Source organism: Gekko japonicus, unplaced genomic scaffold (genome assembly GCF_001447785.1).
Source record: "Gekko japonicus isolate JY-2015 unplaced genomic scaffold, Gekko_japonicus_V1.1 scaffold2048, whole genome shotgun sequence".
Classification (NCBI taxonomy): domain Eukaryota; kingdom Metazoa; phylum Chordata; class Lepidosauria; order Squamata; family Gekkonidae; genus Gekko; species Gekko japonicus.
The window spans coordinates 185,787-257,875 of NW_015160895.1; the positions used below are offsets into that span (position 1 = coordinate 185,787).

The 72,089-nt window shown below is 44.5% G+C and overlaps 1 protein-coding gene across 1 annotated transcript; it reads left to right on the forward strand.

Moving 5' to 3' along the window:
* The first annotated feature begins 2,413 nt into the window (after positions 1 to 2,413).
* GPR149 (G protein-coupled receptor 149) lies at positions 2,414 to 56,688 on the forward strand. Its single transcript, XM_015423732.1, has 4 exons — positions 2,414 to 3,382; positions 6,860 to 7,052; positions 14,395 to 14,849; positions 56,116 to 56,688. Exons 1-4 carry the CDS (start codon positions 2,414 to 2,416, stop codon positions 56,686 to 56,688), a joined length of 2,190 nt encoding a protein of 729 aa, XP_015279218.1.
* Positions 56,689 to 72,089: the final 15,401 nt, after the last annotated feature.

Genomic DNA, 72,089 nt, shown 5'->3' on the forward strand with positions numbered 1-72,089 from the left:
TGTCTGGGGCAGTAATGCTCTGTATTCTTGGTGCTTGGGGGGTAATGGTGGGAGGGTTTCTGGAGTTCTGGCCCTGCTGGTGGACCTCCTGATGGCACCTGGGTTTTGGCCCCTGTGTGACACAGAGTGTTGGACTGGATGGGCCATTGCTCTGACACAACATGGCTTCTCTTATGTTATTATGTTCTTAACATATTCCTTCCTAACAGTACAATACTATACAACTAGCTCTTCTCACATGTGCATTCTCAGATAATGTGATGTTCTGCTCCCCCCACCCCCCCGATGCGTCATTGCTCCACTTGGCAGGCAATTGTTCAAATAGATAGGTATATCAATCACAAATCTTATATAACAGTCATAAACACACTGTTTAAAAAAACCTTACCCTACAGTGTTTGCTTAAATAGTCTTTAGGAATGTTAATGGCTGCCGAACTGTTTAGATCAGCAGTATTTTCATACATGCACAGTTTTGCAAAAAGCCTGCTGCAAACTTGTTCAACAGGCATTTGGGTTGGTCAGTGGTGAACCAAAAGACCCAGGGCTCTTCTCCCATCAGAGCATCACAATGGAACACCGTATATTCGTAGGATTGCCAGCTTTGGGTTGGGAAATGCTTGAAGATTTGGGGGGTGGTGCCTGAAGAGCACAGGGTTTGGGGAGGGAAGGGTCCTCAGTGGGGTACAATGCTATATAGCCCACATTCCAAAGTGGCTATTTTCTCTTGGTGAGCTGATCTTTGTCACCTGGACATCAGTTGTAATTCCAGGCAATCTCTAGCTACCACCTGGAGGCTGGCAACCCGACTTCACCGGGGGACCACATTCACTGAGAAATTCACAGCATCCCTAACAAAAATGGCAATCGGTGTATATCCACTGGATCAATGAAATTAACCTCGTTTCCTCTCTGGAGTATCTCTGATTTTTGAACCCTTTTAAAAAAAATGACAGTTTTTCTCATTTTACATTTCCAAATTCATAATTTTTAAAAAAATGGTATTTGCGATATCATTTCTCAAATCAGACTCAGACGGCAATCCTTTGTGTGCTTACTCAGAAGTAAGGCTGACTGCCTCTATTTGGATTGGCTCCCTAACAAGCATGCACAGGAATAAAGTGTAAATAATAAAAATTTAAGTGGAATGAAATAGCGGCAAGCTTGGCGAATAAACTGAAGTGGCGCTTCTGGAGGGGCAAATTCTGCCCCTATGTTAAATGGGACAGGATCCCGAGTAAGGAACACACACTGGAAGTGACCCACTGTTTTACCAATCGTGCCAAAACAGGGCTTCAAATGTGTGCCTGAGCGTCCTAAAGCCCCGGGCTATTTGGGGTGGTCAGGACCAAGGTTCCCTCTAAGCTGTGGAATCTTGTGAGCAAAAATTCTACTCTTTGAGCTACTGGCATGAAATCTGTGAGCGAGCGATTTGGCTACTGCATAAATTAGTTGGCTCTAGAGTCATCCTTCCTGAGCGAAGACAAAAATCTGTGAGCTGGAGGCTGAAAAACTGTGAGCTAGCTCACACTAACTCAGCTTAGAGGGAACACTGGTCAGGACACGTCTTCCCTGAACCTAGAAGAATCTCTTTCCCCAAAGGACTCGCCTGGCTGTATCCTCTCTGTGCGGTTAAAGGGCAGGAGATGAGATCCGAATGAATGGCCGTGCCTAATCTTCTCGCCACACGCAGCTGTGGAGCAGCCCAGGGCTTGGGAGGGATGACATTTACGGCTGGCATTGTTTGCACTGGATTTAAGTGTCAGCAGCACAGCGGAGGTGTGGCTTGGCGGGGGCATCCTGGCTCGCCGGAGATCTCAGAATGGCTCGGTCGAGAAAGATGCTCGCGCGCCCCTCCCCTTCTGCTATCCTGCTCGCGCCTGACTCCTCCCTCCTGCAGCTCGGAATAGTGCAGACCGAACTCGAGAGCTTCTAATCCACCCCCCCCCCCCTCCCAAAGTTCTTCCCGAGGCGGCAGGCCGGGACGTCTGCTTTCTTTCTTTCTTTCCACCACGGCATGATTTCTAACATCTGCTGGGAGCCTTTTTCTACTCCGTGAGCCAAACTTGAGCATCTTGGGAGGATTTAAAGGACCAGGAGAACCCAACAGAACAAGAAAAAGGAGAAACTACTTTGCTGGATCTCCCCCCCCCCCCCGGTACATATCTCAGTCTTTCTTTTAGCCATGTGTTCTTTTTTCAAGGAAGAGTTTTGCTAGCTGTACTTGAATGCATCCTAAGCAAGTATTCAGGAAGAAGGGCGTGGAGAATCTGTATAGCCCAAGAATTAATGTGGTCAAGAAGACCAAAATTCCAACGTGGAGCTAACAATTTTGCATCCTCGTATAGGAACCCACAGAGTGGGTGAAAAGGCAAAGCAGGATCTGTTCACCCGCCCCGCTCCCTCGAAGGACAATGTCGGTGACTCTTAGCAATGTGTCATTAAATGGGACGAGCCATTCGATACAGACACAAGGGATTCTCGATCTGCCCAAAGGACAAAAGCCTTTGAGCATCTTTCTTTTCTGTTTGACTTTCATTCTAACGTTCACAGCCCTGCTGGGCGGCATCTATTCGCTGGTGTCTCTGCTGAGGCTGCAGAATAAAAGTACCATCTCGATGATTGTGGCTTCGCTCACAGTAGATGATCTGATCAGTGTGGTGCCGGTGACCATCTTCATGCTCAAGCAGTGGTTGAACGAGATGCTGCCCCACGCCTTGTGCACAACTTCAGCTCTGCTGTACTTATTCCAAGGTTTTTCGAGCAATCTCATGGGGTCTCTTGTAGTTTCGTATAACTTCTACAGCCTCCACAGAATGGGAACGAGCCACGCAGCCACCAAAAGGCCAGTGAGCATGATCTGGGCCATTCTCACTGTCTGGATTGTCAGTTTGCTGATTTGTATTTTGCCTCTGTTTGGCTGGGGTGCCTATTCCCCCACCTCCTGGGGATGCCTTACGGACTGCACCAGTTCGTACGTCCTGTTTCTTTTTGCCATTTACTCGCTGTGTTTCTGTCTCCTCACTGTCCTCTCTATCCCGCTGATTTATCAGCTGTTGTGTTCAGATGATCAACAGCATCTCTACAATGATTATCATCAGATCGTCCGAGGTTATTTCTCACCTGGGTCGCCTCCAGTTGGTAGTCATGAACTGTCCCTTTCGCCAGAAGACCCAGTGAATAGACTCTCAAAGCATTGCCAAGTGGCTTGTCGAAACTCTGACCCGTTGACTAGAAAAAGTCCTACTGACATCTGTGGAGTGGATCACTACGGCACGCACAGTGTGCCATACACCAGCCGAAGTTTCATTGTGGAATTTGCTCAGAAGCGCTTTTCGCTGATTCTGGCTCTGATAAAAGTCATTCTTTGGCTCCCAATGATGGTAATACCAAACCAAGTTTATTTCTATATCTGTAATGATTTGGTTAAAGTAATGAATATGGGCCATTAAACTCAAAGCAAATAAGTGTAACTTTAAACCTTGCACTTGCCTTTTAAACACTGGTTGTCCGGAGTGAGGGTGGGGATGATATACTCTTGTTTGCTCTGTAGCTTGTGCATAATGTGAGATCATCAACTCTGCTATTAGATGTTAAATGGACACGCTGCTGATGACTGATTGCATGCCTTGTTCTAATGTCAGTCAAATGTGTGTGTTCAGTACACTGGCAAATCCAGCGATCAGGCACTCTTAATTATCTGAGCTCACCATGTTTTCAAGACCCTGTATTCATGTGGAATTAGTTAGGCTGTTAATTGCACATTCTCTGTTGCCAGACTATGAATGAACAGATGTGCACTACATATGTTTTCATGGGAACTGAAACAGTCAAACAAAACCAGGTCTCTGGATAATTGCTCTGTGACTCTGTTTTTTGTGCTACCATAAAAAAAATTCTACAAGTACCCATTACTGACGTATTCAAAGAATGGAACTAGGTGGAAAGCTGGACCAAGGGGGTCTTTTCTGAGCCAGCTGAAAGGCACTAGTGTGACTGTGAGATTATTCAAAGGGACTTCTAAAGAGTGCTTTTCCTCTCACAGTTGTCAGGCACACCCATTGGCAGTGAGGCGCCTGGGGCTATAAAACTGAGGCATTTCACTGAAGGAGCGCGTTTGTTTATGATTTTGTCAGTACAGAGCTTTATTGGGAACGCCCCTTGATGCATACATTGGTGCAGTTACGGTCGACGTTGTGTGAGATGTTGGGGCATAGACATTTCCTGGAATCTCATTCAATAGCATATAGTGCAGGAAAAGAGCAAGAGTCCAGTGGCATCTTAAAGACTAACAAAATTTGTGGCAGTTATTCTTTAAGGTGCTACTGGACTCTTGCTCTTTTCTACTGCTACAGACTAACAGAGCTACCCACTGTGATCTATCTCCGTAGCACAGGAGAATCCCAATTATGCCGGGGGGGGGGGCTCTCATTCTCTTGAAGACCCTTTCTTCCCTCTGTCATCCTCATATTGTTGACCTGTAGGCTAAGATCTTGGGGGGTTAAGACTTTCCTCTTCTTCCTTTTTGCTTATCAAACTCTGTTGAGTGCCACATACATTGGTAGCACCGTATCAATCATTGTCAGCGTCCTTGGACTGTGTTTGCATCTCCCAGGATTACCTCAACTGGACTTTTATTAATAGCTCAGGGTGAAAGAGACTTCCCTGTTAGAGCTGTGGTATCAATATTTATCATTTCACTTGAAGCAACTGGCGTTCTGAGAAACACAGATGGGAGTTGTATTAGAACATTTGCTTTCCGGCATCTGTCAAGATTCAAAGCCTCCAAGCTCCAGAGGAGCAGGAATGTTAGTCAGTAGCTTTGCAAAGACCTTAGGGACTCACATGACTTTCCATGGTATTTCTCTTTGCTCTCAACCGTCTACTGTTGTGAATGTTGATGTGTGGTTCCAAGCCACTGCTTGTTTTGACATGTATTCTTTCTGATTTTAATACAATCATATTTTTATGGAAACTCTCTTACAGTGGTAGGTAGGATGCCAATGACAGTAAAACAAAAGCCAAGGCGATACTTAGACCATCATGGCCTGGGAAGGTAGAGAATGTTGCAGATTTTTTTTAAATTAAGAATTGAGATTTTAACAAAACAAGCAAGAATAAACGTGTGGTCTGAAGCCAAAAGGTTTATAGGTACACATGATGCAGCAGCAACTTTGCTAAAGTTAAGTGGGTTTTGATCTGGTTAGTGCCTGGATGGGAAGCCTATGAATGCTTTCTTGAGATCTAGGAAAGACTAGAAGATATATAAAGGGTAATGGGGATATGGAACTTGCTGAATATCAGAGTGTTAACCATCTGTGTATGCTGTACAGAGGGAAAGTGGAAGTTGTTTTGTAATAAAACAGCCCATAATAACATAATACCGGCACATAAGAGAAGCCATGCTGGATCAGACCAATGGTCTCTCAAGTCCAGCATGCCATAGGGAAGCCCACAAGCAGGGTCCACTGACAACAGCCCTCTCCTACTGACTGCTGTCATACCTGTCAAACTAAAGCATTTGCCTCTGATCATTATTCAAGACCTCAAATTCAGAAACACGTTCATTAATAAATTCCACTATTTCACTTTGAAGTTTTAAAAACTTAAATATAAGAACATTTTGCACTTTATATTTTAGGCGTACATCCAGGACATACTGAAAAAAATAGTGCATGCAACAACAGTGTTTGCAAATATTCATATCATCCAGAAATGTTCAGCTGAGAGCTGTTATTTCCTTCTGTTTCTTCCTGAGAATGTCTGCAGAGGAGAGGCTGTGCCTCAGTGGTAGAGTATCTGCTTTGCATGTGGAAGGCCCTGAATTCAATCTTGAGCCTCTCCAGCTAAACAGATTGAGTAGTAGGTGACTAGAAAGACCTCCACCTGGAGAGTGGCTGCCATTTGCAGTAAATAATATTAACCTCGATAGACTGATGTTCTGATTTTGTATAATTCATGAGTCCCTACAGGATGTGTGAAACAACCCTTCTAGCCAGGATGTCAGAAACAGAATAGGCATTCTACTTAGACACCAATAGGCTTATAGCCTAGAAACATTCAGAACCAGTGGGAAGCATCGGGGTCTCCCTCAATACCACATTTTTTAAAACAAGCTTGCAGAGTTATGTAGTCTAGTAATTAGTGTCTCGTGCATGTTGTTTGGGCTCCATTTGGATAATATTCACGGTTATTTTTGAAGAACATCGGAAAACAAATTTCATCAACTCCATCTGCTAAAGTTGGCTGCCACCATGCTGCAATAACAGCAAAAAGCTCTGCAGAGTTATTCCGGTATTCTGGTATTCAGCTGAATCCTGTTGGCTTAGACCGGCATAAGTCTGCACAGAACTGCATTGTAAGTCACGCAGGGTACCATCAAGCCAGGGGACTTATGCATTTCAGCCCCTAAGTGATTTCAACAGATGAGTTCAGTAGGAGCTTACCTCTTTCCCAGTGAAATAAACGACACTTCTTAAAGCTTAACTTGAGCCTTTGTTTTTACAAGGACAGCATTCAGAGTGTAGCAAAACCATGGTAGCTGCAGAAGGCTTTCAGGTTGTCCCCTTCCAGCAAGATATGTTCCTCCCAGAATATATTTGGTGGTGGAAAGTGCCATCAAGTCACAGCTGATTTATGGTGACCCCCCCATAGGGTTTTCAAGGCAAGAAATGTTCAGAGGTGGCTTGCCACTGCCTGCCTTTGCGTCATGATCCTAGTATCCCTTGGAGGTCTCCCATCCAAATACTAGCCAGGGCTGACCCTGCTTAGCTTCTGAGATCTGACGAGATTGGGCTAGCCTGGGCTATCCAGGTCAGGGCAGAGTGTATTTAATGACTTTAAACTTCTCTGTCTTTCAGATACAAATGGTTGTTCAACATACAGTGGCATTTCAAAGCTTTTCCTTTGAGATATTCAGTTTCCTGCTAACTTTACTTGCTGCCACGGTCACCCCAGTGTTTGTTTTGTCAGAACACTGGAGCCACCTGCCTTGTGGCTGTATCATTAACTGCAGGAGGAATGTCTACACGGTCTCCTCACAAGAAGGCAAGCGTAAGTATGGAAGAATGGTGGGAAAGGGATAGTACTATTATTCTGCCTGTCAGGGAAACCACATGCTCTTCCTCAGCAGATTGTGCAGCATATTGCCAAGCTAAACATGTCTTGCGGTGTGCTGTTTATTTTAGTCAACACTGGTCCACATGGTATTTTTGTCCTAGTTTCTCCTCTTATACAAGCTCTGCAATGTGTAAATCGAGGAATGAGTGAATTTCACCCACAGCAACTTCCCTGGCCTCTCAGACTCATTCTGGAGCTGCAGTGGTCTCAAATGCTGAAATCAAATTCCCTAGACCCACCAACAACTGATCCATCACACCAAAGGCATCATCCCCAAGTATGATGGACTTCCTGTGTTCCTGGCAGACTGGAACTACAAGGGTGGAAGTTAGAGTTCCCAGGTCCCACTCAGGAAATATCTGAGGACTTTGGGAGTGGAGCCAGGAGCACTTCCAGGCCCATCCCCCATATCCAGAAGGTTCCCGTGATTCCATGGTAGGAGCTTGTGCTTCTAACACTGTGGTTGTTCTCAATTCATTCTCCACCCAAGCCACGCATGCTGGTACCATTCAGGGTTGCTGGGTGAGGCTGACAAGCTGTCAGAGGACTTTCCAGGACCCTCTGGGAGAGGGAAGGGAAGAAGCTCAATTGAACTCTGAAGGGAGTTCTGGTCATCACATTTAAAAGGACCTTTAAAATGCCTTGCCTCCATTGGAAATAATGGAGGAAAGGGGCACCTTCTTTTGGGGCTCATAGAATCAGATCCCAATCTTTTTGAAACTTGGGGGCTTTTTGAGGAGAGGCACCAGATGCTATGCTGAAAATTTGGTGCCTCTACCTCAAAAAAGAGGGGCCCCCAGTGCCCCAGTTACCCACAGATCAATTCTCCACTATACCCTATGGGGACCAGTTTCCATAGGGTATAATGAAGTGCCCAGGAGACATTTCCCCCCTCCCTCCCTCAATTTCTGATAATCCTGAAGGGGGAGAGAGCCTCCAAATCAAGGGATCCCTTGCTCCCAACTGAGGACTGGCAACCCTAGTGGAAGTGCTTGCCAGGTCACAATGCTTAGCGGGTTGTTATGTTCATCTTAGTCACATGTAAGGCTCCATTCAGAGGCCAAGAAAGAAAGATTACCCTCTGAGGACCATGAACAGAGAACTCACAGAGGAGGAACAGAAGAAAAGGGAAGTAACATGTGAATTGGTGCTCCGATGTGTCCTCTGAAGGAATAGGTTCTTCCCCCCAAGAGGTTGGAGGAGACATATGTGCTTTGCCCCACCCGCATTTTATCCTCAGGACAGTCCTGTGAAGTAGAAACAAAAAAGAGCCTTGTGACTTCTTCGACCAAGAAGTCGATTGTAGCATATTGTGCCACAATAAATCTGTTAATCTTCAAGGTGTGACAGCATCTCTTAGATATGCCACCGGTGTAAAAATAGGTTATCCTGGGAGACAGTGGCATGGTTCCTATACCTTTGCTCTAGGTACACCTCTCTCTAGATGCTGTGGAGGTGGTCTTCTGCTGCAGGTTACCTTCCTCTCCCACTAGGTGCTGTGTGGAAAAGCACTGGTCTTGTGCATGCAGAAGTGGCCAGTGCTATGGGAACCTGGTGGGGGACAGCCTCCTCAATGCCCATAGGAAAGCGCACTCAGGGCAAAGGTAGAGGATCCAAGCCAGTGAATGGCCCCTGATCACACAGAGAGTTTCATGGCCAAGCAGGTATCTGAAGGTGGGCTTCCTCAGTTCCAGTCTGACACCCGACTGCCTCTCTCTCAAGACAGGGACATTTATTTATTTATTTATTTATTTATTTATTTATTTATAGCATTTTGATGCTGCTTCTCCCCTATCCTCCATGAGGGTCCACAAGCCAGTGAATGTAAAAGCATTAAAACATTTAAACAATTAAAATACAGGGTAAAAGGTAATTCAGTTAAAAACGCAATTCAATTAAACTCTACCCAGCAAATAACTGGCAGAATTTTTCACAGCTGAAGTGTGTTGACTAGGCAGTGCTGCTAGACAGAGGGCTCTGCTTCTCGGTATTTATGACTAGAGTGGGTTTCCATTTCCCTGCTTCTCTACAACCCAGCTCTACATGAATGACTCTGGGTCACCCACTAACTTCAGTGGGGTTTATCCCTTCATGAATAGCTTACAGCCTTAGGCTTTGAGAAAAAGTATTAGGGGTCAGAACTTTTTGTGTGTGTTTAGACTCAGGTTCTCATTTTTACCAAGCATCAGCTGGTCTCGGTGGTTGTTCCTTCTGATTCATATACCAGAGCAAAATGGGCCCAGGGCTGTCAGAGAAAGGTCTTTCCTTCTGGATCTTTTAGAACCACAACATATTTTGTGTGTCAAGGACTGAGTTGTTTCAGATACCACATGGCTCTGGCTCTAATTCAATATTTACACGGTGAAATATGTGGCAGATGGTAAAGAAACAATTACACAATAATTTAAACTTGAAGTTACTTTTGTTATGTTGATGCTAAAGGCTGTTCTACTCCCCCCCCCCAACAGAATGTTTACTGAGCTCATGATTCCATGCAGAATTTAATAAATAACTTAGGCATAGAGTGTCGTGTGGTCTGCATTGATGCTACATTGGGAAAGTGGCATGGTGTTGCTATAAAAATGTGATTTTTCTTCTGCAGATTTGTTGGAAATTATAGGATAGTAATTCTATCTTTCTGGACCACTGTATTTATTCCAAGAAGCTAACAGTTTGAGCCAGAGATTTGTACATGCATGGGTTGTTCCTGTGTTACCATGTGCTGCTCACACTTAGCCACTCAACTAGTGTCTAGAGTTGTCAGCTGCCAGGGTGCCAGGCAATTTCTTGGACTGGATGAGGAGCTGGGATCTAGGTTACCATTTCATCTTCCCTTTGATGAGCAAGGAGGGATCCCCATGGTGGACAATACCAAAGCTTACACAACCAACCATCTGTTCAGGAATACTTGCACAGTTGCCAGTCCTAAGCTAGAGATACCACATGCAGCCTGAGATAAAAACCCTGCAACCTCCCCTGGCTCAGTAATAGAGCATGCAAAAGGTCCTAAGTTCAATCCCTGTCATCTCCAGTTAAAAGGATCAGGTAATAGGTGATGTGAAAGACCCCTACCTGAACCACTGGAGAGCTGTTGCCAGCCAGACTAGAGAATACTGACTTTGAGGGACCAGCAGTCTGATTCAGTATAAGGCAGCTTCATGTATTCAGCCATATAAGATACTCCTTTCTGTGATTTTAATTCCTGTGCCAAAACATTCTTCCATGTGTTCATTTCCTTTCCAGGATCAAGGCACAAAGGCAAAATAAAAACGAGACTGAATTAAAACTCAATTGACCTTAGCATCTGTCACACTTAAAGTCACCTGCTGCTGCAAGATGCAAAACCCAGTCAACATAATGATCATAATTTGTATACCTAAGGTTGGATACAACCCATTTTTCTACTGGTGAAGAAAGGGAAGGCCAATAAAAAGGCTTTGATGACCTGCATGGACAAAAGCCATTTGGGCCAGGAGACTGGAATAAGGAGGAAAATTGGGCATGATTGTGTGAAAAAGCTGGTTGGATCCCGTCCAGAGTCTGGGACCCAAGGCTAGTATGGTGGAAAGTTGAGGCAGGGATCTGGGAATCTCATCTTAGCTGTGTACCCAGTACGTGGCCTTGGGTGGCACCCACTCTCTCAGCTTCAGCCCCCACCCATATGGGGATTTCCCCATGCTGCATTCAATGCAAACTCCTTGTCCTTATCTTTCAAGCTCCCCCCAATCTTGCTCACCTGCTTTTTCTGTTTTTCCTCAAATAGCTCTGTGTGTGACATTGCTTCTTCAAGTCTACCACTTTGAACTGCCAAGAGGTTTTCCATGCACTTAAGCAGATCTCCCTTGTTTCCCCTTGTGCCTGGAATTCCCCCTGATGACCCCTAAATGGCCTTCCTTCTCTTTTCTTTAAAATTCTTCATCAAAAACCCATCCTTTCTCGGAAGGCATTGGCCTCAGTTCCCAACCTAAACTGCCTAACTCTGTGCAATTGCATTTGTCCACATTCATCTTTCACTACCCTTGAACTCATTTCCCTTCTCTCTGTCCCTGAAATCTCAGATTATGAAGAAGGTAAACAAAGTTATTACTTTCAGCTTCCTTGAATAGAATTTTGGTTAACTTCAAAGGTGATATTGACTGTATGCATGATGTTTTGCCTTCTCCCTGACAATACATGAGCATCTGTAATTGCAGGAACAGTCTCATATATATATACCACAAGAGCTAATATACATAGTGGTGTTCAATAAATAAGCCCAATACAATTTCAGTGTTTATTCTACCACAGTACATAGCTCTGGCCATTGAACAGGCAGATGGGCCACATCCTGCAGCAACCCAGCTATGAACAGCTCCAGTACATTGGACAACAGTAGATCATGAGGCAGAATAGATGATTGGCTTTGGACATAGAGACCTGGCTTGGATCCAGTTAAAAAAAAATCTCTATTGATGGAAGGATTTCCATTAGTGGAGCATGACTTCTGCAGTGCAGCCTTCCTGAAACAGCCCAAAGTGCCCCTTAAGATGATGCTTCTGGAGGGCAGGGGACTCTGTCGAATAACATGTGGGTTCCCTTCCTCCTTGCACACACAGGATTGATGTGATCCATCTCATTGTTATAGCAACCAACCTGGCCTCAGCACTGAGGATCAGAGCAGATCTTTCTGTCTCGTGGGTGGCTGGAGAGATGGATATGTTTTGCAGAGGCTGCACAAAGGAACCTTCCAGCAAGATGCACCACTGTGCTTCTCCAAAGGCATGAACTTATGAAGCTGCCCTATACTGAATCAGAACATTTGTCCATCAAGGTCAATATTGTCTACTCAGATTGGCAGCAGCTCACCAGGGTTTCAAGCAGAAGTCTTTCGCATCACCTACTGCCAGATCCTTTAACTCAGGGGTTCTTAACCTGGAGTCCATGGACCTTTAAGGGATCCATTGATGGGCTTCAGTGGGTCCATGAATCAGGCATAAAAAAACTATTTTTTCTCTGATTTCCTTCCTGTTACTTTATTTATTAAATTTGATTTACACACACACACACACACACACACACACGTATATATATATACACACACACACACTACCCATTCCCTGTAAACAGGGCTCAGGGCAGTGAATAACAATAGATAAAATGACATATCATTTCAGTTAAGCATTAAAATTACAATAAGATTTCAGTCAGATTAAATCAGATGGTGATTTAGATTTCCAGTTATGCTACTGCCCTATGGGATGTGGGTGAGTGCCAGCCACATGGACACCATCGCTGTCCTCAGCTGAACTCCTGGAGGAAGATCTCTGCCTTACATGCCCTGTGGAACTGCATCAAGTCCCACAGGGCACAGATGTTACCCGGCAGGGAGTTCCACCAGGTTGAGGACAGCCGGATATCTCTCAGGCTGGAGACCACAATTAAGTTGTTATCCACAGAGCATAATGCCCTTTGAGGGACATACCAGGGATACACTTTGAAAATTATCTATGTGAAAACATTCTTTATTATGTTTCACTCCAAACAAATGTAGGAGGGCATGGGATACTACTGTACATTTTCAGATAACAATAATCATCTCCTCGCTATTTCTTTTTTTTCTGGAGTGGGGGTCCATAGCTTTCATCAGATTGTCAAAGGGGTCTGTGATTCCCGAAAGAACCATTGTTTTAATTGGAGATGCTGGGAATTGAACCTGGGACAGATCCTTCCATCCAGAGAAAGGGTTAGCCAGGTGCAGAAGAGAAGGAACCAGATGACAAAGAGCCTCCTCTCTCTGAAGCTGAAGCCAACAGAAAGCAGGCCCTCGAGGCAAGGTGCCTAGAGACTGCCATCTCATGGCCCTAAAGGGAGTTCAGTGGGTGAGGCCTGGCACAGTATAAAATGAATTATTCCAACAGACTCAAAAAGGTGTCATGAACTGAAAAGCATTTAAAATTGGCATGAAACAGTGAATCTTTTAGAACTGGGTTTGGAACACACACAAAACTCAGTTTCAAGACTGAGGCTTCAGCTTCCGAGTGAAAGTTAGGAATAAAAATACAGCAAGAATATATGCATTGCTTTGAAAAATCAGTATACTTTGGCTGTCCTGATGTGAACCTTTCCTCCATACCAGTCCAGACATGTAGTCGCTGAGCTTGCACTTGTGTAGCTGAGCTTCTTGGTGTGCTTACAAATTACACAAGCAAAATCCACCCCCTGAAGAGAGCCAACAATGATCAATGCTTCAGGAACCCAAACTATGTGGACAGAAGCAGCTACCTATTTTTACATATATCTTGACTGATAGGGGCTAGTGCTTAATAGTTTCCATTTCACAATTTCATTTTTCTGACATTGATGCTACAAAGACAAGTTCTAACCTGGCTCTTATGTCTCTTATCATGAAAAGGTCAAAGAAGTTTGTTTGCACTGTGAACATTGCAGGGTTTCATGCGTTATGTTCTCTAGAAAACAGAAGTTAAAAATAAGACACCTGGAAAATCTCAGTGGTGTCCGTGCAAAACTATCACTGGATTCCTAGCCTTCCATTTTGGTAAAGAAGGGTGAATATGGACACCCTTTTCAGTTGTTCAGAGAAGAGATTATGAATGTTCAAAGAATGGAAATGGGGTCATGGCAACAAGCTGTGCCCTGAAGTGATGAGCATTAATGGGAGTGCCATATAGAGCCTACACAGGTAGAGATGAACGTGCCTAGGTCTTTCTTCACACAGTCTAGGACCTGTATTTTCAGAGGCCCCATATGGCTCAGTCTTCACAACTGGGAGCCCTCTTTCTTTAGGGTTGCTGATCACACAGAGAGAGCCCTTCATGAACACATCTACAGGTATGGATCCTGTATTGGTATTTCAGTAAATGTGCATCTGTTAAGGCTGGAAGTGCTGCTCAGATCACTCTCTCCCTACTCACATTAATGATTCTTCTTTAGAAATGTTGAAAAGTCCTGGACAGTTATCCTGAAATGTTGTGGGAGTGGTTTGAACACACATCAGGTGCATTCTAGTGCACTTGTTTTTGGAACAAAGAGTGCATGTTCAAACCACTCCATCCTCACTTTAAAATGTCTGTTTGTCTTTACCCTTAAAGCATATATCTGCCTCATCTCAACCAAATGTTGTTTGATCTTTTGGAACTTTGCTGCTCTGTGCTGTGATAATGTGCATTGTGCTTGCTCAGTTTTTTGCTTTTTTTTTGTTTTAATGCCAATGCTTGTAATTTGCATTCTTTTAAGATTCTGACTTTGTTTAATGCAATCATGTCTTTTACTTCTTTAGCCAAAAGAAGAGGCTTTGAGTTCAATCTGTCATTTCAGCAAGGTTATGGAATCTATAGGATATCCCATGACAACTATCATAGCGATGACGGCAACTCTATATCATATCACAGCTTGCTGAACTATGATTGTGAGAATACGAAAGGAACTCAAAAGGATAACAGCAAAATTGAGTTCAGCACCATTTCCCTGGAGGACAGCTCCATGCTTAAAGACTCTGCAAGGTGCAAAAAAACAGTCGGTACCGACACAAAACAAGACCTTTGCAAGGATAAGATTACAGACCTCCTGCTTTCTGACAAAATGGGAACACACAAAAGAGAAGAGGTCAGGAATATGGAGAAGGGTCCTTTTTTTGAAGGTCAGGAAAGAAGGCTTTCTCACGAGGAAGGTCGAAAACCAGAACTCTCTGACTGGGAGTGGTGCAGGAGTAAATCTGAAAGGACCCCTCGACAGGTAGTATTTTTTGTTTGTTTAATTTTGCAGTATTCTAAAATCTACTGCAGTAGTAATGAATATCTCAAAGTCCTGCTGCTTTGCTTCCACCTTACGTCTATGTCTTCCCAGTAACATCTTGAAACAGTACAATTTTTTCCTGATACTTAAATTGATATGAAATGTCAGAACCATCTAATAGGTAGTTTAAATGGGTTAAAGGAAATGTATTCCTATTTATTTCACTGGCAATCAGTAATGTCCGTTTACTCTGTGTTACCTGTATTGTATGTCTAGAAATAAGTTTGCTCACCAGCCTTATCTAGCGGTTAAGAGTAAGGTGAGAGAGCCTCCTCTCTATCACCAACAGTATTCTTGAAATGACTGCAATTAGTCCCAGAACCTCAGAGGAAAATTGTCATATGACTTGGGGAATGACCATTAATAAGAACATAAGAAGAGCCCTACTGGATCAGACCAGTGTTGCATCAAGTCCAGCATCCTAACTCACACAGTGGCCAACCAGTTCCTCAGGATGTCCAATAACAGGACATAGAGGCTGAGGTCTTCCCTGATGATGCCTCCTGGCACTGGAATACAGAGGCTGACTGCTTCTGAACGTGGACATTTCCTTCAGTCACCATAGCTAGTAGCCACAGATAGCCACTTATTCCTGAGCATGAGCTTCCTGGGCTCCATTTCTTTTTATTATGGGACCTACAGGGAAGAAGAGGTGTTCATCTATAGTTGCTGCGGTTCCTTGATAGTCAAATTGGCCAGTTGTTCTAAAGAGAGAACGAACTTCTCCTTCTTCATACTACAGGACAATTTACTTGCTGGTTGGGAAGCATTGTATTTGAACATGCATGGTACCATTGGGGTCTCTTTTTTGCAGCTAAGGTTCCATCGCTATCTATACCTTATCTGGTACCAAGTAATATCATCTTGCTTTCCCATTTTCTAACTGATATTTCCTTGTCAGTGGGTTCATCTTTCTAATGTGTTCAAGGACTTATTAGTACTTAATAGGTTTCATGCAATCTATTTATATCCTTTCCTGTTTTAAGAAAGCTGCAAACACCAGCTTCCAGCATTTGTTTCTCAGCTGAAAATGTTGAAATGGTCTAATGCTACCCAATAATTTGGATGCTGAATAAGCTCAGTTTGCTTAATTAGACAATAATACTTTTGTTTACAGTGCCCCTTTATTTGTTTCACAAGATGACACTATGAGCAATTATGTTCTGGCTGGCTACAAGGCATTTGTCTTATCGCTTTAGAGCTTTATACCTCCTGGTACTCTCTTTAAGGTAGAGAGGAGATAATCTTTCAGCTCACTGGCTGAAGGGGAAGTACTGATACAGATCTAGCAGTAATTTTCCACTAATGGAAGGCATTTCTGTCAGTGGAATGGGAATTTCCTGCTTCCTCACTCCTGCTGCATTGACTGATGAAACCCAATTCAATTTCTCATTTCCATGAAGCCCAAACAAAAGGAGGGCTTCTCTAAAGGTATATCTCAGATTAGTGGTGAAGTAGATCCCAGACACAATAGAGGAGAACTCAATAGACTAGCTAGCTAACTGAATGTGCCTGTCCATAAGAGGATCACACTACCCCTTAGTGGGCTGACTCACAGCTTGTGAGTCTTCCTTTGCATCAGGTGCTTGGGAATTAATGGAGATTCTTTTTTATGTTATTGTCCTTTAATTGTGTGCTTCTATTAGTATATTTCTTGTTTTGAATGGTTTTTAAATTATTTCTAAATGGTTGCAAAACTGCCTTGCAGAAATTTGCTGTTGAATGTCAGTCTATACAGATTGTAACCCAATAAATACATAAAATTATCTACTAAGTAGAAGACAGTGCAGTCATAAGTAGAGGTACACTTCTGTAAACCCATTTTCTTCAATGGATTTAGAAGGTATAATTTGGTTTAGGATTGTACTGGAAATGGTGTTGTTTCCACAGCCACGTGGATGCCACTTTTCCATGATGTGATCTCATGCAGCTAGAGTGTAAAGGATGCATCCATGTGAGCTTAGCAGATCATGCATGTCCTTATGGCATGATCTACCTCAACCAAATGTGCAGTTCCGAACTGTGTGGGATTCTTTTGCAGAAATATTATTTCCACAGTGAAAAGTAATTGTGAATGCACACATGGGCATGTATTTTTGTGAAGAATCCATTCAGCTGTCTTGAGCTGAGGAAAGGTGGGGTATAAATATTTCAATAATTAAACAAACCTGTTTATTTCCACTGAGATTCAGATACAAATGGTAATATGGGAAATCTCTCTTTTTAAAAAAGGATGGTTAGTATAGAAAGGTCATATCACAAGAAGAGGAGACTCACTGGAAAAGACAAGCATACTAGGAAAAGTTGAAGGCAGGAGGAAGAGAGGATGTCCCAATATGAGATGGATTGACTCAATAAAGGAAGCTCAGTTTGCAAGATCTGAGCAAGGCTGTTAAACAATAGGATGGTTTGGAGGTCATTAATTCATAGGGTCACCATAAATCAGAAGTGACTTGAGGCCATATGAGACACACATAGAAAGGACATGTGAAGCTGCCTCATCTGGAGCCATCACTCTGGCTGGCAGGAGCTCTCCAGGGTCTGAGGCAGTGAAAGGTCTTTCTAAACTATAGTGTTGTTTGTTCAGTCACACAGTAGAGTCTGACTCTTCACAACCCCATGGACCACATCATGCCGGGCCCTCCTGTCTTCCAGCATCCTCCAGAGTTTGCTCAATTTCATGTTCACTGCATCAGGAACACAGTCCTACCATCTCATCCTTTGCCGTCCCCGTCTTCTTTGACCGTCAATCTTTCCCAGCATCAGGGTCTTCTCCAGGGAGTGCTCCCTTCTCATTTGGTGGCCAAAGTATTTGCGCTTCAGTTTCATTATCTGGCCTTCCAGGGAACAGTCAGGGTTGATTTCTTTTAGGATTGACTGATTTGATCTTCTTGCAGTCCAAGGGACTCTCAAGAGTCTTCTCCAGCACCATAATTCAAAAGCATCTATTCTTCAGTGCTCAGCCTTCCTTATGGTTCGACTCTCACAGCCATACATACTACTGGGAATAGCATCACTTTGACTGTATGGACTTTTGTTGGCAGGGTGATGTCTCTACTTTTTATTATGCTGTCTAGGTTTGCTATAGCTTTCCTCCCAAGGAGCAGGCATCTTTTAATTTCATGGCTGCTGTCACTGTCTGCAGTGATCTTGGATCCCAGGAATGTGAATTCTGTCACTGCTTCCATGACTTCCCCTTCTATTTGCCAAGGAGTGATGGGGCCGGATGCCATGATCTTACTTTTTTTATGTTGAGTTTCAAGCCAACTTTTGCACTCTCTTCATTCACCCTTAGCAAGAGGCTCTTTCACTTTCTGCCATTAGAGTGGTATCATCTGCATATCTGAGGTAGTTGATGTTTTTCCCCAGGAATCTTAGTTCCGGCTTGTGATTCATGCAGGCCAGCATTTCACATGATGTACTCTGCATATAAATTGAATAAGCAGGGTGACAATATACATCCTTGTTGTAGCCCTTTTCCCATTCTGAACCAATCAGTTGTTCCATGTCCGGTTCTGTTACTTCTTGACCCTTATACAGGTTTCTCAGGAGACATGTGAGGTGGTCTGGTACTCCCATCTCTTTAAGGACCTGCCATCCCATTTAACTTCACATTCCAGGATGTCTGGCTCGAGGTCAGTGATTATACCGTCGTGGTTGTCAAGGACATCGAGGTCTTTCTTGTATAGTTCTTCTGTGTATTCTTGCCATCTTTTCCTAATCTCTTCTGCTTCTGTTAGGTCCCTACCGTTTTTGTCCTTTATCATGGCCAGCTTTGCATGGAACGCTCCCTTGATTTCTCCAATTTTCTTGAAGAGATCTCTAGTCCTTCCCATTCTATTGTTTTCTTCTATTACTTTGCACTGTTCATTCAGGAAGGCCTCCTTATCTCTCCTTGCTGTTCTCTGGAAATCTGCGTTCAGTTGGGTAAATCTTTCCTTTTCGCCTTTGCCTTTCGCTTTCCTTCTTTCCTCTGCTATTTGTAAAGCCTCATCAGAAAGCCATTTTGCTTTCTTGCATTTCTTTTTCTTTGGTATGGTGGTGATTGCTGCCTCCTGTACGATGTCACGAACCTCTGTCCATAGTTCTTCAGGCACTCTATCTATCAAATCCAGACCCTTGAATCTATTCTTCACCTCTACTGTATATTCATCAGGGATGCGATCTAGGTCAAACCTGAATGGCCTCGTGGTTTTCCCGATTTTCTTCAGTTTAAGTCTGAATTTTGCAATGAGTAGCTCATGATCTGAGCCACAGTCAGCTCCAGGTCTTGTTTTTACTGACTGGATAGAGCTTCTCCATCTTTGACTGCAAATTATATAGTCAATCTGATTTCGGTGTTGCCCATCTGGTGATGTCCATGTGTAGAGTCGTCTCTTAGGTTGTTGGAAAAGGGTGTTCGCTATGACCAGTGTGTTCTCTTGACAAAACTCTGTTAACCTTTGCCCTGCTTCATTTTGCTTTCCAAGGCCAAACTTGTCTGTTATTCCGGTTACCTTTTGACTTCTTTCTTTAGCATTCCAGTCCCCTATGATGATGAGGACATCTTTTTTTGGTATTAGTTCTCAACCAATCTAATTTATTGCAGCAGGAGCCAGTAAAACAGTACAATTCTGGGTGTTAGTTCTAGGAGGTGTTGTAGGTCTTCATAGAATTGATCCACTTCAACCTCTTCTATGTCTGTGGTTGGATTACTTGGATTACTGTGATGTTGAATGGTTTGCCTTGGACTGAGATCATTCTGCCGTTTTTGAGATTGTATCCCATTACTGCCTTTTTCTCTCTCTTGTTGACTATAAATGCCACACCATTTTTTTCTACAGGATTCTTGGCCACAGTAGTAGATACAATGGTCTTCTGAGTTATATTCACCCATTCCCATCCACTTTAGTTCATGATTCCCAAGATGTCAATATTCACTCTTGCCATCTCATTTTTGACCACGTCTAGCTTACCTTGATTCTTATATTCCAAGTTCCTATGCAGTATTGTTCTTTGCAGCATCAGACTTTCCTTTCACCATCAGACACATCCACAACTGAGCGTCCTTTCAGCTTTGGCCCAGCTGCTTCACTCTTTCTGGGGTTACTTGTACTTACCCTCTGCTCTTCCCCACTAGCATATTGGACACCTTCCGACCTGAGGGGCTCATCTTCCAGCGTCATATCTTTTAGCCTTTTGATACTGTCCATGGGGTTTTCTTGGCAAAAATACTGGAGTGGGTTGCCATTTCCTTCTCCAGGGGATCACGCTTTGTCTGAGTTCTCTGCTGTGGCCTGTCTGTCCTGGGTGGCCCTCCACGGCATAGCCCGCAGCCTCATCGAATCACACAAGCCCCCTTGCCACATCAAGACGGCAATCCATGAGAGGGTAACTGTAATACTTGATGTCTTTTCACTGGAGTTTCCAACAATTGAACTTGGGACCTTCTACACACAAAACATGTTTGCTTGGATCCTGTGGATTGCTAACATAAGCAATTTCAGTCAGTGGCCTGGGACTTCATTACTCCCCCACCCCACTGCAGCCCAAAATGTTGGTGAGTGATGATCTTGGAGAGGGCATGGAACCGTCCTTCCCCCGGAACAGTGTGTCAGCGGTCTGCAGCAGGAGGAAAGAATTGGCAAAAAATCTTACCCTTTCCTTTTATAATAATACCCTCCCACATTCCATTAGCAGGAATTTTCCTATCTGATGAACACAGTGAGTCTATTGATACTTTGCTGCAAAAAATTAATGATTAAAACCTGACCGAATGCATTCTGAGAATAGCAGTTGGACTCACCAGCTACATTTGCAAAAAAAAAAAAAAAATGTTCCAAAGCGAACACCTGTTGTTTTTGAATCCGTCCTCTGCAGAAATATTGTTTGTGTTCCCCTTTCCATATGTTAAGCTGTGAAAGGACATGCGGGGGGGGGGGCATTAAAAAGCAGGGAAGCTGGCTATGTGTGTTATTTTTGCCTCACCCATGGTAACGGAGCCTATTCTGTTTTCTCACTAAAATCTCGCATTACGCACACACACATACACACACTCATTGACAGGTCAGCTAGTTATACCAGGGCACTGATGAATAGTTTCTTCCAAACAGTCATTTCCATCCAGACTTCCTCAACCTAATTTCCTAGTTTCTTCCCACGGTTTATGCCACCTCCAGTGGCATCTCCTGCACTCTGGCTCAAAATGCTTCTACCTGGTAGCTGAATGGGGTGCAGCTGCCTTCACTACCACATCCCTTCTCCTCCTCCGTTAGTCAGATGAACTTATATACCTCTTCAATGATTCTGCGGTTTTCTAAGGAGAAAGCAGAGATTGAAAACTTTTTCTCTTTCCTGTGTAGGTATTGTCCTGGAGCTTGAACAAATCACCCGCAGCAGTTCTAGGGTTCCCAAAACCACCTTAGCAAATGCCCAGAGATGTGTGGGGGAGCAGTGCCTGGAGATGGTAGAGTTCGGGGAGGATGTGGTTTTGCTCGCAGATGATGCTCTCGGCTGCCTCTCCATAGAGTTTACCACAGAGACTAATGGAAATTCCTAGAGCATCATTATGTGGAATACATTTTTTTTTATCCTACTACTTAGTCCCTTGGGGCTAGGAAAATGGGAATGAAGATGGATAAAAGACCTAATCAGTCCATGTATGCTGATCACAACCTGGTTTAGTTTAAGGATGCCCAGTTTATTTTAAATATTTGTAGCCCACCTCTCAACCAAGAAGAAGAAAAAATGGTTCAGGTGGCTACTGATATATTAACATGATTTTAAAATGTATTTTTTAAAATGTTATTCAGTTTTGAACTAGAGACAGGAGAGATGTTTGGTGTTGCCATTTGGTGCACAATCTAAAGCTGCTAGAGTTAGGTTTGCCAGCTTTTCAACTTATCCCTCTAACTGCCCTTTTAATATCAATTTGATAAGCAAGAGTATGATTTCTTCTGCCCTTTTACAATTATTTTCCATAAATGTCTTAAGGTTGGCTGCTACCATATTCTCCAGAGTCAATTGATCTCTGTAATCTGGAGACCATTTGTAATTCGGGGGGAACTCTGGGCCCCACCTGGAGGTATGAAACCCTACTTCTATTGCACTCTTCCCTTATGTATCTGTCACATCCTTGGCTCTTTGGCATACAGAGAGGCACTGTTACACATGATAGTTCGATGATGTGCAAATAGCTCTTAGCTCTCGACAGATCTTCTTTATTAGTGAAGTTCTGTCAGTAGTGGGAAAAAGTGGTTGGTGGAAAAAAGTGTTTCTTATCTCATTTTTATCCTGAATCTTGTGTGGACTAGGACTTAGAAGTTAATAAGGAATATAATGCGGTATTGTGATTGTTTAACATGGTCCCTGCCCAAAGAGTTTTATCATTTTCTTTAATGGGCAGCGCTAGCCTTTATGCAGCTCTAAGGGCTACCACTTAAAACCTACAGTACTATTGAAAACCCATTCTTAAATTAAATCCAGTAGATGTTCTTATGAGTTCTATTTTTTAACAGCTTTCAGCATATAATTGCTTCTCTAAAGTAGTGCTGAGACACTTTTACCCCTTCATTTTGCATTTTCCAAGTTTGCTAATGCCTCCCATTTTAAAAAACAAACAAACCCACATTTTGGAATATTAACAGTGCAATTCAAAGCAGAGTTATGACCTTTAAAGTCTATTGAGGTCAATAGGAAGGCTGTACCTCTGTTTAGGACTGCACTGGGAAGATACAGAGAGAACACAAGGGGGGGAATAGAAGGAAATTATGTGTGTTGTTTTTCAAGTTATTTAATTAGTGGATGATTTGATTCTTCATTTTATTCAGTCTGAACCTCAAGATACAGATCGGTTGTGATGCTCCTGATTTTTATCCTAATTGCTTAGGACAGGATTGAGTGACTAATTAGTTCGTTTCCATCTCATATAAAAATGGCTTTAAACCAGTGAGTCAGCTTCCTACACTTCAACAGGTTTGCGGCAATTAAGGAAGATAATGATAATTAACATTTATATAGCTCATTACAAGTGTTCATAATCTCAAGTGTACAACCTTATCACTGTAATCCATACAACGGCCAAGTATCTAATTTGCAAAGTGACTTAGATCCACTTTACTATGAAAAGGGCTGAAGTGAAGTAGCTTTCTTGTTCATGAATGAGAGATTATTTGAATCAGGGACTTCAGAATTACAACTGATCTCCAGATGGAGGGTGGACTCTGTGCCCTTGTAACTCTGAGGTTACTCCCCAAGCTCCATCATCCAAGTCTCCAGGAACCTCCCAACGCAGTTGGCAACCCAACTGCATTAACTCACTTCTTGAAGTGAATATGCAAATATATGCAGTGGGCACCACCGTTTTAGTGGAAGCATGTTTCAACAACAGTAGCATGGAATCCGACTTTATCCGAAATCTTTATTCACGTCTTGAGCATTTAGGGAAATGTTGTGGTGCCAAGTGTCCAGGGTAAATTCAAAATAAGTCTAACTTTTCACATATGTCTGTTTCCCCATGTAGTGTCAAATCTTTGTTGAGCAATGACCTTGCTAAAAAGAACATATTGTGAAGGCACAGGCAGATAATATCATTAAAAATGTCCAACTTAACAAAACGTAACAAGAAAATTCATTGCAACTAAAACACATTCAGATTGCCCCAATTATCTACCACTATTAACCAGGCGGGTTGTCTTTTGGCCCTGGTGGGGAAAACATAGCAGTAGAGGTGATTTCATTTGGGGAAGTAAAGGTAAAGGTAAAGGTTCCCTTGCTCGAAAGCCAGTTGAGTCCGACTCTAGGGTTGCGGTGCTCATCTCCGTTTCAAAGCCGAAGAGCCAGCGCTGTCCAAAGACGTTTCCAAGGTCATGTGGCCGGCATGACTAAACACCAAGGCGCACGGAATGCTGTTACCTTCCCACCGAAGTGGTACCTATTTATCTACTTGCAATTTCTTGCTTTCGAACTGCTAGGTTGGCAGGAGCTGGAACTAGAGATGAGAGCTCACTCCGTCATGCGGCACACTCGGGTCTCAAACTGCTGAACTACTGACCTTCCACAGCCTGCAGTTCAGCATCTTAACCACTTGAGCCACCGCTCAAAAGGTCAACTCTCCTCAAATGGCACTGCCAAAAGGCAATAGAACAAACTGAAGCAGATTTCAGATCTGTCATTATCACGGATCACTCATGTCTACTCTGTCTCTCCTGCTCTCCCTGCTTCCCATACATTAAAATGGCATGGTAGATGCTGCCAGTGCCAGGGAAGGAGGCACAGTAGCAGCTTGATTAACAGTGCCTCCCAGTCTTCTACCTCTTGCAGCCACACATATCACCACTCACTATTTCCCTCACACACCTCTCACTTCCTGTTCTCCTGTTACCTTTACTATCCCTGCCCGGAGCAAAACAGGCAGTGCTCCTTCTTTTCATGTTCACTCAGGTGCCCTTACAGGCAGTGCAGCAACCTGTGCATGCCCAGTTATTGCATGAGAAGCATGAAAAGACGTGATGGTTCAGGCAGCCACTGCCACCAGCCTCCACACAAAACAACCCTGTAGCCTGTGACCATCCCTTACCTTGCCTCTTTGCAGAGCTGACAATGGGGACATGGGTGAGGCATTTGACGTCATTCTTCTCAGCCTCTCGTCTACAGCACTGCCTGTTGTGTGCCAGTGTCTGCAAGCACCGTGGTTGCCTATGCTGGCAGGCACAGACCAAAAAGAGTGTAATAGAAGCAAGTTGGAGTACCATACCTATATAAAGCAGCACTCATGCGCGCGCACGCACACACGGGCACACACAAGCATACCAGCCAATGATTAGTGTATGGAACACTTTGGAAAAACCTATTGTATGAACACATGAAACTGTCTATCAAGGTCAATATTGGCCACTCTGACTGGCAGCAACTCTCCACAGTCCCCAGGCTGAATTCTTCCACATCACCTGATGCTTCTGATGGGAGATGTCAGGAATTGAATCCGGGACCTTCTGCTTGCAAGGCAGATGCTATCGCACTGAGTCATGGCTGCTATTGGCACACTCTTCTTTGGTGGCAACATCTGCATATTGCTCTGCTGATTTGTAGATGATCCTGTCACTCACATATCTGATGAGTAACTGTCTTCATCTGTACTCCCCTCATTGGTCTTCTGAACTTCAAGCAAAATATCTAGGTGAAAAAAATACAAACAGATCCAGATGTTTCCATTAATATTACCGAAGGTCGTTAATTTAATTTCCCTATTCAGAATATTTTTCAAAATCTTATAATATATTATATGATATAATTATACATTAAATTTAAATATGTTAAAATTATATAGTACAAGCGGGAACCTGCAAGAATCTTGCAGCATCAACACCCCCCCCCCCGCTTCTTTCTCTTTCCTCCCACTTCTTTCCATTTCCCTTTCTCTCTTTCTCCCCTGCCCCCACCAGTTCTCCTACTTTCAGTCTTTCTCTGGTTGGTTCTGCATCTGGCATTTGCTCCACATTTTCTCTACACTGAGGAAAAGGTGCAGCTCAAAACCACAAAACCCCAGGCCAACACGGTACTGACTGCAAAGTCACCCTTGAACAGCCATAAATCTATGCAGAACGTACCATAAAATCCGACGATCAAAGGAGGTGAGAGCAGCATGCAATGAAGAAGAAGAAGAAGAGGAGATTGGATTTATACCCCGCCCTTCACTACCCAAAGGTGTCTCAGAGCGGCTTACAAACTCCCTTCCCATCCCCTCCCCACAACAGAAACCCTGTGAGGCAGGTGGGGCTGAGAGAGCTCTTGACAGAAACTGCTCTTTTTCAAGAACAGCTCTTGTCAGAACGATGGCTTGCCCAAGGTCATCCAGCCAGGTGCAAGTGGAGGAGTGGGGAATCAAACCCGGTTCTCCCAAATTAGAGTCCGTGCACTTAACCACTACACCAAACAATGCAGAGGGGGATTTCTGTTCCAATGTGGGTTTGGTAAAACAATGGAGGGAAAAGCCAATGCAGAATCGCCCTCTGTCTCTCTCTCTCTCCTATGCCTACTGTCACTCTTTCTCTCTCTTTCTGCGCCTCCTCCAATATACTTTTTGAACAATTTCAGATTTCTGCAAACATGGGGAGTCCCTCAAGTTTTCAGAAATAGTTGTTTTCTTTCTGTGTGACTCCAATCTGCAGATTTAAACATCCATCGATGGGGGCCACATTTGGGAAACGGTATATAGATTAATATATTATATTATATAGTTATATCTCAAAAATGGGGCATATCAGTTTAGGTTAGTTCATGTCCAACAGAGGTGTGCATTTGGAATGAAATTAATCAAATCTGATCCCAAATGCATTCTGTTTTGTTAACTTTGGAAGGCCACGAATCCAAATGGCATTTGGTCTGGTTTTTAGACCCAAACCATTTTTTTCTGGCTGAACCAGGATATCTGTGCCTGCGCTCCTTTTTCCCTTTCCTTGCGCCATCTTTAACCTTTGTTGTGTATGCTGACCACCACTGGGAAGACAGCGAACAGCCAGAGCTTGACTCTGGAAGAACAATAGGGACTAGGCTCCTAGTCCCTCCACTGGGGAACCAATGGGCACCGTGGCAGGGGATTCAAACCCACCAACGGGGTCCAGGGGTGTGTCCCTGGAGTGTATATAGTGGGCCTGCCGGCCGTTAGTGGGTAGTCTTGTTGTGTACCAAATAAAGCGTGCTATGCACTATGCCAGTCTCTCTCGTTCATCCATGCGGCAAACCCACTACACAATAACCTGTTTCCAGTTTTAGTGTGGGGTAGGAGAGTGTGACCCAGCAGATATGTGCAAAACGTATTCACCATGTACAGCATCATTCTCCATCAAATTAATGGCTTGGGGAGGGCTCTTAATAGAAACAGTGATGCCGTTTGCCATAGTCATTGGGCTTTAGCCCTGTTGGAGAGGCAGGTTAGTGCTTTGCTGGAACTACTGGGAGAAGGTAGGGTTTTCAGCTTGTCCCCCCTGCTTGGCATCTTCTCGGACAAATGGTTTGCCTTCATCTTCTGTAAAGTGGGAGGGACTACAAAGTCATTTCGGGCAGGCAGCCAAAGAGCCAAAGGTTGCTCTGCCTGCTTGGCAGGATGGAGGCTAAAGTACTTACCTTAAAGACAGATAGACACCAGACTAGCAGTGCAACCACCCCTGCCTGGTGGAATGAAGTCCCATCAGAAATTAGGGCCCTGCGAGAGCTTTTACAGTTCTGCATGGCCTGCAAGATGGAGCTCTTCCACCAGGCCTTCAGTTGAGGAAGTGGGTATCCAACTCATTCTGACCTCCCCCCCCCATGAGTCGCTCTTATGTGTCCGTTGAAGAATAATTTTTTTTAAGTATCTAGTGTTGTACTTAATTTATTGTATGTATTTTGTTATTTTGTTTTTATGTTGTAGATCTGTACTCAGCATATTATCATAGGTTGGAACCCACCTTGAGCCTGCTTTGCGGGCAGAGCAGGATATGGAAGGAAGGAAGGAAGGAAGGAAGGAAGGAAGGAAGGAAGGAAGGAAGGAAGGAAGGAAGGAAGGAGGTTTTGCCCTTCTAATTCAATTGAAATCAATGGGCTTCAGGAGGCCAAGTCTCCTGCTATAAAGGGAGACTTCCCAGCCATCTAATAGGCTGATGGGGGGAATTAAGGGGGCTTCTTGGTGTCATGCCAACACACAATATCATTTCTAACAAAAAAACTGGAAGTGACTTTATTTCTCTGGGGTGATGCTCTAGGATTCACCCAAATGCTCTATGGTTTAACTGTAGAGTTTTGGATGGCTCTTCATGTGTCACTCTGTCTCTTCTTCTTTTTGCCTGGAGTGATGTTGTGCATCAACACAACACTGAGAAGGTTATCCATGCCCCCCCAAACTCTCCCTGCCAGCCAACACTGGCAATGCTAAAAGGCTTAGATGGGTGTAACTCTGTTTAGGATTGCACTGATAGAAAGAAAGATCTTTGAGGAAAAAAGGACCTATTTCCTTATTTAACTGCAGCTCTGGAGTAACTTAATTTTCCGTGTCTGATCACATATATATTAGCAGGTCTGTTTTTTTACGTGAAGAATTGAGGCAAGGGGAAACTATCACTGTCTCCAGAGTTGCCAGTTTCTAGGTGGGGCCTGGAGATCTCCTAGAATTACAACTCATCACCAGACTACATAGATAAGTTTCCCTGGAGAAAATGGCTGCTTTGGATGGTGGACTCTGCGGCATTATATCCTGCTGAGGTCTGTCCCCTCCCCAAAGCCTGCCCTCCCCAGGCTCCACCCCCAAAACCTCCAGGAATTTCATAACTTGGAGTTAGCAACTGTACCTATCTGCCCCTCCCATTTTTCTTCCTGTCCACACATGTGGCTTTTTGAAGCATTTTGGGAGGGGCCATGGCTCAGTGGAAGAGCCTCTGCTTTGCATGCAGAAGGTCCCAGGTTCAATCCCTGGCATCTTCAGTTATAGGTCCAGGCAGGAGGTGATGTGAAAGTCCTCAGCCCAAGACCCTGGAGAGTTGCTGCCAGTCTGAGTAGATGATACTGAGTGCGATGGACCATTGGTCTGATTCCGTATAAGGCAGCTTTGTGTGTATTGTTCCACTCCCATGCCCGTGAGAATGTCTGCAAAGCAGAAAGGTTCTTCTGTCTGCTTGAAGTTGTGTAGGGGGATCCTCTGGGTGAGGGACATGGGTTAGAATGAAGAATTTCATTTTAATTGTGTGGGAGAAAAAAAATAAATTTCTGATGGCAACATCAACTGAATGCCCCTCACAATTGCATCAAGCCATCCAAACAAAACGAATTGAATCAGGCAGACCCTGTGTTTGTCCAACCTCACATTCCTACAACAAACCAAGATGTATTTGTGTCCAGCCTCACACACACACACACCCAACCTAGAGATGTAATCTGTCACTTCCTAGCCAGATTTCTTCCCTGCTTTCCAGTCCCTTACCTTCCTTGTTTTATTTTTTACTTTGACATTTTCCAAATAGTTCCTCCTCCGGGCACTGCTGTCATGCCCTCATGCTCTGCCTGTTCCAGAGTTCAAAGCTTATGTCTGCGAGGTCATTTTGCTTCCTGCAGCCAGTAACGCCTGCCAGCCTTTCACAATCCTGACATTTGTTCTCTTGAGCAAAATTGGGAAAGAGGCAAAAGTCCTGACAAGGCTCAATAGCAGAACCAACTGCTGGACCCTTGGGCAGGACAGAGGAATCGGACACTGCTAATCCTTGTTTCATTACTCCTGTACATTCTAGCACCTGGACGATTTCTCCTGTTGCCAAGCTTTAACAGTTTTCTGTTTTCACTTCAGAGTAAATGCTAATTAGTCACATACATTCTGCAGGGTAGCAAGTGGCTTAACCTTTTAGTAATGTACACAGCGGGTTTTTTGTTTTTAAATGTTGAAATCCATAGATACTGGAAGAAAATTGTAGGGGTAATTCCTCAAGCAGCAGTTTACAGTGTGACACACAAAAAATACAGAGTTGTTTGCTAAGCAATCTTTTCTTGTCTAATATGCATGTGACAAAGAGCCCTTAATAATAGCACTTTGAAATGCCCAAAGCATTTCACATACATTATACTGTAGTCCTTACAACCCTTGTGTAAAGTAGGTCAGATTAGGTTGGAGCCAGCAGAAAATTCCCTCTGATGCCAATGTATATGATGGGGTTGCCAACTCCAGCTTGGAAACTTCCTGGAGACTTATGGGCAGTGTCCAGGGAGGGTGGTGTTTGGGAAGTGGAGGGACCACAGCAGGGATTTAATATCATACACCCTGCCCTCCATTTCCTTCTAGGGAACTGATTGCTGTAGTCTGGAAGTCGGTTGTAATTCCAGAAGAACTCTGGACTAGAGGTTGGGAACCCATGTATATCTGCTAGTGATTGACTTGAGATACATACTTATTTACTTAGGGAATATATATGTTACCTTTCCAGAGGCCTACTCAGTGTAGCTCACAAGTAAAAACAACACCATGAGATTATAAAAACAGCAACATAAATTATCAGTAGTAAAAACAGGCCTGGAACATAAAAACATCATAAACACTGAGCAGCCTAAAACAATCCTCATAACACAGGCTAGAAGCAGGCCATGGAAAAAATTAAATCCGATAAAAGCATCTCAAAAAGGATAAAACGCTGTAGATAAAAGCCTGGGTAAGAAGTAACTTCACCAGTTTGGCTCCATCAGTTACAACCCTTCTAAGTTTTGCTTCCATTTTTACCTTTTGCAGGGCTCTTTTTGTAGCAGGAACTCCTTTGCATAGTAGGTGACACACCCCTAATGTAGCCAATCCTCCAAGAGCTTACAGAGCTCTTCTTACAGGGGGCTACTGTAAGCTCTTGGAGGATTGGCTACATTAGGGGTGTGTTGCCTAATATGCAAAGGAGTTCCTGATACAAAAAGAATCCTGCCTTTAAGAAAAAGAAGCAATGATATCCTGTATGCTTTTCAAATACATCTTATTGTGTTGTCAGCTCATGTACAGTCTGGAACAGTCACAGTCCTTATCTCCCTCTTGAGAGATGTTTCCAGGAAACACCTTAATCTTTCCAAGAGTGATCTAAGTGCACGAGCTTCATACTTATGAGGCCCTGATTGATGTGAACTTAGTACACAGTTGGATCATCTTCATAATATTCATATTGTTTTAGCCAAAAAACAGGGAACCTGAAAAATTCACAAACACATGATTTAGCCTACTGGTTTGATTTGCTGAAAAGCGAATTAGTCAAAAATATTACAAATGATGACTAAATTGAACTTCCATGTTCAGAGGTAGTAATAGGGTTGCCAGGTTCCTCATGGCTACCGGCAGGTGATGGGAGGGTTAGGGTTGACAGAATCAGGTTGGGAAACTCCTGGAGATTCAGACAATGAGCCTAGGGAAGACAGGGACCTCATTGGGGTACAATGCCATAGAGACCACCTTCCAAAGCATCCATTCTTTCCAGGAGAACTGCTCTCTGTAGTCTGGAGATGAGCTGTAATTCCAGGGTGTCCCCAGGTATCCCCAGGTATTGGTCCTGAGCATATGGAATACAGAAACTGGCCATCTTGGAATTAAATCACTAGATGTTCCATTTCACACCCTATGCGTTGTTTCTTGATAGACTTTTTGATGCCATCAAAAATAGTGCCAGAAGAGAAATAATGGCATAACACATCTGTGCCAGCTAGCTTACATCCTAAAAAATTTGCAGCTGTGACAAAGCTGATGTAGACTGGGCTAAAAGTGGCAGGGCCAACAACGGAGAGGCCATTTGGCCTGAGCCTCAAGCTCGAAGAGAACCTTAAATTTAGGGTTGGGTTGTTGTTGTTTTTTTTAAAAAATAGCATTTGATAAGTTTTGTAGGGGGTTTTTTAATGCACATCCCTATCTGACTAAAATGTGACACACTTTCTCAGCATTGAGCTGCAAATGTTGAATGAAATATGAGTTGGGATCAGGGTTCCAATTTCCAACCGCAGCCCACAGATTTTCATCTTAGTGCAGGGGGCTGAGAATGGGCCTTGGAGAGACTATCCCTTTAAGTGCCTTCCTTCTCCAAGCCTGCTTTCTCCAATTGCATGGCTTTCTTTCCCTCTTTTTCTATTTTTATTGTTCCCTTTTTCCCATTTCTTTCTTTCAATTTCTTTCCCTTTTCTTCTTTCCATTACTTTCTATTTCTTTCCATTTCTTTCTTGCCTTTCCCCGTTCTTTCCCTTTCTTTCCTTTTCTCTTCACCCCTTTCTTTTCATTTCTTTTCTCCTTTTCCTTCTATTTCTTTCTTTTCCTTTTTTTCTTTTTCTTTCTGTCCCTTTCTTGCTTTCCCTATCTTTTCCTTTCTTTGTTTCCATTTCCAAACTGAAATTAATTTATTTTTTTAATGTAGGCTTGTTCACAACTTTTATGCTCATAGATTCTTTGACTCACAAAGTAGATTTTTTGGTCACAGTAGTTGACAGCTTAGAAGGAACATTGGTTGGGGTTAGATGAAAGGGCCATTCACTGAGCTGTGACAGGGTGAACTGATTCTGTCACTGTTTTGGGTGGCTTATTTTGATATACATGCCATTTTTAAAATGTTTATTTTCACTATGCTCCTCAAAAGCTGAAAGTGACCCAGGCCTCTCTGGATTTCTGAGAGGGCCTGGCCCATGGAGGAGATCCTTATCCTTTGTCCTTCAAAATCCTTTTCAGCATCTTTCTACAGAGCCAGAGCTTTCTGTGTCTGACTTCTCAGAATTAATGACACTACCTTTCTTTTCATAGCTCTAATGGCTGAAGGGTGAACGTCAGGGATTAGTTCTCTGCAAAACACACCCAGGCACAAACAAACCTGAATGCAAAAGAAAACAGAGGGTAAACCTTGAGGTATCTTCCCCATTCTTTAAAGCAGTGTTTAGGTTGTCAGTGTATCATCTTTAGATGCAGTGTGTGATTATTCTGATCAAGTAGACCTAGTTTAAATCCCTCCACCCCCCATTCTGACTCATGCTGTCACCTCATACATGAAAGGGAAGTAACATGTCTAGTGTGTTAGCTGGGTGCTTCATGAGCGCTGATGTTCAATCATATGGATGGAGAATCCTTCCCTGTTAAAGATAGAAATTGTTGGAAGTGAAGAACAATGCAATATATCTGTGCAGGAAGCACACCAGTACTGGGGAAGGGACATTAAAACTAGTAAACTGAACAGGTCAAACCCTTCTGTCTACTCTCCTTTCATCTGTTCTGCAGCTCTTCCCTTGCTACCTAGATTGTTAACTTTAGGGAATTCATTCCAGCTGTCTATTATCATCATCATATTGGCTATCCCTGCTACTGCTGGGCTCTGGGTGATGTACAACACTGGATAAAAACATAAAAACTCTTTATGCTAACTCTCCAACTTCCTGGAGGACAATGTGTATTTTTTGTCTGTCCTAGTCAGACAGCTCATTAGAATGCTTATCTCACCTTTCCTATTACAGTATGGATCTCTACCAATAAATATATTCTTTCCTTTCTTAAGACAACAAGCCTCATGTGGACAACAAGCCTCATCCTAAGGCAGCCTCCCATCTGCTTGTGCAAAGCAAGCTCAAGCAAACAGAAACCGTGTGAGTGCCTGCTTGGCTGTTGGGATGAAGCATCCATCTCCGATATTACTTGGCTCACATTGCTGTTAGGCTACTTGACATAAAGAAATGTTTTGAATGCATGAACTGGGATATAAATACAGTTCCTAACTTCTCCTAAGAAGATACCATGGGCCAATGAAACCTCATCTAGGTGGAAAAAGTAAAATCCCCCACCGTACAATTTTTTAAAATTGCATTTGTATTGTAGCCTTCCTCCAGAGAGTCCTGAGCTATGGACATGGGCTTTCAAACTGCTCTGCTGATCAGTTGAATAGCTGAATAGCAGTGTCAGTATGGTATCGTGGTTAAGAGTGGTGGACTATAATCTGGACTATAAAATTGATTCCCCGCTCTTTCACATGCAGCCAACTGGGTGACCTTGGGGCAGTCACAGTTCTCGCAGAACTTTCTCAGCTCCACCAACTTCACAAGGTACCTGTTGTGGGGAGAAGTAGGGAAGGTAATTGTAAACCACTTTGAGACTCCTTAGGGTGGAGGAAAGCAGGATATAAGCACCAACTCTTCTTCTATCACCCCCACCCAGTGGGATCAAATGAGGGGTGGCCCTTGCCCTATGCGATGTCCTCAGGAACTGCCACTGAAGCCAGCAGTTTGAGCCCCAGATGCAGTGGCCATAAGTGGCAGCAGAAGCCTGCTCTTCTTATTCTTTTCCCCTCTCCTTAAAGGTGGGAGTGGGGCTGTGGGGCTGTGGGTGGTTGATGCTCCTCCCAGTATGGGGCCCAGGGCAGCTGCCCCTGCCTGTTGCCCATTGGCTAAGACCTCCCCAGCTAAAAAATAATGGTCCCCAAACTTTTTGATCCTGCAGGTACCTTTGGAATTCTGGCTCAGGGTAGTGGGCACACCCAAAAAATGGCTACCGAAGAAGATAGCACCAACAACAAAATGGCGGCCATAGGCGGTGGAGCCAAGCACAAAAGGTCAGGGAGTTACGTAATGCATAACTCTAATAGTAACTCTTCAACATTTCAGGCAGAATCTCTTAAGATCTGCACAGCCAATCAGATCTCCAATGGTTAGTCGGAAGCCCTGCAGGAGAAAAGCTCCAGATGGCCTTGGCCACTTTCTAAAACAATTGGCAGGTACCGGGAAAGTTGTTAGTGGGCACCATTGTACCCACAGTTACCATGCTGGGGACCGCTGCTATAAGGCAAACTTGCTACATTCTTTGAGTTTCCAAAATTATACACAGACATTTTCTGTAAGCAATACCAAGACATCTTTGCTGGTACTACATTTCCTTTGTCTCATTTCAGAACTTTTGTAACCCACCATTCAACTCTAATGAGTGCTCCAAGGTTCTTACCATATAGAATTAAAATCCATCAATTATATTAAATTAAACTGCCAAATAGATTCTCAAATGTTGTCATTAAGAGCTCCCCCAAAGAAGATGATAATTTTTGTCTCCCTTCAGATGTAACAGTAGTAAAGTCTAAGAGAGGAATCTGAAGTGTCTGTTCTTGTTCTCAGCTTCTGACAAAATGCTTCCGTTTGGACACAAAGCACCAATGTACGCTTTAAAGTAAGGGGGCGGTGGCTCAGATGTTAAGATGCTGAGCTGCAGACCGGAGGTTCTGTGGCTCAGCAGTTCAAGACCCTACTGCTGCGTGACGGAGTGAGCTCCCATCTCTGGTCCCAGCTCCTGCCAATCTAGCAGTTCGAAAGCAAGAAATTGCAAGTAGATAAATAGGTACCACTTCAATGGGAAGGTAACAGCATTCCGTGCGCCTCGGTGTTTAGTCATGCCGGCCACATGACCACGGAAACTTCTTCGGACAGCGCTGGCTGTTCAGCTTGGAAACGGAGATGAGCACTGTCCCCTAGAGTTGGATTCAGCTGGCTTTTGAGCAAAGGAAACCTTTACCTTTACCTATGCTTTAAGGTGCCTGGGTGAGGGAATTCAGGGAATCCAGAAAAATTCTGCAGACAGATGACATATCACATTCATCTCTCATAAGCAATATCTCATGGAATGAAGCATAAAATCTATGTGCTATGTTGTGACTGGAAAAGACCAAGACGCTGGTACTTAGCTTGAAATTCCCTGATCTTGATAGCCCAGGCTAGCCTGATCTCATCAGATCTCATAAGCTAAACAGGGTCGGTCCTGGTTAGTACATGGATGGGAGACCACCAAGGAAGGCCAGGGTCACAATGCAGAGGCAGGCAATGGCAAACCACCCCTGAACGTCTCTTGCCTTGAAAACCCTACAGGGTCACCATAAGTCATCTATGACTTGGAGGCACTTTCCACCACCCGCTTGAAATGGGTCTTGACATTCCCGTATCTCCTCTTGCAACTGGTTGCCTCTCCTTCAATCAAGAATCTGAAGACATACCAGCAATTAGGTTGTTAAAATTTGTCACAATCATCTGCTTAATATCTCTTGAAATCAATATTCCAAGCTAAGTGATGACATTTGAGCACCACCAAGGATGTCTGTGAGCAAATCTCCTGTAGCCACTGACTTTCTCTCCCTCAGTCGAGAATGTCACATCCCCCAATTATTTCCCCCGCGATCCTATTTCTTTCCCTTATCCAGTTATGGAAGATACACACTTTCTAGTCTCCATTGCTATCTGACAACTGTGCACATAATACAGGCAGTTTTGCAATGTCCGTTGTAAATTTTCTTTTATGGCACAATTCACAGCAAAACACTTATCATTGTCAACCATTTTAATTGCTTTTTTCCCATGATTTCCGAAGGCTGAGAGTTGTGGTGTGACCTTCCTCTCAACACAGAATGCACAAGTATTTTAAAAGCAAATTTGAACAAAAACTGCATAGTGCTAACAAAGGATTGAAAAGGCAAAGCGAGTTTCCACTGGCCAAGACAATGTTCCATTGATTCAGGAAGAGAGAATGAAGAGGAGTTTTAAAAGTTTTTTGAAGGTCATTGCTGTGGATTAAAGAAACAGACCCACATAAACTCAAATGCACAGTTGGAAAGCATATTTTGCATAAACTATTTATTTATTCATTCATTCATTCATTCATTCATTCATTCATTCATTCATTCATTCAGTTTATACCCTGCCCTCCCCGCGAACTGCATTTCAATCTAAGGATGCTTTCACACTAGCTGTTTCATCAGGAATTGATATGATTTGTTCATTTTTAGCAGGGAATACAGATGATATCATTCATAAATCTATTCTACTCATGTGTTTTCCCGGTGGTTCTTTTGTCTTTCCTCATACCTGATTTGCAGCAATTAAAAAAATGTTATTAAAGTAATCTTCTGTTATCTTCTCAGCCCCACCCGCCTCACAGGGTGACTGTTGTGGGGGGGGGGGGAAGGGAAAGGAGATTGTAAACTGCTCTGAGACTCTGAGTGAAGGGCGGATTATAAATCCAATCTCCTCCTCCTCCCCCTTCTTTTTATTTTCCCTCCTGAACCAGCTCAATGCTCACGAATCAAATCTCAATGATCAGTTGTGGGGCTGGGAAGAATTAAGTACTGCTTCTCACTTTGTAGGAGTAGCCATTGATTTTTTTAAATCATAAATTCATAACAGTAATGTAATAATAATTAAAAATAAAACAAGCAAACACTGGCTTTTCCTATAAAGTGAATAGAACTATTTAATTTCTTTCCCTGCCATGCAAGAACTGATAAACATCAGTCCTAGACTTACCTGGGGTTGGGTTTGGAGCTGCAGGTCCCGGAGCAAGCCAGGGGAAAGTCCTCATCAGCTCTGGGCTTGGGGGGGGGAGCCTGGGGGGGCTCCCTGCAGCTGACCCTGGTCAGCCAATCAGTGTCTGGTGGGTATTATGGGAGGGGCCAACCTCCAGGTGGACCTGGAGTCTGGGGGTTTGCCTCAGGTCCTCCCCTTCCCTGTTTATTCTAGCAGCTGTTGGGGCCTTGCAGAACTGATATAGTTAGGAGGCTTGCAGAACTGATATAGATAGGATAGTAGAGATGATGGGATTGGGAAGTGACGTTAAGAATCACTTTTTGATGAGCATGGATCTGTTTCTTGATGTTCGGGGACTAATCCCAACATGACAGAGGGGCAAATGGGTTTACTGAGCAGTGGAGAGTAGACCCCTGCAACAGCCACTGGAAGAGATTCAAACCACATTCCCCAGCTGGCTCCCATCTCCTTGACCTTCTCTTGTCCCGGCTCTTCTTCCCAAAGGTTATTTTCTTTAGTTTGTCAGTTCAGGCCACTCATGATTTGGCAGATTGGAAGTAGCTCTCCAGGGTTACAGGTCTTTTGCATCACCCACCACCTGATCCTTTCAGCTGGAGATGCCATGGATTGAACCTGGTGCCTTCTGTATTCAAAGAAGACACTCTGCTACTGAACCACAGCCACTCCTCAAAAAGAATGAGTGGAGGAAAATGGGTTATGGTGCTCCAGCTATGCAACAACCACTTGAAGAAAATCAAGCCACAATTCCTGACTAGATCTTAACTAAACCTTAACCCCCCACCTACTTCAGTTTCATTAAGTGTAGGGCAGGTCATGAAAGCTGTCTAGGGTGCATAATATAGAGAGAGTTATGTACATAAGTGCCACCAAGTCACAACTGGCTTGTGACAATCCCAGCAAGGGGCTTTCAAGGCAAGTGAGAAGCAGAGGTGGGTTCAGGCCCATAGCTGTGGTGGGGCTTTTGGGGGCTTTGCTCCCTTTCTTAAAGGCACAGCCCCTCAATAATTTCTCTTGTACTTGCTCCTTTAAACAGAGTGGGGTGCTATAGTTGACTAATTCCTGCACTGAACAAGGGGGTTGGAGTAGGTGACCTCTAGGATCCCTTCTAACTTTGTGTCAATAAACTGGTCTCCTTTATGAGAGTTTTTCTGCCTAAGTGTAAGCTTTCTTGACTATAGTAGTCATCACTCCCCACCTACCGGCTTGTTATCAGAATTGTTGCTTAGGCTGGCAGAAGTTATTAACTTGCAGCAGCTGAGAACTGTCATCTAAAGTGGTTGACAGCTTGCAATTTAGAGATCTATCTTGGTAACAACTTTTTTTTTGGCTAAATGGTTAAAAGGCTAAGGGTGATTGCTAGCATAAGAATACCTATGGCTACGGGCCTGGGAGGGTTGCCATCAGGCTCATAGCCAGGATTTCTTTTAGTCAGGGGGCATTTAAATTCCTTAGGGGGCACTGGCTAATCGAAATAAAGGTAATTTAACCTGGACCCTTGCACTGGACAGCTGCACAGGAATACCCGGCTCCTTCCCTGCACCCACTGCAGGGGCCCTGAGTGGAATGGGAAGTTGGGGGGGCCTTGTCAATAAGTCAGGGGGCTTAGCCCCAAGGTGCCCCACTGTAGCTACAGGCCAGGCTGCCGTTGCCTTCCTTTGCAGAGGTGTTGACCCTGCTTAGCTTTCAAGGTCTGATGGGATTGGGCTATACTGTACTTCCCATGTATATAGTTAGGCAACTGCAAAGCATGCACTGTATGATTAAGGATTCTGAAGAATTATGTGAGTCACCCACTAGCTCTTTTTTGCCTTTTTGTGTCAGAGAAATGTGTCCAGAATTTGACAAAATGTTATTGTGTGGGGAGGGCTGCTTCTCAGCTGAGTGCTTTTGATTAACAGGGTGGGCGCAGATATTCTCAAGGATGACTCCTCTCCCTGGTGAAGCCCCCGCTGAGAATTCCACACACGGCTTTCTCTTGACTCGCAGCCTCATCAGCCGAATGCTGTAAGCAACCTATTTCAAGAGACTCAGTTATGCACTTGGAGCCCATTTAACCACACGACAAATAGAAGGAAACAAAGGATGTCGTCTAGTTTATTTCTGCAAGATGGGGCAGAAGTGCGCTATCTCAGGATATGGCACTAAATTCAGGGTGAGATTAGTAAGTGGCCGAATAACTCACCAGGCTGCCAAGGAAGTTGTCAGAAAAATGACACTGATGTATAGGTCAGAAGGCTGAAGTCGCTTGCAACTAATAGTTATGGCCATATGCAGTCCTTATTGGTTCAAGCCATCCTGGCATCAGTTGCTTGCTAGTATACTTCCAATGTGCTGAGTGCCTCCTGTATGTAAGTTCCTGTGTTTGTGACTGGGTCTCTTTACAAGCCCATAAAAGGTAGGGTGCTAGATCAAACCTTAAGAGGACTATATGTTGTCAAAGGCTTTCACGGCCAGAATTCATTCTTTGTTGTAGATTTTCCGGGCTGTATGGCCGTCGTCTAGGCATTGTAATACCTGATGTTTCGCCAGCAGCTGTGACTGGCATCCTCAGAGGTATAACACAGAAAGATGGGGTCCATCTTTCTGTGTTCTACCTCTGAGGATGCCAGGCACAGCTGCTGGCGAAACATCAGGTATTACCAGGGGTCATTTCGGAGAAAAAGAGCTAGGGGAACTTATTAGCATAACTCATTAGCATATGCCACACCCCCTGACATCAGGGGCCCGGCGGTGGACCTGCAAGGCCAGTGGGAGTGCGAGGAAGCCCCACCAAGGCCCTCCCTGGCCCCAGGCAGGCAGGGGTGGGGAGAGGCGGGGAGGAAGCAACTTACCCTCCCTCTTCTCCTGCCTCCTCCTGGCTGAATGAGGGCTGGAAGCGGGGCGGCCGGAAGCAGGGGGCGGGGCTTCGTCATGTGCCCCGCCCCCCTGCACCTCACCCGGGGGAACTGTGTTCCCCCCCGAAATGACCCCTGGGTATTACAATGCCAAGACCACGGCCATACAGCCCGGAAAATCTACAACAACTAACTTAAGAGGACTCCCGTCATATATGTGAGTGCATCTTTAAGAATGCTGGAACAGCCCGTTCCCTGTCCCTCCTGAATCACTCCGTCCAGATTTTCATTGTGTGTTTGTGTGTTACGTGCCATCAAGTAACTTCCAACTTATGGTGGGCCCTGTGAATTACTGACCTGGAAAAAGAAATCTCATTTCCAGTTGTCTCATCAGGTTTTCAAAGTAAGAGATGATCAGAAAGTGGTTTACCATTGCCTTCTTCTGCTCAGTACTCATCAGGGTTAGTTGAAGTGGCCCTGCTATTGTCTGTGATAGATCTGAAGGGCCCAGACTAGTCATATATATATGGACGCCAACTGGGGAGAAGAATTGGACAGTTATAGGTCTACAGAGTGGATATCTATTTTTTCTACGGAGATGGACTAATAGACTGGACTAGTAGAAAGCAAACTGTTGTGACGCAGTCTACAGCAGAAGCTGAGTGTGTTAAGAACATAAGAACATAAGAGACGCCAATGTTGGATCAGGCCAAAGGCCCATCCAGTCCAACACTCTGTGTCACACAGTGGCCAGAAATACCGGTGCCATCAGGAGGTCCACCAGTGGGGCCAGGACATTAGAAGCCCTCCCACTGTTGACCCCCCCCAAGCACCAAGATGACAGATCATCACTTGCCCCAGAGTCCCTATCTATACCTTGTGGCTAATAGCCACTGATGGACCTCTGCTCCATATGCTTATCTAATTCCCTTTTGAAGCTGTCCATGCTTGTAGCCGCCGCCACTTCCTGTGGCAGTGAATTCCAAGCAGTGTTTCAGCAGCAAGTGCCTGTAGTAGAGTTAAATGGATTCCACCAGTGTCACCTTCCATTACTGATGCTGCCCACTAGCTAGCCTTCAAGGATTCCTCCATCCCTGTCACCATTGGAACTGTCCGTTCTCTTCTGCTGATGTGGCCATTGATTCCCTGAAGGGTTCTTTATTTGTTATATGTTACATTATATGCACATGCATTCAGGTTGTATGCATGTTCAGTCATTTCTATGAATATCTGAATACCCATTCATTCTGAGGACCAGTACCCTGAAAAATCTAGGGTCCAGCTTGCACATAATGATGCATGTGCACTGAATAAACTGATGTATGCTTGTGAGGAGGACTCAGCATGTGTACACATGCCACTTACCCACATAAGCAAATGCAAACTGAATTAGGTATACAGCTCCCTGTACATATTACAGCAAATCTGTGTACAGTGTAATTATGATTTTAATTTTTATGTAGGTTAAGTAATTCTTAGGACACATTCAACTCATGCATAGCTGAATGTGTAATTTAATCCCCACATTTGTTTAGGTATTGGCCCAGGGTTTTATTTTTAAAGTGAATGAGTGCTGGCTGTCTCTTACAGCCAAATATACTCATATAAACACGTGTGAAGCACCTCGATCAGCCACATTCCATTCTGTGTTGCAGCTGCAACTGCTCTACTTTATGATCTTGGTATAACCTATTGCTAACCCTATATTTAAGAAGTACATAGAAAGCAGGGCTGCCAGCCTCCAGCTGGTGGCTGAAGATCTCCTGAGATTACAATTGACCTCCAGGAGACAGAGATCAGTTCACTTTGGAAAAATGGCCCCTTTGGAAGGTGTAACTCTATGGCACCATATCCCATTGAAGTCCCTCCCCTCCCCAAGCCCCACCCTCCTCTGGCTCCACCCCCAAAATCTCTAGGTATTCCCCAACCTGGAGCTGGCAGCCTTAACAGGAAGGAACATTCCACCAACAGCAGTACAATAAGCCACCCATTTATGCCTTACAAGTTTGCACATAGGCTTCCTTGTGCTGAGATTTATCATTCAAGACCACTTTTCAGTACTTTTAGTAATCATTTAGAACTGGACACTTAATGTTCCAAGGTTATAGAATCATAGAATCACAGAGATGGAAGGGCCATACAGGCCATTGAGTCCAACCCCCTGCTCAATGCAGGGTCAGCCTAGAGCATCACTGACAATGGTTTGTCCAGCTGCTGCTTAAAGACTGCCAGTGAGGGGGAGCTCACCACCTCCCTAAGCAGCTGATTCCACTGTTGCACAATTCTTACTTTAAAAAGTTTTTCCTAATATCCAGCCAGTACCTTCCCACCCTTAATTTAAACCGATTATTGCGAGTCCTATCCTCTGCTGCCAACAGGAACAGCTCCCTGCCCTTCTCTAAGTGACAGCCCTTCAAATACTTAAAGAGAGTAATTATGTCCCCCCTCAACCTCCTCTTCTCCAAACTAAATATCCCCAAGTCCCTTAGCCTTTCCTCACAGGGCTTGGTCTCCAGGCCCCCGATCAGCCTCATCACTCCTCTGCACCCACTCCATTCTGTCCACATCCTTTTTGAAGGGAGGCCTCCAGAACTGCACACAATACTCCAGGTGCGGCCTGACCAATGCAGTGTACAGCGGGACTATAAGAACTTGCGATTTGGATGTTATGCCTCTGTTGATACACCCCAAGATTGCATTGGCCTTTTTTTGTCACTGCATCACACTGGCTGCTCATATTTAACTTTCGATCCACCTGTACCCCAAGATCTTGTTCATACAAACTGCTACCCAGAAATATACCCTCCATCCTTGTTAAATTGTATCTTGTTCACATCTGCCCACTTTTCCAGTGTGTTCAGATCTTGTTGACTTCTGTCTCTGTCTTCTGGTGTGTTTGCTGTTCCTCCCAATTTGGTGTCATCTGCAGATTTAATGAGTAGCCACTCCACACCCTCATCCAAATCACTGATAAAAATATTAAAAAGTACCCAGAACCAAGCCCTGTGGCACCCCACTGGACACTTCCCTCCATCCAGATGAAATGCCATTGACACTCTCTGTGTGTGGTTCTCCAACCAGTTCCCTATCCACCTAACTATCCTAGAGTCCAGCCCACAGTCCTCTAGTTTACCTATCAGAACATCATGGGGAACCCTGTTAAGAGCTTTACTGAAATCCAGGTAAACAACATCAACAGCATTCCCTTGATCCAGTAAGCACATCACATGATCGAAGAAGGAAATGAGGCTGGTCTGGCGGGACCTGCTGGGGACAAATCCGTGCTGACTTCCCCAGATCACCAAGCTGTCCTTTAGATGCTTGCAGATTGATCCCTTTAAAATCTGCTCCAGTATCTTCCCTGAGACAGAGGTCAGACTGACTGGCCTATAGTTCCCTGAGATGGTTTTATTTATTTACTTTTCAGAATTACATTCATCTCTTCCCATTGTCAGCCTGCATGCAGTATTTCTGCCAGGCCTCAGTCACTATGATGGAAAAGGAGCTATCTTTTGTACAGAAATGAGCCCATGCAAATGTCACAGGAAGCAGTTTTGGTTGTATGGCGGCGGCTTCTTCTTCTTCTGTGGATTTGTTTCCAGATCTAAATATGGACAGATTGTTATTGTTCTGCATGCTTGCTGGCTTCCAAAACCGTTAGAGGTGGTCTAATATATTCATGTCACTTCTCATGTCATTCCAAATTTATGGTAGTATCTTTAGCATGCTCTTTGTGCATGTGCATATTCAGTAATCCAGAATACTAACCCTTTGTTCCAAGAAAGGGAACAGGAAATTCTTTTCTTCTTCCTTTCTAAACATAACGTTACTGTTTGCATCCCATTGAAATGATTGGGGGGTTAGAGCCCTTACCATTCAATTTGTTTTTTGTCTTCTTAATGCCAGAATAAGTTATTTTTGCAACTGGGTTTTCTTTATTATAATTGGGATAGAAAATTGTAAGATGCAGAACACGAAGTAGAGAAGTACAAATATCAAAACCAGAAAATGGAAAGATTTTATTCAATACACAGTCTGTCAAAATAGCATATCCATAAAAACAAACTGGAATATGTTAAGTGCTTAGTTCAGAACCATCAGCTTCCTTAGATTGAGAACACATATGTAAAAATGTAAAACAGCAATACCAAATGTTTACAGAATGCACATAGAAACATACTGGGCTGCATGTGCAGAATTTAATGCAAAGAGGGAAATGACATATCTCCAGCTGCAGGCCATTTCATTTCTGGAAAACTGAGCCCCTCCTCTCCTGCCACCATTGTCCTGATCCAAATTGGGCAGGGGGGTGACTGGGGAAGTAAGTCCCCTGAATTGCCTTGTGGCTATAATGAAAGTGAGTCGGGTCAGGGTAGGAATGCTGGCCTCCAGGTGGGGCCTGGGGATCCCCTGGAATTACAGCTCATCTCCAGACTACAGAGATCAGGTCCCCTGGTTAAAATGGATGCTTTGGAGAGTGGACTCTGTGGCATTGAACACCACTGTCCTTCCCAGGGTCCATCCTCAAATCTCCAGGAGTTTCCCAACCTGGATCAGGCAACCCTACAGTGGTCAGGAGGAACCTGGCAAACCGTCAAGGCAACCCAACCTGACTCATTTTTTTTAAAGTGTAATGTAGTTTGAGCTATAGTCTTGTCCAGGGTTTTTTTTGTAGAAAAAGCCCAGTAAAAACTCATTAGCATAATAGGCCACACCCAACAGCAGAAACTCATTAGCATATTAGGCCACACCCCTGACAGTGCAGCTCATTAGCCTATCAGGTCACACCCCCATGCCTTCCCCTGGCTTGCCCTGGGCACCCAATGGCTCCGGGGAGCCCAGGCAAGCCGGCCCTTGGACAGGCCGGGAAGGCATGGGGAGGCATTTAAATGCCTCCCCAATCCTTCCAGGGGCCCCCTGGCCCCCCCGGCTTGGAGTCGCCATGGGGGGTCACTCTCCAGGCCTTCCCTCTGTAGCCACACACGCAGAGGTTTTGGCTGCAGTGGGCATGGCCAACTCTGAAGCCAGCCAGAACTCTGTTCCTGTGCGTTCCTGACCCAAAAATAGCCCTGGTCTTGTCTAATCTCCTTAGTCCTTTTCTGGGGTTGAAAGTGGGAGGAGTGAACGTGGATCAAGCAGCAAAATGCTGTTTTGGCGGCAAGCAGTGTCCCTAGCCAACACATGTCCATTGTAGGTTACAGCCACTCAAGTGTATGGATGTGAGGCTCTCTCCATAGCATTGGGCTTTCTTGATGATTGAGTGAGGTAGGGTTGCTAACACCAGGTCTGGAAACACCTGGAGATTTGAGGGTGGAGCCTGGGACAGTGATGTTAAAGGAGGGGAGGGGACCTTGGTAGGATGTCATGCAGTCCACCTTCCAAAGCAGCCATTTTCTCCAGGAGAAGGGGAATAAATGTTTTAAATAAATAATAAGCGATTTATGGAGTCTGGAGATAGTTGTGATTTTGGGAGCCCCCACCTGGAGTCTGGCAACCCTATAGTGAGGAGAGCCGTGTGCATGTGTTAGGGTTGCCAAATCGTTCTTACCTTGTGGCGGGGGGCTCCCGTTTGGCGTCTTGAGCGTGCGCGCGCCGCATGCACGTCACCCGGATGTGACGTGATAATGCCGGGAATGTTGGGGGTGGGGCCACAGCCATTTGAGGGGAAAACTCTATGTTTTCCCCTCAAATGGCTGTGGCCCCGCCCCCAGCGTGCCCGGCGTCATCACATCACATCCGGGTGACGTGCACGCCGGGGTGGGGTTTCCCCTGGGGCCCGATTCTGCGGCGGCGGAAATCGGGCCTCCAAAGCGGGGGGAAATCCACCCCCCGGGGGGAATTGGCAGCCCTAGCATGTGTATGCATACAGCAACTTTTACATACATTTCAATGAATGTACATAGGTTGGAGGTGAAGCTTGCTCCCACAATCCTGCTGCCACCTCACATACACATATGTATTCATTCTCTCCACTCTGGATGTGAGGACTCTGAGCCCCCTCTGAGTCAGCCTCTAGTTCTCTCCTTCCAGATTCTTCCCAAGACCAGCTTCCTTGTGCCGTAACACCCCATTCCAATAGCTGTTATTGTTTAATCAACAGCAAAGGGCCAGAGTCAGATCAATCTTTTTTCCTCCCCACCCCATCATCAATCTGTCTTGGTGGGGAGTCACTAGTTTTGGGGTATGCACATCTACTTCCCCACTTGTATCCTTCAAGAGTTAAGCTTTGTGAAGAAGATTCCACTTCATCGCTTGAAGGGTTCAAAGGAAAAGAGGTCTTGGTCTTTGGGTTATGGCCCCCAATTTTCTGATCCCAAGCTGCAAGGGAACGGTTCATGGTAGGGACATTGGCATAGGAGAACCCAGTCATCCTGCTGCAGGCAGGGGAACTCCATGGGGACTGGGGAAATGGGACCGGGAAAATGTCTTCACTCTCTTCAGTCTTTATGCCATTACTAGCATCTGAGCATTTTAGACTACGCTGATGAATGCCCCTTGAAGTATTCAGCCCTGGATACTAAGACAAGTCCCTACAATTACTTCAAGGCCAAACAGACAGTGGGGACTACCTCACATATAACCTCTTTGGTCCTGGACTTGCTACTGTTTGCACCCACATGCACAGAGGGGCCCAGCCTGGGCTTTAGTGGGGCCTACGATCCAAGAGGACCTAATGTAGACTGCAACCTGAGACGGTCAATTTAGTTTATTTCAGTAATGTTTGGGCTGTAGGGATCTCAAGTCCCCCCGGGGGGCAGGGAAACCCCCGCCCCAGAGGCCCGTTCCCCGGCACCGCCGGATCAGGCCCCGGGGGGAACTCCACCTCGACGTGCGCGTCACCTGGAAGGGACGCGGGCACGCTGGGGGCGGGGCCACGGCCATACAAGGGAAAACTCTATGGTTTTCCCTTGTATGGCCGTGGCCCTGCCCCCAGCGTGCCTGGCGTCCTCCCGTCACTTCCGGGTGACGTGTGTGCGGCGCGCGTGCACACACACAAGACGCCGGCCGGGAGCCCCCCACTCCCGGCGAAGATAGACTTGGCAACCCTATTGGGCTGCCACCTCCAGGTTGGGAAATTCCCAGAGATTTTGTGGACAGAGCCTGGGGAATGTGGGGTTTGGGAAGGGGAGGGCCTAGCAGGGTATAATGCCATACAGTTCACACATACACACACAGAGCAGCCATTTTTTCCAAGGGAACCAATTTCTGTTGTCTGGAGGTCAGTTGTAATTCCAGGAGGTCCCCAGGTCCCACCTGGAGGTTGGCAACCCCACTTTCATTACTGTTGACCCCTTTTTTTTGTATTGTGGAAGGAACGGGGGTTGTGACAAATCTGTATCTATGCTCAAGCTGGGGAATACCATCTCTCCATAGAACTGGGATGTAGGGATGCCATTTGGGGAAATTATCATCGATTTTGGGATGGTGCCTGAGGAAGGTGGAATTTGGGGAGGGGGAAGCACCACAATAGGGATGTAATGCCACAAAGTCCACCCTCTGAAGTTGCCATTTCCTCCAGGGGAATGGATCTCTGTTGTCTGGAGATCAGTTGTAACTCTAGGAGAACTCCAGGCCCCACCTTGAGGTTGGTGACTGTAGCTGGGAGGTATGACTAGTAGTGTAAAGGGAAGAAAAAAGGAAGGAAGGAAGGAAATGTCTTCTCGCTTTACCCTGAAGTCATTTTGACTTATTTCTAAGTAAACATACTTAGAACTGGGGCTGATTCCAAGCCTTTGTGGGCCTGATTCCAAATTCAAGTTCACTACAAACACTCGCCAGCTAGAATCAGGAGCCAGGAAAATGATATTTGAAGAGCTCCCACTGACTTTCAGCTTCTGGACCAATATGACAGGAGTGTGATAGATGACAAATACTAATGATAAATAACTAGAACTAATTTTATGCACGCCATTCAAAGTATAACATTAACAGACGAGACCAGGTTAATATATTAAATTAGAATGGTGCTATTATGCCCACACTTTGGCAATGAATAAAAAGAGCCCTAACATTAAAAAGTTACTAATAACTTCCCTTTTCCCTTATGGTGTCTTTAAATACATAGATATCATAAAAAATATCTTCTCTGAAATAGATCAAAAGCTAAATCGGCAGATGCTACATTACTGCCTTTATTTCCTCTATTTAAAAAAAGGATCTTTATAATTATGCTTTTCAAGAACTAAATATGTAGTATAATGGGTGGGAGAAGAAATATGTAAGTAATTGGGATATGGGCCTTAAATCCTTTCTGACTTGAGAATACAAATTTACTTTTGAGATATAAGAAGAAGAGAGGAAACATCTATGGAGAAAATGATTATTCTTTAGAGTATATTAGAGTTAAGGGGGGGGCACAATATCTGTGCAAAAAGAGAAGAAGAAAGAAACATTTTCTCTTCTAGCTTCAGGTGTTTCCTTTCAAACTTCAATTGTACCCTCCTTAGAACTGTGGGTATTTTTGTTCTATGGTTGTTGTGAAACAGCAGCAGTATAAACTGGAATGGAATAAATATATATGTGTTACTAAAACTATGAATTACTCAGACATAGTCATGCTTCAATTTCTACAAATACGGTAAAAGTTTCCATATATGGATGCAGGATTTCCAGCTTCCAGGTAGGGCCTGGACACCTCCCAGAATTACAACTGAACTCCAGACCGCAGGGATCAGTTCCCCTGGAGGAAATGGCTGCTTCAGTGGGGGGACTCAATGCATTATACCCTGCTAAGGTCCCTCCCTTAAGAACAATGTTGGATCAGGCCAAAGGCCCATCCAGTCCAACACTCTGTGTCACACAGTGGCCAGAAATACCAGTTCCATCAGGAGGTCCACCAGTGGGGCCAGGACACTAGACGCCCTCCCACTGTTGACCCCCCCCAAGCACCAAGATGACAGAGCATCACTTGGCCCAGAGCCCCTATCTATACCTTGTGGCTAATAGCCACTGATGGACCTCTGCTCCATATACTTATCTAATTCCCTTTTGCTTGTAGCCACCACCACTTCCTGTGGCAGTGAATTCCAAGTTCCCTCAACCCCGCTTCCACAAGGGTCATCCCCAAATCTCCAGGAATTTCCCAACCTGGAGTTAGCAACCCAATATGCAATGTGTGTGTGAGAGAGGGCTTGATCTACCTAAGGTAAGTCATGACTAAATCCCATTGAAAGCAATAGAATAAGTCAGTTGTGACTTATCCTGCAGTCCCAAGGAACCCCATTGACTTTAATGGATTTAAAACGGTATGGGGTGTCAAACAGATGGCCCGGATGCCAGAATTGGTCCGTCCAGGGCACTTATCCAGCCCACAAGCAACTGGTCATTACCTTTATTGCCAGATGACAGAGGTTATGCATTATGTCCCAGTGCTAATGAGTAATGGGTGATGGAATCTGGAGGGTGGGCATCAGGAGAGACTGTAAGGAAATACTGTAAGAGTGTTGATATTTTAAGCATGTTTGTATTTTGATTAAAAAATAATATCGTCAACTGGCTTTGCCTGTGTCCTTTATAAAGTTTATATCTCCTGTACCTGGCATTAAATTTTATGGCACACATGGACCAGCCCAAAACAGTGACATTTATGTCAGATCCATCCCTCATAACAAATGAGTTTGAAACCCTGGATAACCCTTCTTAGGATGGCCATATCCTTTGCATATCTGTTCTTGAATGTTTTCAGTCGAGTTTCAGGCCGCACTATGGCATAGAGACAGTGTTGGTGCCTGTATTACTGTGTCTGAATGTAGACAAAGGTGGTGCTTCTTTGTTTTTATAATTGGATTCATCAGCAGCTTTTAATTTGATGGAGCATGCCACCCCGTTTAGACATTTGGAGGCGGAAATGGGTATCAAGGGATACGTTTTGGAATGGTATATTCCTTACTGGATCAGATTCAGAAGGTTGCTGTTAGAGACCAGTGTTCATAAGTGAGAGACTTGTTCTTTGGGGTTCCATAGGGAACCCATGCTGTTTAATCTTTAGAGATAATTCGTGATTTGGATAATAGGTGTCATCAGTATGCTATGGCTGCTGTGATTAAATGGCTGAGGGTGAACAAGTTGAAACTGAATCCTGATTACATAGAGCTGAAGCTGGTAAGAAAGGCCAAGGTCTTGAAGGGTATTATGCTTCCCACATTTAAGGGGTTCAGCTGGCCCTTGACTAAATTAAGAGGCTAGGGGTTATGCTGGATCCAGAATTCTTGCTAGAGAAGCAAATTAATTCAGCTGCAAAAATGCTTTCTTCCAGCTTCAGTTAACCCAAGATGTTTCCCTACCTTGACCTGGCCGATGCCTCAGAATACTCCAGGCTAGGTTTTTGTAAGGCACCCTACATGGGTCTGCCCTTGAAGAAAACTTCAGCTGCTATAGACCACCACAGTTCAATTACTACTAAGAAATAGAAGGAGTATGAAGGTTATACATATTCTGCAGTTACTCCATTGGCTACTATGTTTTAAAGTTCAGTTCAAAGTGGTGACTATAAAGTCATCTGTCCTCTTGAACCCTCATGGCCCTGCCTCTTCTGATATGGCCTACTCTGACAACTTTATCTGAGCACAGCCTTCTGGAGCGACTGTGCATCTTGGATCTCTCTCCCCACCATCCCTTTCTTGTCATGGTAACTCTTTCAGTGGGAAGATTTTTATACACCTGCAGAGAATCTTGGAAAAGCAAAGGAACTTGGTGACTTTAGTATCTTGGGACAAAAACAGTTTGTTTAATCTATTATTTTGCCAGCTGCATCCTGTGTACTTTGTCCAATAAAACTCAATGGGGATCACTGAGAACGGAGCTGGTTCTACCTTTATACCCCTCCCCATGTGCATAGCAATGCCATAGATTCCATGGATTCCTTCAGATATATTAGAGTGTAACAAAGAGACAAGAAGTTGGGAGCCAGTAATTATATACAGTGCAACTGATGTTTACCTGAATTACACAGCCACCTCATGCGCAGGTTACAGAAAGGTGGAGTATATGGCTTTTAAATGAAGAAACATACTTGCTCCTGTCCCAAGGATATTGCTTGCTAATTTGGGGCAGTGTGGAAATTAAAAACAAAAGAGGGGAAGTAAAAAAGAGGCAAAACTAGCGACTCTTCTGTCTTTCTAATCTCAAAAAACCTTAAACCCTACCCTTGTCTTGGAATCTGCCAGCACCAGAGCAACTGGTGTTCATTCAGCTCTTGTTTTCTGTATACTTCAGATGTGCTAAGCTGATTTTAGACTGTGCTCTGAGCTAGATTCATTAACCAAAATGTGGGCATGCAGTAATTGAGTCTTGTACGCAGAGATTCCCCAGATGGTTACGGCAGGAGCCCTGACAGCTGCACACAGCAGCCACTCGGCAACAGGAGGTGACTGTCTGATCACCACTCCACGAATGCTCGTCTCATACAGATTATTTGGAAATGAATTTCTAAGCTACTTCACCATCTGGCTTGCCACTCTCCATCGTGAGATGAGACACCCTTTTCTTCCTTTTACCGACAATTCAGTTTTACAGCATTAATTGCTAACCTAGCTTTTTCCACACGTATTGAAGTAAGAAAAGAGAGTAGATCCCGATTGCGGGATATGGGCTAGTTCTGCCGCTTCAGACACATTGAGGAAAAAGTCCTTGAAATTCACTTTTCCTCTGAAGAACCTATTAAAACAACCAGACTCTTTGTCCAAGTATTAAATAGGTTTAATAGTCCGGGACTTAGATCCAAACAAGCATGTACAGGATTCCACTTACATATAATAAGGATAGGATTTCCCCCCATCTCTTGTTTCTTTTCAGTGGCAGAGGCTTATAAAATGCCTAGCAAAGGGTAAAAAAAAATTGCAAGCATATCTACCCTGGAAACCAGCAGACTTTAGCAAGCAGAAGGCGCTGATATGGATTGTCTTATTTTTGCTATGAAAAGAAAATGTGGATCACGAAGAGTTCTGTTTCTGCTATTAAGGCAGAGGAATATTTGTGCATTGGGTGCACTGATATAGTGAAAAATAGTGCTGATCTCTCCTCACTAGCCAAAACGGGCAAGGGATTGCCAAGGTCATCAGGGATGGTATAGCCCAAACCAAACTGAGTTTGGATAGTGGCAAAAAAATACCACATAATCACATATCTCTCTTTTTTTTTTGCAGCCCTATCCTAGCCACCAGCTATTTTTTCAAAAAGCCTAAATTGAGAAGGAAGTGAAAGATAGCAGGCCAACTACTGTATAGTCTGTACACTTTAAAATGGCTTCCAATCAAGTTCTGTTGCCATGTGATAGCCAAGCAAAGAACTAGATTTTGGTGGGTTGTTGCTGTGATTGTGGATCCATGGGTGGCTGCATATTAACATCATGGTGCCCATCCAGTTTCTACTGAAATGTCTTTTGATTCTGGTAGTGATGTTACTCAAATTGATATGCATGCTGAGCCTGTAATGTTCAAAGTGTCTTCTACACATGTAGGGTCAGACTACGTCACTGGGGTAATTATTTGGGGGTCGAACATTCTGGTGTAAATGAGCTAGAAAGAGAGAGAGAATCTCAAAAAGAAATAATATTTATTCCTCTAACATGATGCCAGAAAGGTGAAATACAAGGGAAAGTAAAACCATGAAACAACATTGCAATACAGTAATGCAAACCTAGCAATGCTACCCTTGATACAATCATAGGTGGGTTGGATGGGGAATTTGAAGGGAAATAAAGGATGAAAAGAAAAATTTGTACTATCTTGTACTGAAGAGAAGTGTCTGTGGGGCTGTGATCCAGGACAAAAGAGAAGGGAAGCTGGTCCAGGATGAAGGAAAAATCCAAACTGAAACCAGCTAAGAAGGCTTTGGGAAGGACAAGGTTGGGATCCACAGTAGAATTAGGCCAAGAGTGTAGGACATTAAACTCAAGAGGTAGTCAGAGTTCTTAGGAGGGGTGATTGAATTACCTGGACTGAGGAACGGCTGCAGCTGTTGTCATAAAGGCTGAGTAGCAGCTTGATGATATTTCCTTTGGTTTGGGATTGAATTTCGAGGTTAGGCTGGAGGAGTACAAGAGTTCTATAACCTTGGGTTATTAGACAGTAAACTTTAGTCAATCAGGCTCAGGTATAATAGAGTTTCTGCAAGCTGAAGACAATAGACCTTTAATCAGCGTGCTTTCTGGAACATTCCAGCACATAGGTTACTCTCCTAATGGAGAGTCTTAAGAAATTGCTGCAGTTCAGCCCCCCCCCCCCATTTTGATATCAAGCTGGATTATTTTATTCATGCCTCTGGCAGCTAAGTCAAAGGGTCTTTTTGAGGTGCACAAATGCAGGATGTCCCTACGGGGAGGCAGACTCACAACAATGTGCAACACTCTTGTGGTACCTTCTAGTTGCTACTAAGAAGTAGTTGTGCATGACATGACTAGAGTTTGCTCAAGGTCAATATGTATATTTCCAGATAGTACTGGTTTCAGCACCTTCAGTACAGTCTTGGGATGGGAAACCAAAAGTATACTGTTTTAGCAACAGCAAAGAAAAAGAAACACATAGAGGCTGTATAATAAGTATTACATTAAAGTAGGATTGCCAAGTCTTCTTACCTTGGCAGCGGGGGAGCCTCGCCGGGCTCCGTGCTACGTCGCTCACATTGAGGGCGTGGCCCAGATCATCGGAGGGAAAACCATAGAGTTTTCCCTCCGATGATCTGGGCCATGCCCCCCACGCTGCGCTTCAGGGGGCAGAGTTCCCCCCAGGGCCCGATTCCGCCGCGGCGGCAATCGGGCCTCCAAAACGGGGGTTTCCCCGCCCCCCGCCCCCACTTGGCAGCCCTACATTAAAGTATAATAATTATTAAAGATTCATTTCCCTCTGCACCAATCTGTTTCTTCATCTTCACTATTTTAGTAACAACAATATTTCAGTATCACATTAGAAAGCAAGATCTTACTTTATTTTAACTACTGATTTTATCCAATGATAAACTGCAATTCAAATAATACATATAAGATGAAGTGTGATGTCATGGATGGACAAGAACATTTGCAGTTTTGTGCAGAAGTTGCAGATAAGCCAAGGGAATTGCACTGGTGAATGACTGTCGTTTGGCAGTGCTACTGGAACAGTGCATCATTGTCAAATGGAACACAGGATCATCACACAAACTTGTCTCATGCCAATGAAGCAGAGGAGCAGTGTTTCATTTATTTACTGCCTTTATTAATTGCTTTTCCATCAAAGACTGAAACAATGCACAATCATAGGTAAAATTACAAATTAACCAAATAAACTGGTTTGTTCCCTACCTGTTTTTGGACATGGGAACAGCTGTGTAGTTCAGTCATATGTGACTTTTCAGTGTCCTACCATCATAATGCCTGAATTCTACTCATCATAGAATCACAATTTGTCCCATTGGTCTGATTCAGCACATATTTTACAAGGTCTGTCTTGCTGTTGTGGCACAGAAGTTAAGATGGTATCCTTAACTCACAATCTCCATCTTTTTGGAACATGAGTGTAGCTATAAGTGTGTTAATTCTGTTCCTAGACTGAAACTTTTCTTGATTTTTTTTTAAATCTATATTTTACTGTAATGTATTGTTGTAATTTATTTGTAATTTATAATTTATATGGAACTCTGTGTAAACCACCCTGAGCCTGCCTCGGCAGGGAGGGCCGGGTATAAATAAATAAATAAATAAATAAATAAATAAAATACTGGCACTGTAGCCTCTGCCACCAATTGGCTGAGCTGATGTATGGGGAATTAATGCAACTATCTCTGTAGGCTTATGTAGTTTGCTATAGCAGGGATAGGCCAAGTGCACATCTACCTGTGAAGATATTGGTCTGCCAGCAAAGAAAATGGGGAGGGGGAGACAAGGGTTGTACTTGATTGAACATGGTTGAAGCAAGCCAAATCCCAGTGGCATTACCAGCATCTCAGGGAATTAACACTTCTAAGCCTCTTAAAAAGTGCAGTCCGTCACACAGTGATTCCATTTGGACTTGGCAGGTCTGGGTGGAAATGTCATACATAAGCCATGCCTGTTGCCTTCTCCTATATCACCAGCCCCTGCAGTGCTGCCAGTGCCTTGGTAGAAATCTGGCCCTGAGTACCCAGCACAATGGTTCAGTGTGCCACTGTCAGCATGTGTGCCAAGGATCGCACACTCTTCAGCTATAGGATTGAGGTAGTAGGGTACCAACCTGAACAGCAAGACCTATACAGAATTTTCTTTGAATACAGCTCAACCCAATCAGAGTAGGTTCCATAGGTCCTTCCTGGTCAGTCATCTCAGAGATTGCAATGGCCATGGCAGAGCAGGTTCCATTCGGGGTTACTTGCAGTTTAACATGCATGGACATCCATGAAGGTATTCTGAATAGTTTCCAAATAAAACCTCTTCAGATATATTCAGGATTGATTTATGATCATGTACATACCTGCCAACCTAGCAGTTCGAAAGCAAGAAATTGCAAGTAGATAATTAGGTACCGCTTCGGTGGGAAGGTAACAGCGTTCCGTGCACCTCGGCGTCTAGTCATGCTGGCCACATGACCATGGAAACGTCTCTGGGCAGCGCTGGCTCTTCGGCTTGAAAATGGAGATGAGCACCGTAACCCTAGAGTCGGATTCAACTGGCTTTCGAGCAAGGGAAACCTTTACCTTTACATACCTAGAGGTGCAAATACTTTTGTAAATATGTAGGAACTAAGACAGTGTTATCGAGGCAACAAACATGAAATTAAGCAAACTCCGGAGCACGACGGAAGACAGGGGGGCCTGACGTGATGTGGTCCATGGGGTCGCGAAGAGTCGGACTCGACTGTGTGACTGAACAACAACAGGAACTAAGCAGAGTTCCAAGGAGCTAACTTGAAAGAGAAAGTTTCAGCTGGGCAGCCATGTTGGTCTGCAGTAGAAGAGTTAGATTTGAGTCCAGTAGCACCTTAAGAGACAAACATAATTTTTGGGTTATCTGAAAAAGGGTGCTTTGACTCTCAAAAGCTTATACCCTGAAAATCCTGCTGGTCATTGAGGTCCTGCTGGACTCAAATCTAGCTCTTGAAAGACAAAGAGACCTGAATTGTACCTGTAAGATGAAATCCTTTTGTTTTGGGGGTGAGGGGTTCTGGTCTTCTTCTCTTTTGAATGGTGAGGTGGCTGGCCTCAAGCCTGCCTGGAAGCCCAAAGTGACACGGATCTCCTTCCTCCATGGAACGGCTGCCAGTCCCACACACCTGGAATGAAGAGAAACCAGCGTCTTGCCCTTTTCAACAATCAAAGCTCCAGTTTTACATGCCAGGGGTTGATTAAACATTTGCATTTTTGTACCTCTGCAACTAAGTGACTGAGATTTTGTTTATTAATAGTACTCTGGATACTGTGTTTAAATGTTACTGAAAGGTATAATTTTAAACCATATTTCTTTCCCTTGGTTAAAAGAATTATTTTCACACTGTCGGTTAAATCCAAGGCATCTAAGATTGCTATACAGTGTCGAGTGTACTCAAGAGAACAGTAATGGAAATAATAAGCTAGGCATAATTGGCTTGTTGAAAATGGATTCTTGCTTGCTGAAGCAACATTCAATAATGACAATTTTGTTTTCTTTCCAGCGTTCAGGTGGTTCCTTAGCTATTCCTTTGTGCGCATTTCAAGGGACCGTATCTCTCCATGCACCCACAGGAAAAACCCTCTCTTTATCTACATATGAGGTAAGTACAGAAGGACAGAAAATAACCCCTACGTCCAAAAAAATTGAAGTGTATCGTTCCAAGAGTGTGGGTCATGAGCCAAACGCTGAGGATTCCCCAACCACGTTTGCTGACACAAGTGTGAAGATTCATTTAGAGGTGCTTGAAATCTGTGACAATGAAGAAGCCATGGACACCGTGTCGATCATCAGTAACATCAGCCAATCCTCTACCCAAGTCCGGTCTCCATCCTTGCGTTATTCGCGGAAGGAAAACAGGTTTGTGTCCTGTGATCTAGGGGAAACAGCTTCCTACTCCCTCTTCATACCATCAAACAATCCTGACAGTGATATTAACATATCAATCCCTGACACGGTGGAAGCTCACAGGCAGAACAGTAAAAAGCAACACATGGAGAAAGACGGTTATCAGGAAGAGATACAAGTGCTGAACAAAGCATACAGGAAAAGAGAAGAAGACGGGGGCGGCACTTAGGAGTATTTGTATGTCAGATATTGAGTACTGTTGGTCGTTTTCGGAGTCAAGATGGTTCACTCTGTTAATTTTTGCTTTGACAATAAAATAATATTAAGGATATTGATGCAACAGTGGTGAACACTGGTGCATTTATGGTGGTACTGCAGATCAGAAGTGACAAGGTTACAATTAGGAATGGGCACAAACCAGGAAAATGGAGGTTCATCCCGGTTTGTGGTTCATGAGGTCACACAAACCTCCCCAAACCTCCCTGTTTACCTCCCTGCTGGGTGCAGCTCCCCAAGACCAGCAAAATAGAGGGGGGGGGGATGGTCTCCCTTCTTGGGAGACCTTCCCTCCCTCATTTCTGCCGGTGGCAGCTCCCCAAGGCCAGCAGAATGGAAGGGGGAGATCTTGCAAAGCCATTTAAAGAGAATGTTACTTTCAATGGGAGGCTCATCAAATGCAGATAATGTCCTTGGTTTCCAGTAGGATGTGCATTTGGACGTGCATCCCTAATCTTAAATCTTTCCAGGCTTGAGTTCACATATCCAGCCACTGATACCTTTCTCCCACCAGGAAATAAATTGGATAGAATCAGACGGAAGGTGGGTTTGGGGAAATTGCTGCAGTAGCTGAATAACAGTCCACATCGAAACCGAATCTGTCAGGCGACCTAATTATTCTGTTCCAGATCGTCTGTTGCAGCTCTGCCATTTACCCACAGCCTGCAGAGTGTGGGAAACAGTGCTTAAACGTTAGGATAAGTACCCTCATTTTACAGTGTTAATAAACATAATTCAAATGTAATTTGCCATCACTATGCCTTGGATCCCATTGAAAATCTCCACTGAAAGAATGACACCCATCAGCAGAGTGCCAGTTTTCTGCCTCTCCTTCCTGCCACAGCCCAAGATGACCCCCCCCCCAAATGCTGCTCCTGGGGGAAAGGGGACCCCCAGGAAAAGTATGAGGGATGAGAGGAGATAGAGGTCTGCTGCAGTACTGGGGAAAGCCACCCTCCCCTTCCATCAGCCAAAATGATTTGTGGGATCCACTCAGTGTCTCTAAATCTGGGTAACCCAAATTTTAGTACGCACATCTTGTAAATATGGTCACACAAATTAATTTTTGTATTGCATTGCACCAACAATACTAAAGTTTTGGACATGCTCATGTCCCGCAGCATTTAAAACCTGTCAGTCCAATACAAAAGCTGCAGCTTAACTGAATCGCACACCACAAATTCAGCACTGTGCTAACACAACAAGGAAAGAAAAGCTGGTTTCATGATGCATATCTCAATAAGCATGGGAGCAAGATGCTGGGGAACTACTTATAATCATGCCTACTTTTTAATGGACCCATTAATCCTATACATTCCTATGTTCATATGCACACTATTATGTCTACTCTTGTATGAGTAGACTAGGGCAGGGGAGCAGCGTTTGCATATCTCTATGTGCATATTGTGCTTTTGCCTTTGTTGAAACTGGAAACTTGGTGTTTACACTCAAATCCTAGGCCTGTGGATCATTGTGTCCACATATGCTGACATTCACCTATCACAGAATCACTTGGGTGCCAGATATCTGATTTTAGACTAAATTTACAAAACTGAGAGTCAAAATGGCTCCTAGACATTTTGGAAGGGAACCCACTAACAGATTTTTGCCTTAACTAGGGACTCACCTTTTGTTTTAATCCTCGTATAAAGGAGGAACCTATCCTGCCTGTGCAACATTGCTTTCTCCCATACTGACTGGTGTTAGCTTTAGACCTGGTTTGCAAAGCAGAATGGGGAAGCTGCTTTCAGAATAAAGTACAGTTTTAGGAATAAAGTACATTTCTTCTTAGAGAAGAAATGGATGTTCTTTATTGTTAAGGAAATCCATAATTATGTAGGAAAAGAAGAAAAGGCATTCTAACTATCTGCCTAAGTTAAGATGGACAGAGATGCTGAGAGTATGTCTTGTCCTCATGGAAGTTAGGCAAAGAAGCAGAAGAGTCATTCTAGGGCTGCCAAGCCCCTGGTCAATTTGGAGGATCTCCTGCCCCCTGCTTCTGTTGCCCATCACCTCTTAGAGTGGTGGCAGGAGGAAAAAAAATGTTAAAAGCCAGCTGCAGCATCACATCACTTCCGATTAAAGAAATGGTGTGAAAAAGGTACCTCTAGGAATCACTCAAAACTCTATGGTTAACCCCCGTATCCCTGCCTATAGGCCTCCTGCCAATTGCACTGCCTGGAAATCCTCAGTCTGTCAAACAGAAGGCAGTCCCTGAGAATAGCATTCTGGGTAAACAAGGACACAGCAGCAGAACAGACAAGGAAGGATACAGAGGAAACTAAGCCATCTATCTTACTAGTTCTACTGCCCCCTCTGGGTACTGGTGTGCTTGGTGGTGCAAAGAGACATTGTGTTGTCCTTCACTTCCAAACATTGGAATCCAAACACCAATTCATAAGGCTCTTCAGGGCTTTTTTTGTAGAAAAAAACCAGCAGGAACTCATTAACATAATAGGCCACACCCAACTGCAGGAACTCATTAGCATATTAGGCCACACCCTGACAGTACAGCTCATCAACATATTAGGCCACACCCCCATGCCTTCCCTTGGCTTGCCCGGGCAAGGCCCCATCCCTTGAAGGGAAGGGAAGGCAGTTTAAACTACCTTCCCTTGGCTTGCCCAGGTGCCCCATAGCTGTGGGGCGCCCGGGCAAGCCGGCCCTTGGACAGGCCAGGGAAGGCACAGGGGCGTGGCCAACTCTGGAGCCAGCTGGAACTCCGTTCCTGTGCGTTCCTGCACGAAAATAGCCCTGAGGCTCTTCAATTTCATAGTGGATCCTAATTCATCATTTCAGAATCACCGATATAGTTAGTTTTCAAGTTTTCTGAATTCATTTTTTTGTGCTTACTGGAAGCTTTGAGTCTGCGGGAGTTGTTATGCATTAGACCACTTCAGGAGGCCAATTTCCACAGGGAGTCCAGAGTGCAATGATTGCAAAAGTAGACACCTACAGGGAAACATCTAGTTGCATGAATCAACAAATCTTGAATCTGGTCATGTTCCTGTGATGGCAACAGTAGAGGTGCAGATGTCTGGCTGTGATTCACTGGTGTTCTATTTTTAATCTGTGTTGAAACCATCAGTCTGTTAATCATGGAGATTAATTTATCTTTCATCCTCTACTAATTTTCTGCAACACAAAAATAAAAATTTCAATTTGGGCTGTTGAAACCTTTCAGATTATCAAATTAAGTCTTTGGTGATCCCATTTTTTCTGGAGCCCTACTTAGCATATATATTTTAAAATATTACATATTGTCTTTCTGTCTTCTTCACAGGTCAACAAGGTAGCTGACATTTAAAAAAAAAACAAAACCACAGACATATTAGTTGCAACCTGAAATCCATGAATGACAGAACAGAGTGTGTTTTGACTGAGGTTTAATTGTTTGACAGAGGTGATGATTCCTGAATTTTGTCCCTTTTCTACAACGACTTCCCCCCATATATTTTTTTCTTTTGGGATCCTTTTGAATTGGCAGGGCACAAGAAGGTGTGTTTGTGTGTGTGTGTGTGAGAGAGGCCCATTTTACCATGCCCCAAGAGCCCAGAAATCCTGAGCCTCAAGTAGGGTTACCAGCCAGCAAATACCATGAGATTTGGAGATGGTGCCTGGAGGGTGACGTTTCAGGGGATGTGTAATCACATCATTCATGATCCTCTAGGAATTTCTCCAGTCTATGGTAAAGACTAGAGACTGAAGAAATCCCTAGACTGTCACAGAGGATGTGTCAACTCTTCTGGGTGGAGACTTGGGGGATGAGACGGAACTTCCAGGTGGAGTTTTACAGGATGTGATATTACTTTCAGGAACCCTTTAAATCTCTATTGTCTTTACCACAGAGGTTGGGGAAACTCCTAAAGCATCACTATTCCCACATCCATTTTTTTCTCCCACTTCTCAGATTGAGGGCAGGGGACTGGCCATTTTCAGCAAGCAAATTACAAGCCTACCCGTAAACACATTATGATGCTATAGTCTTACGGTTTCCAAGTTTCAAGTGGGGGCAGGGGATACCCCATTGCCAGTGGGCCCTTCCTGCTGCCACTCAGCTAGGCAGTGGGAGAAAAATAAGGGGGGGAATGCTAGAGCATCCCCAGTGACACATTGACGTAATTTCTGGTTGCATGAAAATGACATTAGTGTGTCAATGACGGTCCCAGAGTCTCCCTCTGGTTGCCTTATATGGGTCATATATGTCAGTTCAGATATATTACTACCTTTCACATTTCATTAGATTATATGGGGGGTGTGGGGGGTGTATGTGTAGGACCAATGTTACAAGGTTGCACTGGGCCCATCAAAATTAAGCTTGTGGCTTGCTGTTAGGGTCTGTGGCTCATTAGTGAAAGACTAACTCTGCATTCAGATGATCCTCGGTATTTTAGGTAGCAGATGTTGGAAAAGATTCTTAGATTCTTAGTAGGATTGACAACTGGCCAGTTTTGTACTACTGTGTCTGAACCTTTCCCCTTTCTGGCCAGTTGGCAGGGTTGTTGAGAGAAGATGTTTTTAAATTATTTATTTTATTGAATGTTTCCCTCATGACTGAAACAACCCAGCTAACTGGGGTTGAGATCTGAGAGCGGTGGAATTTAAAAATATTTTGGTCATAACTCTTGGGGGTGGCAGAGTGGTAAAGGCCAAGCCAGCAGAGGGATGAATCCTTTTAAAATAGCGATGGGGAGAATGTTGTAAGCCGCTGTAGGTGTTCCCAGTGAGGAGAAAAGGGGAGTATGAATGAAGCCAATATATAAGCAAAAGCCTAGCAGCCACACTTTCTCTTCTCACTTCCCTCAATTTCCAGACAGAGTGAGATCATTGGCCCTTCAATATCACTTGAAATGATAATCAGAGAAGTGAAATGGGAAGGTGCTCGGGTGAGCTAGTGAAAGCTTTCATCCCTGCTATGGGTCTCCTAGTCCATTCCACCCTTGCCCTCGGCTTCCTCTTTTCTCCCTCTTAAGTTTGTAACCAGTATATGCTGTGGACTCCACTACTGTGTCAGTGGACCACTGGCCAGACCTTGTCCCTTGCCAGAACTGCACCTTCCAAGGGCTGCTGGCTCTGCCCCTAGCTGCAGGGTGAAATGGATCAGAAGGTCTGACTTCATAGAAAGCAGCCTCATCAATAATCTCTACTGTATCTTTCCCAACCTTTTCACCTGATGTTCTGGGCCCCCAACATTACATTGCTTCCATCTTTCATCATGGAATCATATATTTCTGAAGACAGACTCATGAATTGTGAACTGGGAATGCCACAAACCACAAAATGAAGCACATTTTCCAGGTTTGCACCCATCCCTAGTAAGGCAAGCCTGAAACTTCAAAGTTTCATTCAATTTGTATCATGGTTTGGCATTACATCAGAACCAAGCCAAGTGTGATGTACATATACTGAAGAAAAGCAAATAATGAGCTGAATCAGATATACAGTGGGGTGTAAGAAATTCCCTCAAGAAGTTATTAAAACCTTCTCACTCTGTCTCTCTGCTTTCTCCTGAGAAACAACATTCAACCTGATTGCAACTCAGAATGTGTGGGAAAAAGATATACTAGTTCTATCAAATATTCTATATTTATTTCATGGAAATTTCTCAGATGTGTGAACAAATTCAACTCAAGTTTTCATTTTTGGCTACCAGGGGTGTGCCCCCCCCCCCCCAACCAGACAAATGTCACTAGTCTTGTTGAATCTCATTTTTGCTTCCTCCAGAATGGCTGATGTTTCTCCCCAAATAAGTCTTGAAATTTAACACCAGGCAAAACTGTGTGGTGGTTCCACTCACACTGATGTGGCTCATGGTTTTCCACTAAAGGCAGTGACCTATAAATAGGTCCTTAGCCTATTGGGCAAAATGACATCTGAAATACGAAATGCCAATAGGGATTGTACAGGATTTATTTATTTATTTATTAGATTTCTATACCGCCCTCCCAAAGGCTCAGGGCAGTTCACAGCGGCAAAGCCAGGATCTAAAATACAATAAAACACACAATAAAATACAATATTTAAACCACAGTAAGCAACCTAAAACACAATGCTACATCATCAATCATGTGGGACGATCTTCCAACTTGGTGGCCAGCCATTTCCAGTACTCGGTCTCCCCGCTAAGCTGTCGAACTTCAGCCTGGGCATAACTGTCCCACCTTTACAGGGCAGCTGATGACATACTATCTCGTTGGTAGGATAGTGGTGGCGGCGGCTCCTACTCAAACGCCTGGTGGAAGAGCTCCATCTTACAGGCCCTGCGGAACTGCACAAGGTCCCGCAGGGCCCAGATCTCCTCCGGGAGCTCATTCCACCAGGTAGGAGCCACCACCGAAAATGCCCTGGTCCTAGTAGTGGCAAGCTTAACCTCTCGGGGACCTGGAGCTACCAGGAGATGGCAATTCCCAGATCGGAGTGCTCTTGAGGGAACATACGGGAAGAGGCAGTCCTTCAGGTAGGCCGGGCCCAGGCCATTCAGGGCTTTAAAGGTAAGAACCAGCACTCTGAAGCGAATCCGGTATGCTATCGGCAGCCAGTGCAGCGCTTGCAACCCAGGCTGAATATGGTCCCGCCTAGAGAGACCCAACAACAACCTGGCCGCAGCATTCTGCACTAACTGCAGCTTCCGGATTTGCAACAGAGGCAGCCCTAAATAGAGAGCATTACAGTAGTCAAGCCTCGAGGTGACCATTGCATGGATCACAGTTGCCAGGTCTTCGCGGTCAAGGTAGGGGACCAACTGCCGAGCCAGCCGCAGATGATAAAAGGCCGCCTTGGCAGTGGCTGCTACCTGGGCCTCCATCGTCAACGAGGAGTCCAGGAGCACCCCCAAACTCTTAGCCTCACGCCGGGGCACCAATGGCACCCCGTCGAAGGCCGAGAGCGGGAGCCCCAACCCCAAACCGGTCCGACTCAGGCCCAGGACCTCCGTCTTTTCCGGGTTTAATTTCAACCGACTCAGCCTGAGCCAACCAGCCACAGCTTGCAACGCCCGATGAAGGTCCTCGGGATCAGAGTCTGACTGGCCATCCAGCATCAGATAGAGCTGGGTGTCATCTGCATATTGATGACACCCAAGCCCACACCTCCGGGCAATCTGGGCAAGGGGGCGCATGTAGATGCTGAACAACATCGGGGACAGCACAGCTCCCTGGGGCACCCCACACTCAAGGGGATGCCTTCGAGATCGCTGATCCCCGATTGCCACCCTCTGTCCCCGACCTTGGAGAAAAGAGACAAACCATTGAAGGGCAAGTCCCTGAATCCCCACATCAGCGACGTGGCAGGCCAGCAACTGGTGGTCGACCATGTCGAACGCAGCCGACAGGTCCAACAACACCAGCGCTGCCACACCGCCTCGATCCAGATGCCTACGGAGGTCATCCGTCAAGGCGACCAGCACTGTCTCCGTCCCGTGGCCAGGGCGAAAGCCAGACTGGAAGGGATCGAGGGGGAATCCTGTACTTTTCAGTACACTAAACAACAAACCACGAGATGGTGTATACCCTCTCTGGTTTCCAGACAATTTGCCACCAGAACCTCTTTTCACTAGTCCCTGCTTTTCCTAAGGGAAGAGATTCCAAACCCTAAGTTGGCATCTGGGACAGAACACAGTAGCAACTCATTCCAGAGATGCACACTTTTACTCCACAAGATTTAGCCTTGGAGTTCAAGTTACAACATCAGAGACAAATTAGCAATAAGAAGGATCTTTATTTAGTACAGAGCTTAGCTGACAGACTATAAGAGATTACTGAAAACAAGAAAAACCTATGGCTCTTTGCCTTAACTACACATTAAAGATTCATAGTTACCAATTCAGGAACATCCAACAGTCCAGAATAGTCCAAGGGATTTTGAAGGGAAATCCCATCTTTGCACACCCATGTGCTCCAAGTCACACAGCGGGTCTTTGTTTCCCAAGAGACAGCATTTCAGGTGCAATAAAACAGACAATGACGAGAGGAGGAAGGGAGAGCTAAGAGACTCACTCTCATAGGGATCAATCAATTATACCCCAATTCCAGTCACAAATTAGTTGTGGCCATCAGCCAATTGCGAGTGGGCATGGGTGTGCACAATTGTTGGTTGCCATGGTTGCTAACATCAGGTTTGTGGGATTGGCTGGAAGTTTGGAGACCTGCCTGCAGTCAGCTGACCCAAACTCCAGCTACTTCATTGTGTACGTGACTGGTCGCATGTGTGCCAGAAAGTGGAGCCATGAGGTCTGGCTTTTGGCATGAAGGTATGAAAGAATGTGGGTTTATGGCATAGCTATTGAGGCCATGTGGCCTCACCATTTGGCTTGCAATAGGAAATAAGACACAGCATGTTATCATAATGTAATCACAGGAGAAGGCATGTGGATATAGAAAGCAGAAAGCAATTTTTCTATACAGGGATGTGGAAGGAACACTGGGTGCCTAAGGAATCAGAGATATTTGAAGTCATCTCAGTTTTTCAAGTCCTGTTCTGTTGTTTACTTTTTGTTTTTTAGAGATTTCAATATTTTTATGTAGAAAACAAAATCACACATGACATTTTAAATGCTGGCTAGTTGTGTTTATCTTGGTTTAGACTTTAGATGCATTCAAATATAACATCCTCAGCTCAGTCTCATTGTAAAGTCCTGTGCTGCTGTTGTATGATGGAAAATGAATAAATTTCCTTCTACTGGTTCTGTAAGCTGTTCTCTATTCAGTGCCTTACTGATTTGTGTTTTATTTCTGAACCCCTGGTAAAATCAAACCTTTTCAGCAGTGTGAACAGCCAGGGTATGTCTCTCTCTCTCCCCCCCCCCTCAGTCAAGAGGTGATCACACAATCCTCACGAGGGCCCCTTGCTTATGTCCCCCCCCCCAATGCATTAATGAACACTGGAAATTGTGCATTGCTTATCATTTTTAGAACCCCCCCCAGTTGGATTTAAATGTTTAAAGCCCTTTTAAATATCTAATGAGAAATTATTTCATCCTTTTTTTCTTTGATTCTCGTTTCCCCCATGTGACCTTTAACGTGCATCAGAACACGGACTTGACATTTGTGGGTAATGGGATGGTTGTCAAAGTGACCTTTTTGAAGGTGACTTCAAAGAGATGAAATCTGGCCAGTTCCATGTATAAATGAATCCCTAGGAAGAAAAACGTAGGGAAAAATGGAAGAACCAGGCAGACCTTGCTCCTGAGCCAAATGGATAGCAGTGGCTTTAAGCTACTGAATAATGCATTTCATATCACACCGATAAACAAGAAGCTCAGATTTCAGATTTGTCACTCTTAAATTAGCCAGATTTTCCCAAAGACTTCCACTCTCTATAGTAAGTTGGCTTAGAAGAATATCAAACTTCAGTGGTTCTGAGCATTTGGAAACCTGCTTTTTTCCTTGGTAAAGCTAAACTTCATTGCCAGCAAGGGTTGCTGCTTCTATTATTTATCTGCTTCCCCCCCACACACCCAATCTTACCTGATCAATCCTGAATTCTTGGGAAGGGTAATGATGCTAAAACAACCATGGAGGGAAATAAAACATGATGAATGATAGAACCACAAATATACAAAATGTAACATACTATAATGAAAGAAAATTATCTGCTTAACCCTGCCCCCTAAACAAGCAAATATATAGATGGTGGTAAACTCCATTTAACTCAGTGGGGCTCTCTTCCATGAAATGCCACTTAGGACCAAGCAGGAAATGTTCCAACAGGGAGCCAAATTGCCAGCCCAGTATTATGGAAAGAGGAATAAGACATGTACAGGTTTTTCTCCCATTTGAGGGGGGAAGCTCCTTTGAAATCTTATTTTTCATTAGCCCTTCTAAATTGATAATTAATTCCAGTCTGTAACTATATCGTGTTATCTCTAATAGGCTTTGTTGTTGTGCTAATTATGTGTTTCCATAAACACCTTGTAGCATTTAGCAAAATAAGGAATACAAGATTGCTGTGGAGTGATAAGTAGGTGAGAGCTCTTTGTTGCCTTGAGTTGTAATATTACATAATGCTTACAGGTCAAACATTGAATACGTAACCCCTATTTTAAAATTCTGTTTTCTGAACATATAAGCAACATTTCAGTCATCAGCTCCCGAAACATACAGTCAGTATTTTGGTAGCATTATGTGGCTCTCACAGCTGCTGGAAGTCAGTGCAAAGGAATTATATTTTCGGCTTGTTTTACACATTGCAATATCAAGGGTTTTTTTTCTTTCTATTTTTAAAAAATGCATGAAGAACACCAGCAGCTAAAATAAATCTGTTGGGCCCCACCCAGCAGAAGGGTGAGTATAAAAGGAATTATTTTCCACAAGCTCCCACTATATCCAGGAGCAAGGAAAACTAGGGAATTCCCAAGACCACAACCCAGGAAGAAACTCCATCCAGGAAAAAAACAGACTCAGGAAACCAGGGACACTCTGACTGGACCTGCCTCTCTACGGTAGACATTTGATATGCATAACTATCATGACCCCAAGGGGGTCTCCACCTTCTGCTGCCACCACCCTGGACTTCGGTCCCTTGAGAAGGCCCAGGATACCTTCCCAAGCCCCTTCAAATTGCCCCTTTATAGCCGAGAAACATGAGCATGATGAGGAAGGCAGAGAAATAGTGAAACAGGAAGGGTTTATTTTTACAGTACTGGGCATGGGAAAAACAAGACAAGACAAGGTGCTTTAACATACATAAAGGTTCCCTTGCTCGAAAGCCAGTCGAATCCGACTCTAGGGTTGTGGTGCTCATCTCCGTTTCAAAGCCAAAGAGCCAGCGCTGTCCGAAGACGTTTCTGTGGTCATGCGGCCGGCATGACTAAACACCAAGGTGCACGGAACGCTGTTACCTTCCTACCGAAGCGGTACGTATTTATCTACTTGCAATTTCTTGCTTTCGAACTGCTAGGTTGGCAGGATATACATACACAGCAGTGTTTAAAAGGAAAAATAAACAGAATGTAACGCAGCTACCTATTACTATTCCTAACTGGTTACTACTTCCAGACCCACAGCCTGCCTAACACTCATGCTGAGCCAAGTGGGGGATCTTTTCCTCTCACCAGACCCCGCAGGAGACCAGGCCACAGAGAGACAACAGCAGTGAGATCTTACTCTCCCCCAGACCAGCCTTTCCCCACAGTGACCGGGTCACAGAGAGAGATGAAAGAAGAACCCCATTTTCCCACAGTTAACAGCTAAGACCGCATCTCCTCACAGTATGCAACAGTCTCTTCACAGAATCTCTGTACTCTGATTGGCTATAGCCCATTGCTAAGCCTTATGGGGATTGTAGGCTGTCTGCTTTCATTGCCATGCAGATCTCTCCTGGGACCAGGCCTCACTAGGCCTTGCTCCCAGTCCTGCACAGATCATGACAATAACTAAAAAAAACACACATGATTTATGACCTCAGACAACATTCCCTCTAATTTCCCCCCCTACTGAGTTGAGCAGTTCACATCCTGAGCGGAATATAACTGCTGTAATCTTAAAATGGACAATGGGCATTGCAGGACCCTGTGTGGTTCCAGATGGCTGCTGAGTGAGGCTTCCTGTGTTCATGAGTGGCTGCTCACATGCACAGCTTAGAGAGAACACTGGTTTGCTCAATGGCTCCCCCTTTCCCCCTCCCCTTCTGAACATTCTTAAAATTAGGTTTTTGTTTTTCCCATTGTATTTGAGAAAGTGATCTCTGACTCACAAAAGTTCACATGGGGGGTAAATGTTGTTAGTCTTTAAGGCGAGAACATAGAAGCGTAAGAACAGCTCTGCTGGATCAGCCCAGTGATCCATCTAGTCCACCATCCTGTTTCACACTGTGACCGACCAGTAACTACAAAGGCCAAGGCCTTCAGCTGATGTCACTGGACATTTGTTTTGAATACTGAAGCCTTTTGCTTCATGTAGTCATATACCGTATCTCAGAAAATGATTGGCATTAAGTTGAGCAGGAGTAGGTGGTGCTTCAAACAATAGGGAGACTCATCTTTCCCAATAGTGCAGTAATGCAAGACACCAAGGCAAGATAAGTAGCTGCTGTCTCCTCACCTAGTTCTGAAGCTTAGTGGTCTACTACTATAATGTGTTTGCTCTACAGCACTGGCTTCCAAGAGTAGAAGCTAGATGATCAGGAAACGTCTCATGTAGCCAGGGCCTACTCAGGGCCCAATCACCAGCATTCGGGAGGGCCCTCGCCTCTTTATGCTGTTTCCTGGCCATAGGGTTGCCAGCCTCCAGGTGGGGCCTGATGGAATTACAACTGATCTCCAGACTACAGATATCAGTTCTTCTGCAGGAAATGGCTGGTATGGAAGGTGAGCTCTGTGGCGGAACGGGCCCGCATCTGCGGGCAGATCCCGCTCTGCCCACCCCTCCTTTGCCTGACCTGGCACCTGAAGGGGCAGTTTTTCACCACCACTGTCCCTGTCTTGGGCTCTGGTTAGGTGGGACAGCCTCCTAACCTCCCTCTGCTGTTGCTAGGAACCCACCTCGGGGCTTCCTGGTAATCTTCGGGGCTCCCCTGGAGAGTTGGCAACTGACCATTTTGCCCTTGTTCTCCTCCTCAGGGAGTCCCCAACCCACTCCTAGCGTGTCCAAGTGGCTGGGGGAACTATGTGGTACAGAGGGACTTCTCAGGGTCAACAGTAAAATGATTTATTTTGAAACCACTCAACTACATACAGGCATATTAACAGTGGACTGAAGAATCAAAATAAAGGTGGATAATAAATCGCTCCATCTCTCCCTTCACTACACATACCCTGTCTAGATGGTCTGCAGGGCAGGCACATGACTTGCTTTCAATGGAGGAAGTTAGATTAGCACAACTCCCAACATGACTGGCTCCAGACTTCAGGCAGACTCACCTCAATTCTCCAAGACTGGCTTCCCGCCCAAAAGCTCCACTATATCAAACAGCCCTTCCCGCCCAGGAAGTTCCTCTCCCTCCTGCAGCATTCTGGGGCAGATCTCCTCACAGCCTTGATGGACTTCCTGTCCTCTCTAGGGAGCTGCCCTCTGACTACTGGTTGGAGACAGGAGGGGGGGGAATGAGGAGGAGACTAGGCCAAAGCCTACCTCAGGTTTGATAGTCCTCTCCTATCTGGCCCACACCAACTTAAACATAGGCATAAAATGGCGTTTCTCCACAAGCTCTATGGTATTATATCCCACCAAAGCCCCCCAGATCTTCAAGGATTTCCCAGCCTGGAATGGCAGTCCCAGACTACTGGATCTCAGGTATGATCCAGCAGGGCTCTTCTTATTTTGGGGTGTGTGGGGCTACTAGTACCCATAGGAATTCATGAATCATGATCCCATCCCATACGTATATACAGTCACATGCTGTGGGAGGGGGGAAGCTTTTATTTTAACCCTCAACTCACACTTTCCACATTTCTGAATTTACACCAAGGCTTTGCATACTTCACTAAATAGTGTAAATATCATTTAATAGGATTCATGGGGATGGTTTAGCTTTTTAAAATTCCTGGTTTAGCTGCCCAAGTATATTCTTTCTGACCGAAGAAGGCCTTGAGCTCAGTCAGCAATTTGCTCTACAGAATATATTGCTTGTTCTGCTCTAACACGGCTTTCCATTGGCTCCAGAAAATCTAACGAGAGTTGAATACTGCCTAATAGATACTAGCTCATAGATACAAGAGGGGAAGTTTCCATAAAGAACCACATGCATAATCTACAATTTAGCCTCAGGTTTATTCCTCATAATAATGAAGATACAACATGGGTCTCTGCAATCTCTTGGCCTTGGCAAAATGCACTATTGCTCTCCCAAGGCTTGATCCCTGCACATTGCCCTGAATGCAGAAATAGGCTTGCCAGGCCCCAGGTGGGGCTTGGGGATCTCCCACTTTTACAACTGATCTCCAGCTGACCGAAATCCGCTCCTCCGGAGAAAATGGCTGCTTTGATGGGTGGGCTCTACAGCATTGTACCATGCTGAGGCCCCTCCCCTCCCCAAACCCCACCCTCTCCTGGATCCACCCCCAAAGTCTCCAGGTATTTTCCAATCCAGATCTGGCAACCCTATGCAGAAAGGAATGCATTTTTACATCTCCTCCCCCATTGAGTATTTATTTACAATATTTACATTATTTATAGCCCACCTTTCTCACTGGGACTCAAGGCGGATTACACAGAGTGAGTCAGTACAATCAAAAAATGGCACACTCAATAAACAATGCACTAGGATTGTAGAAATCTGGAACCAACCAGAAATCTAAAAGACAGAACTGAAGCACAGCACAAGTATGAACATGGCAACATGCAAAAATTACATAATAGGATCCCACTTACAGTAAGCTATACACAGCAGTATAGGCCACAGTCCCTAATTGTTTATCCAAGTCAGTCAGTAAATCATTCTGCCCTCTGTGGCTCCAGGAGGGCAATGAGCATGCTCTGTCTTCCTCAGCCTGTTTTGCTGGCTGTCATGACTGCCACTGGTCAGTCCATGGACTTAGATTTGGAATCCTCAGAAGAGGAGGCCATTGAACCAGGAATGTCACCTGAAGAGATGCAAGGAAGTCAGGGAGACCCCCAAGCTCTGTAACAGCCCCCTTAGACCCCAAGGAGCCAGCTGTTGAGGCATCACTACCAGAACGTCCAGTTGCCCTTCCAGATCCTGAGACAGCGACGCTTCAGCCACCAGCCCTGCAAGATTCTCCCCCATCTGGCAAGAAGCAGAAGTAGAGGGCTCACACAGATGCAGCAGAGAGAAGATGCAGAGCCAGGATAGTGTGCAGCGAAGAAGGCCATTGCTGTAGCTTGACTTAATCCCCTGCAGAATTCTGGCCCCATTAGAACCTAGCCCACTGAAATCCAGAAGATGCTTTCCTTCATCCTGTTTAAGCTGAAGGTGAGGAAAGGAGCCTTGCTGGATCAACTGGTTTCCTAGGCCACCAAACTTGTGTTTGCCAAGCCACAGGGTAAGTCTTGAGGTGACCCGTGGACTCGGAACTCTGAGGCCAGACCACCTCCCTACTGATACGCCGTCAATCAAGCTTGCTGTCGGGACTGATGTCTCCCAAGTGATGCCAGTTTGGTGTAGTGGTTAGGAGTGCAGACTCTAATCTGGGAGAACTGTGTTTGATTCCCACTCCTCCACATGCAGCTACTGGTGTGACTTTGGGTAAGTTACAAGTTCATTCAGAGCTGTTATCTCACCAGCAGTTCTCGAAAGAGCTCTCTCAGCCCCACCTACCTCACAGGGTGTCTGTTGTGGGGATGCGAAGGAAAAGGAGATTGTAAACCACTCTGAGACTCCTTTGGGTAGTAAAGGGTGGGGTATAAATCCAATCTCCTCCTCCTCCTCCTCCTCTTCTTCTTCTTCTTCATACAATAA

Coding starts and splice junctions, on each gene's coding strand:
- GPR149 (XM_015423732.1), top strand. CDS start 2,414: ATGTCGGTGACTCTTAGCAATGTGTCATTAAATGGGACGAGCCATTCG. Junction 7,053..14,394: donor CTCCTCACAAGAAGGCAAGC/GTAAGTATGGAA, acceptor TTACTTCTTTAG/CCAAAAGAAGAGGCTTTGAG. Junction 14,850..56,115: donor CTGAAAGGACCCCTCGACAG/GTAGTATTTTTT, acceptor TTTTCTTTCCAG/CGTTCAGGTGGTTCCTTAGC.